This window comes from Hemitrygon akajei, chromosome 31 (assembly GCF_048418815.1).
Source record: "Hemitrygon akajei chromosome 31, sHemAka1.3, whole genome shotgun sequence".
NCBI classification, from domain to species: Eukaryota; Metazoa; Chordata; class Chondrichthyes; order Myliobatiformes; family Dasyatidae; genus Hemitrygon; species Hemitrygon akajei.
In genome coordinates this window covers 40,704,622-40,776,710 of record NC_133154.1, presented here as the reverse complement: position 1 = coordinate 40,776,710, position 72,089 = coordinate 40,704,622, and the positions used below count along the sequence as shown (strand labels likewise).

Here is a 72,089-nt window from a genome sequence, read left to right as displayed (position 1 = left end):
GAGGACACAACCTCAAAATTGAGGGTTGACCTTTTAGAACAGAGGTAAGGAGGGATTTTTTTTTTTAGCCAGAGAGTAGTGAATCTGTGGAATGCTCTGCTACATTTAGCAGTGGAGGCCATTTGTAGGTATATTTAAGGTGGAAATTGTTAATTTCCTGATCCGTCAGGGCATCAAAGAATATGGTGAGAGGGCAGGTGTATGGGGTTCAGTGGGATCTGGGATCAACTATGTTAGAATGGCAGAGCAGACGATGGGCTGAATGGCTTAATTCTACCCCTATGTCTTTTGAAGCAGGTCAGAACCTCCTACTGTAGTAATGAGAGATTGAAAATGTCTTTGAATGCCCCCTCCACCCTCAGCACAGGTTTTCAGAACCCTACCAGGTACTCCATTGGAGCCTATCACGTTGTGAGGGTTCACCTTCTTGAAAGATAGTCTACTGTCAGCTTCTATGGGTTTTTCTGGGTATTGAGGCAAACATGAGTGATACTTTTAACATTTTCTCCAGCAATCCATTGGGTGTGTTTGGAAGCTCAGATGGAGGGAGTGGGAGTGGATAGATCTGTCACACTGCCGAGCTCCAGCTATCTAAATTCAAGGACTAGAGGCTTGGAACAAAAATATATTTGTGAGTTAATCTTGGATGAAGAGTATACCTTCCAGTGAATGAAAATATCAATTAGTGCTGCGTGGGGGGATAAAAACAAAATCCTTCCATCAGACTTAGTTCTCAAGGAAAATCACCTTTGTGTTACCACTTTCTCCCCCATGAGAACATGTTTTGTATTGTTCTCTCTGGGTACATGATTCTATCAAACACCTTTCTCCTGGGTAGTAGGTGATCTGTAGCTTTCACATCACAAAAGTGCCACACTGTAAACAAAAATACTTCTGCCCTTGTATTCATTAGCATTATCATTGATGAGTTCACCACCATCAATCACCTCGTGGGTGGGGGAGTGGGTCAGAGTAATTAGAAAGTCTCCAGGATCAGCCATGTAATATCATGTGCTCTTTGTAGCACCATGGGACATGCCCAGAACTTGAAATAATTCTAATAGAGAGAGACAAACTGAGCAACATTGCAGATTGAAGACGGGCAGGAATTTACTATTTTGCAGGTTAGAAATGACAAAGAATTGGTGTGCAGGAATCTCAAACACAGTTCAGTTCTAATGTCTCTATCCAGATATTTAAGGAGTGACCTGTTATTTCCTTTGTAACATCAATATATCTGTTCTTGATCCTAAGAGATCACCGGGGTGGGTGCTGAGAACACACCAGCATTTGTTGATCTGTTTGCGGGAAGTGATTCATTCTGTCATCCAAACTGATGATACAACAGAAAATTCACGGCAGTGAGATGCCATTCACTTGATCCATCTGTTTTTGCTCCGTATGTATATAACCATATAGCCATATAACAATCACAGCACGGAAACAGGCCATTCCGGCCCTCCTAGTCCGTGCCGAACTCTTAATCTCACCTAGTCCCACCTACCCGCACTCAGCCCATAACCCTCCACTCCTTTCCTGTCCATATACCTATCCAATTTTACCTTAAATGACACAACTGAACTGGCCTCTACTATTTCTACAGGAAGCTCATTCCACACAGCTATCACTCTCTGAGTAAAGAAATACCCCCTCGTGTTTCCCTTAAACTTTTGCCCCCTAACTCTCAAATCATGTCCTCCCGTTTGAATCTCCCCTACTCTCAATGGAAACAGCCTATTCACGTCAACTCTATCTATCCCTCTCAACATTTTAAATACCTCGATCAAATCCCCCCTCAACCTTCTACGCTCCAATGAATAGAGACCTAACTTGTTCAACCTTTCTCTGTAACTTAAGTGCTGAAACCCAGGTAACATCCTAGTAAATCGTCTCTGCACTCTCTCTAATTTATTGATATCTTTCCTATTATTCGGTGACCAGAACTGTACACAATATTCCAAATTTGGCCTTACCAATGCCTTGTACAATTTTAACATTACATCCCAACTTCTGTACTCAATGCTCTGATTTATAAAGGCCAGCGTTCCAAAAGCCTTCTTCACCACCCTATCTACATGAGACTCCACCTTCAGGGAACTATGCACAGTTATTCCTAGATCTCTCTGTTCCACTGCATTCCTCAATGCCCTACCATTTACCCTGTATGTTCTATTTGGATTATTCCTGCCAAAATGTAGAACCTCACACTTCTCAGCATTAAACTCCATCTGCCAACGTTCAGCCCATTCTTCTAACCGGCATAAATCTCCCTGCAAGCTTTGAAAACCCACCTCATTATCCACAACACCTCCTACCTTAGTATCATCAGCATACTTACTAATCCAATTTACCACCCCATCATCCAGATCATTTATGTATATTACAAACAACATTGGGCCCAAAACAGATCCCAGTCACCGGCCTCCATCCCGATAAACAATTATCCACCACTACTCTCTGGCATCTCCCATCTAGCCACTGTTGAATCCATTTTATTACTCCAGCATTAATACCTAACGACTGAACCTTCTTAACTAACCTTCCATGTGGAACTTTGTCAAAGGCCTTGCTGAAGTCCATATAGACTACATCCACTGCCTTACCCTCGTCAACATTCCTCGTAACTACTTCAAAAAATTCAATAAGGTTTGTCAAACATGACCTTCCACGCACAAATCCATGCTGGCTACTCCTAATCAGATCCTGTCTATCCAGATAATTATAAATACTATCTCTAAGAATACCTTCCATTAATTTACCCACCACTGATGTCAAACTGACAGGTCTATAATTGCCAGGCTTACTTCTAGAACCCTTTTTAAACAATGGAACCACATGAGCAATACGCCAATCCTCCGGCACAATCCCCGTTTCTAATGACATCTGAAAGATCTCCGTCAGAGCTCCTGCTATCTCTACACAAACTTCCCTCAAGGTCCTGGGGAATATCCGGTCAGGACCCGGAGTTTTATCCACTTTTAAATTTCTTAAAAGCGCCAGTACTTCCACCTCTTTAATTGTCATAGGTTCCATAACTTCCTTACTTGTTTCCCACACCTTACACCATTCAATATCCTTCTCCTTAGTGAATACCGAAGAGAAGAAATCGTTCAAAATCTCTCCCATCTCCCTCGGCTCCACACATAGCTGACCACCCTGATTCTCTAAGGGACCAATTTTATCCCTCACTATCCTCTTGCTTTTAATATAACTGTAGAAGCCTTTCGGATTTACTTCCACCTTATTTGCCAAACCAAACTCGTAACTTCTTTTAGCTTTTCTAATCTCTTTCTTAAGTTTCCTTTTACATTCTTTATATTCCTCAAGCAATTCCTTTACTCCATGCTGCCTATATCTATTGTAGACATCCCTCTTTTTTCGAACCAAGTTTCTAATATCCCTTGAAAACCATGGCGCTTTCAAACCTTTAACCTTTCCTTTCAACTGAACAGGAACATAAAGATTCTGTACCCTCATAATTTCACCCTTAAATGACCTCCATTTCTCTATTACATCCTTCCCATAAAACAATTCAGTTTATTCAGTTTATCCACAGAGACACCAATGAGTTGACAAGGAAGGGACTGTTCAACAGAGAGTCCATGGATTTACTCAGTAATCTAATCTGCTGACACGAGTGAGCTCTCAGTGTGAAGAGGCTGTTCATCCGCTCAGACTGGGAAGTGATTCACTCTGTCATCCCATCTACAGACACACCAGTGAGTACACATGAGAGATGCCATTCACCTGCGCAGACTGTGGGAAGAGATTCAATCAATCATCTAACTGATTGGCACACCAGTCAATTCAAATTGCACAGATGCTGTTCACCTGCTCAGTATGTGGGAAGGGATTCACTCGGTCATCCCAACTGAAGGTACATCAGTGAGTTCATGCTGGGGAGAGGCCGTTCACCTGCTCAGACTGTGGGAAGGGGTTCAGTCAATCATCAGATCTATTGGCACACCAGTCAGTTCACACTGTGGAAAGGCCATTCATCTGCTCGGACTGTGGGAAGGTATTCAGTCAGTCATCCCAATTAAAGGTATATCAGCGAGTTCACTCTGGGGAGGGGCCACTCATCTGTTCAGACTGTAAGAGGGGTTTCACTCAGTTATCAAACCTACTAGCACACCTGCTAGTTCACACTGGGGAAAAACCGTTCACCTGTTGAGATTGTGGGAAGGGATTCAGTCACTCATCTCACCTGAAGGAACATCAATGAGTTCACACTGGAGAGAGACCATTCACCTGCTATGACTGTGGGAAGGGATTCATTCGATCATCTTACCTGAAACAACATCTGCGAGTTTATTCTGGAGAGAGGCTGTTCACCTGCTCCGAATGTGGGAAGGGATTTAATCATTCATCCAATCTGCAGAAGCACTACTGAGTTCACACTGGGGGAAAGGTTTAAATAAGCTGCATGCTGGGTATTTAACCATCACTGTTACTGAATCCAGAGGCAAGTTCACAAGTGACTGCTGGTGTCAAACTCTGTAATTATTGCTGTTGTTCATCACACCCAGTTCTGCACCCTGGACTTGGGAAGAGTTTCTTCTGATGTTCACATTCAATGAGACTGTAAGTTTAAACTCTGTCTCAGAGACTTAGTGAATCTACAACGCAGCCAGGTACATTAGGGAGTCAATTCAGCTCAGCTGGTCCCTGCCAGTGGTTTTATTCCATGACAGTCCTTTTAAATCCTTCCCTGCTGTTCACCTCCTGCTCTCCCTATGGTGATGGGTTTCAAACAAGTTACCACTTAGTGAGTGAAGAGGTTTCCCTTGAATTTCCTGCATGACTTTCAGCAGGCTGAAGAAGATGGCAAGCTGAGTGTCTGACATGATTTTGGTTCTTCAAATCTCTGAGCTGAAGAAGAATGACATTGTTATTCCCTACCAGTTTCAACGTTATTGGTTCCAAAGGGCTGTGTCCCACACAGTGGGGCTGTTAGAACACCACTGTACTCTACAGTCTGGAAGCAGTATGGAGAACCATAATTTGGATGTTCAATAGAGCAGGGTGAGAAACCAGAGATTGGTTAGCACAGGGCTGAGTTTTGGTCTCTGCGCAGAGGTGGCGGTAAGAGTAGGGAAACAGAGCTGAGGGGTGTGGTGCGTGGCCATGGATGACAGAGTAGTAACGTTTGGAAGCTAACAGTGAAAACAGTTTTACTTTTACTGTTCACATGCACACTCACACTGCCTGTTCACATGGAAGCTTGCTGCATTACACTGGCAACTGAGTTCTCATAAAAATATTGATTGGATTGGTACCATTTGACAGAGGGATGACAATGCTTGTAAATGTTTTCAATGGCACGGTTCTTACTCATGAATCTCAGAAATTAAGAATACACGATCATTGTGCGTCAAGTGCACACGTGCTAACGGTCTAAAGTTGTGCCGAAAGGAGAAAATCCTCCAGAAATGGATGCACTGGACCTCCAGGTATCTTTAGATCTTGCTATCTAAAGATATGTATTTGGGACATGGACGAAAAGTATATTTCCAAAGTTTGCTTGCATGATGAAATTATATTGCATCTTTCAGACAAGTAAGAAGTGATTTTTCTACCAATTGAAGTAGAACTTTGAAATTAGGACTGATGTCCAGAACCAGTTATGTCCATACCTCGGTACCTAATGGGGATAATTCTGACTGATGCCCAAAAGAAAAAATTGCGTCCAACTTCCATTAAACTAGAATGTCAATTAAAGCTCCACAAGATAAAGAACTGCTTGGTTCATGTTTTCTCTTTTAGCAGATCACCTTTGTGTGACTGTTGTGCCTTCTGTTCAGTTTGGATCCATAATGATAATGAACACCTTTGTCTTGGGAAAAGAGACCTTCAGGACTCACACCACAAAAGTTCCACACGTTAACGATCTGCAACGACGTTCATTGGTATTGCCACTGCTGAGTTCACCACCTTCAATCACTTCAGGGTCACAGGGATCAGAAAACCTCTAGGAGCAGATGTGTAAATACTGTGTGCTCCTGGAAAGGCAGTGGAATATGCCCAGAGCTGTTAAGCTAGAGCAACAGACAGAGACACGAGATTGCATTTTTTTGTAAACTTTGTACTTGGTCAAAAAGACAAAGGATCTGAGTATAGCAATCTCAAACAGAAAAATTCATTAGTCCTCTGAACGTCAGTTCACAAGCACTGGAATACCATTAGTCTTTGAATGTGGTGTTGGAGATGCTGGATTGCATCTAGATAGATACCACAAACATGAGTAAATTTTCAGACTCTGGAGATCTAAAACAACACACACAAAATGCTGGAGATACTCAGCAGGTCAGGCAGCATCTATGGAAAAGAGTAAACAGTCAACACTTCAAGCAGAAGACCCCTCTTCAGGACTGGAAAAGAAGGGAAGAAGTCAGGCTAAGAAGCTGGGGGCAGGGGGAAGAAGTACAAAGTGGCAGGTGACAGGTAAAACTGGGGGAGGGATGAAGTAAAGAGCTGGGAAGTTGATTGGTGAAAGAAATAAAGGGCTGCAGGAGGAGGAATCTAACAGGAGAAGATAGATGACAATGGGAGAAAGGAAAGTGGGAGGAGCACAAGAGGAAGGTAAGGAGAAAAGGTCAGAGACCGAACCAGGAATGAGGAATGGTGAAGGGGAAATCGATGTTCATGTTATCAGGTTGGAGGCTAGCCCGATGGAATACAAGGTGTTCTCCTCCAAGTTGAGTGTGGCTTCATTGCGACAGTAGAGGACACCATGGATTGACATATCAGAATGAGAATGGAAGGTGTAATTAAAATGGGTGGCCACCAGGAGATCCCACTTTTTCAGGTGGACAGAGCATAGGTCTCAGTGAAGAGGTCTGACAATCTAAATTGGAACTCATCGATATACAGGAGGCCACATTGGGAGCACTGGATACAGTAGATAACCCCAACAGTCTCCCATGCTGAAGTGTTGCCTCACCAGGAAGGAGTGTTTGGGGCCCTGAATGGTAGTGAGGGAGGTGGTGTAGGGACAGGTGTAGCACTTGTTCTGTTTGCAAAGATAAGTATCAGTGAGGAAGGATGAGAGGACAAGGAGTCGCGTCAGGAGTGATCCCAGCCTGGGTTGGGGTGGGGGGAGGAGATGAACTTGGTGGTGGGATTCCATTGGATATGGTGGACATTACGGAGAATTGTGTCAACATGTACAAAAGCTGGATGAACTCAGCAGGTCAGGCAGCATCTGTTGAAATAAGGAGTCAACGTTTCGGGCAGAGACCCTTCATCAGGACTGAAGAAGGAGGGGGCAGGAGCCCCATAAAGAAGTTGGGGAAAGGGTGGAATGTCCCAGGTGAAAAACCAATCAGAGGAAAGATCAAGGGGTGGGGGAGGGGAAGCAGGGAGGGAATAGGCAGGAGAGGTGAAGAAGGAATGTAAGGGGAAAACACTATGGGCAGTAGAAGAAGGCAGAATCATGAGAGAGGTGAGAGGCAGCTAGAAGAGGAGACAGAGTGAAAGTGGGATGGGGGAAGGGAGAGGGAGGGAATTACCGGAAGTTGGAGAATTCGATGTTCATACCAAGGGGCTGGAGACTACCCAGACGGTAGATGAGGTGTTGGTCCTCCAACCTGAGTTTGGCCTCATCATGACAGTAGAGGAGGCCATGTTTGAACATATCTGAATGGGAATGTGAAGCAGAGTTGAAATGGGTGGCAACTGGGAGATCTGTCGGTTGTTGCAGACGGAGCGGAGGTAGTCGACGAAGCAGTCCCCCAATCTACGTCAGGTCTCGCCGATGTAGAGGAGGCCGCATTGGGAGCACCGGATGAAATAGATTACCCCATCAGACTCGCAAGTGAAGTGTTGCCTTAGTTGTCTATAAATAGGGCTTTAGATGCTGAATACCGTTGACTAAGTATAGGGTTATGGACACTGAACACGATTGTCCAAGGATAATGTTATAGATGCTGAACACGGTTGTTCAAGTATGGGGTTGTGGACTCTGAACATGGTTGTCTAAGGATAGGGTGAATGACGCTGAACACTGATGTCTAAGGATGGGGTTATAGACTCTGAAAACAGTTGCCCAAGAATAGGCTTATAGACACTGAATGGGATTTTTTAAGAATAGGGTTATGGACGCTTAACACGGTTACCCAAGGATAGGGTTGTAGACACGTGGTTGTCTAAGGATATTGTGTTAGATGCTGAACATGGTTCCCTGAGGAAGGTTGATAGATGCTGAACACGTTTGTCCAAGAATGGGTTTATTGTCGTTGAACAGTGTTGTCTAAGGATAGGGTCATAGACTCTGAACAGAGTTTTCCAAGGGTAGTGTTATAGAAGCTGAAAATGGGTTTTTAAACCAAGCATGGGATTATAAACACTGAACACAGATGTCCCAGGATGGGGTAAAAGATGCTCTACACGTTTGTCCAGGTATAGGGTTACAGACACTGAACAGGGTTGTCCAAGGATAGGGTTAAAGACATTGAACACTGTTGTCTAAGGACATGGTTATAGACACTGAAGATCAGAGGAAAGATCAAGGGGTGGGGGAGGGGAAGCAGGGAGGGGATAGGCAGGAGAGGTGAAGAAGGAATGTAAGGGGAAAACACTATGGGCAGTAGAAGAAGGCAGAATCATGAGAGAGGTGAGAGGCAGCTAGAAGAGGAGACAGAGTGAAAGTGGGATGGGGGAAGGGAGAGGGAGGGAATTACCAGAAGTTGGAGAATTCGATGTTCATACCAAGGGGCTGGAGACTACCCAGACGGTAGATGAGGTGTTGCTCCTCCAGCCTGAGTTTGGCCTCATCATGGCAGTAGAGAAGACCATGTATGGACATATCCGAATGGGAATGTGAAGCAGAGTTGAAGTGGGTGGAAACCGGGAGATCCTGTCTGTTGTGGCAGCCGGAGCAGAGGTGCTCGACGAAGCGGTCCCCCAATCTGCGTCGGGTCTCGCCGATGTAGAGGAGGCCGCACCGGGAGCACCGCATGCAATAGATTACCCCAACAGACTCACAAGTGAAGTGTTGCCTCAGCTGGAAGGACTGTTTGAGGCCCTGAATGGTGGTAAGAGAGGAGGTGTAGGGTCAGGTGTGGCACTTACGCTTGCAGGGATAAGTACCTGGTGGGAGATCTGTGGGGAGGGACGTGTGGACCAGGCATTCACAGAGGGAACGATCCCTGCGAAAAGCAGAGAGGGGTAGAGAGGGAAAGATGTCCTTAGTGGTGGGGTCCTGTTGAAGGTGGCGGAAGTTGCGGAGGATAATATGCTGGATCCGGAGGCTGGTGGGGTGATAGGTGAGGACAAGGGGAACACGGTCCCTGTTGTGGTGACGGGAGGATGGGGTGAGGGCTGAAGTGTGGGAAATGGAGGAGATACGGGTGAGGGCATTATTGATGATGGCAGAAGAAAAACCACGATTCTTAAAGAAAGAGGGATTTTGGGATGTCCTGGAATGGAAAGCCTCATCCTTGGAACAGATGTGGCAGAGACGGGGGAACTGGGAATAGGGAATAGCATTTTTACATTTGGCAGGGTGGGAAGAGGTATAATCAAGGTAGTTATGGGAGTCAGTGGGTTTATATAAGATGTCAGTGGACAGTCTATCTCCAGAGATGGAGACTGAGAGATCGAGAAAGGGGAGAGAAGTGTCCGAGATGGACCAAGTGAATTTGAGGGCTGGGTGAAAGTTAGATGCAAAGTCGATGAAATTGATGAGCTCAGCATGGGTGCAGGAAGCAGCACCAATGTAGTCGTCAATGTATCAAAGGAAAAGTTGGGGAGCAGTGCCAGTATAGATTTGGAGCATAGACTGTTCCACATAACCCTTGAAGAGGCAGGCATAGCTGGGGCCCATGCGAGTGCACCTTGGTCTGAAGAAAGTGGGAAGAGCCGAAAGAGAGGTTATCAAGTGTGAGTACCAGTTCCGCCAACCTGAGGAGTGTGGTGGTGTTGGGGAACTGGTGAGGTCTATTGTCCAGAAAGTAGCGGAGGGCTTTGAGGCCTTCTGGATGGGGAATGGAAGTGTATAAGGATTGGACATCCATGGTGAAAATGAAGCAGTCGGGACCGGGGAACTGGAAGTTATTGAAGAGGTGGAGGGCATGGGATGTATCCAGGATGTAGGAAGGGAGGGACTGAACTATGGGTGACAAAATGGAGTCCAGGTAGGCAGATACAAGTTCGGTGGGGCAGGAGCAGGCTGAAACTATAGGCATAGCTGAGGCCTCACCATCAAACCTGCAGACAAAGGTGATGCTGTAGTAGTCTGGCGGACAGATCTCTACCACACTGTGGCCAAACGGCAGCTCTCTGACACCACCTCTTACTTACGCCTGGAACAGGACCCCACCAAAAAACATCAAACCATTGTCTCCCATACCATCACTGCCCTTATCAACTCTGGAGACCTTCCATCCTCAGCCAAAAAACTCATAATTCCCACACCCACACTGCTCGATTTTACCTCCTCCCCAAGATCCATAAGCCTGACTATCCTGGTAGGCCTATAGTTTTGGCCTGCTCCTGCAGTGTACTTTGTGTTTACAGAGAATTGTGTGCTGGTTGTGGAGGCTAGTGGGATGGTAGGTGAGGACAAGAGGAACCCTATCTCTGGTATCACAGCAGGAGAATAAGGTGAGGGCAGACATGCTTGAAATGGAAGAATTTGGGTGAGGGCAGGGTTGATAGTGGGGGAAGGGAAGCCCCTTGCTTTGAAGGAGGACAGCTCATTAATTCTGGAATGTAAAGTCTCGACCAGAGAGCAGGTGCAGCAGAAACAGAGGAACTGGGGATGGCATTTTTACTCGTGACAAGATGGGAAGAGATATGGTCCAAGTAGCTGTGAGCCTTTGTGAATTTATGAAAAATATCAGTAGACAGAATGTCTCCAGAGATGGAAACAAAGAGATCGATAACGGGGAGGAAGGTGTCAGAAATGGACCAAGTAAATTTAAGGGCAGGGTGGAAGTTGGAGGCAACGTTGATGAAGTCGGCGAGCTTAGTATGGCTGCAGGAATCAGCACCAATGCACATTGATGTAACACAGGAAGATCTGGGGATACTACTGTAGAATTGTCAGCACACAGCCGACAAAAAGTCAGACATAACTGGGACCTATGTGAGTGCCCATGGCTACACTTTTGGTTTGTAAGAAGTGGGGGCAGCTGAAGGAAAAATTACTGCACGTGAAGACCAGTTCTGCTAGATGTATGAGAGCGGTTGGGTTTGTTGTCCAGAAAGAAGCGGAGAGCTTTAAAGCCCTCGTGATAGAGGTGTGAACAGACTGGACATCCATAGTGAAAATGAGATGATCTGGACCAGGGAACTTGTAGTTACTGAAAAGATCAAGAGCTTGTGAAGTATCGCAGATGTATGAAGGGAATGAACCAGGGGGCATATAACAGTCGAGGTATGCAGATATAAGTTCAGTGGGCAGGAACAAGCAGAAACAATGGGTCTACCTAGACAGGCAAGTTTTGGATCTTGGGTAGGAGGTAAAAATGGCAGGTGCAGGGTAAGGGGACTATCAAGTTGATGGCAGTGGATGGGAGATCCTCAAAGTTGATAAGGTCAGTGATGGTACAGGATAGATAGATAGCACACCAGTTGTAGGAAGGTGCGTGTCTATGTAAGAGTGAGATTTGGCTGAAGCTGCCTGGAGGGTAATAGTCTGGATACTTCCTGTGTAACACTGTTATATTGTCCCTCCTTCAGGGCATATCTCATCCCTTCTTGAAATGTGCATCTACTCTATGTTTGAAATGAAGTTTTCTGTTTTAACTTCTCATTGAAACCCATTGGATCCAGGTCCCTGAGAACACTTCAGTATATCTTCACCAGATATCAGATGTTCAACTGCTTGAAGTGCGGGAGGGATTCGCTACGATGCACTAGAGAGCTCACAGGGAAATATTCACCTGTTCTGAGTGCGGAAAGGGATTCAGTCATTCATTCAGCCTGCAAACACATCGGAGAGGGTGAACTCATGGAAAGCATCCAGCCCAGATGCAGAGCTGGCACAGTACAGAAGACCTGTGCTGATCAACTGGCTGGAGTGTTCACCAATATCTTCAATACCTCACTTCAGCTGTCTGGGGTACCCACCTGCTTCAAGTAGGCCTCAATTAAGCCGGTGCCTAAGAAGAACGTAGTCATATTTTCAGAGCTTGACAAAGGAGTTCAGAATTCATTAGCAAAGTCAAATAAAAATAAGGCAGGGGCAATGGGCAATAGACAATAGGTGCAGGAGTAAGCCATTCAGTCCTTCGAGCCAGCACCGCCATTCAATGTGATCATGGCTGATCGTCCACAATCAGTACCCCATTCCTGCCTTCTCCCCATATCTCTTGACTCCGCTATCTTTAAGAGCTCTATCTAACTCTTTCTTGAAAGCATCCAGAGAATTGGCCTCCACTGCCTTCTGAGGCAGAGCATTCCATAGATCCACAATTCTCTGGGTGAAAATTTTTTTCCTGAACTCCGTTCTAAATGGCCGACCCCTTATTCTTAAACTGTGGCCTCTGGTTCTGGACTCCCCCAACACTGGGAACATGTTTCCTGCCTCAAATGTGTCCAATCCCTTAATAATCTTATATGTTTCAATCAGATCCCCTCTCATCCTTCTAAATTCCAGTATATACAAGCCCAGTCGCTCCAATCTTTCAACATATGATAGTCCCACCATCCCGGGAATCAACCTCGTGAACCTACGCTGCACTCCCTCATAGCAAGAATGTCCTTCCTCAAATTTGGAGACCAAAACTGAACACAATACTCCAGATGTGGACTCACCAGGGCCCTGTACAACTGCAGAAGGACCTCTTTGCTTCTATACTCAACTCCCCTTGTTATGAAGGCCAACATGCCATTAGCTTTCTTCACTGCCTGCTGTACCTGCATGCTTACTTTCAGTGACTGATGAACAAGGACACCTAGATCTCGTTGTACTTCCCCTTTTCCTAACTTGACACCATTCAGATAGTAATCTGCCTTCCTGTTCTTGCCACCAACGTGGATAACCTCACATTTATCCACATAAATAGTGGATAGTGGCCATAGTGGGGTGTGTCAGGAACGGACAGGAGGAGGAGTATAGGAAACTGATACAGGACTTTGTGATATGGTGCAACTCAAACTACCTGCGTCTCAATATCACCGAGACCAAGGAGATGGTGGTGGACTTTAGGAGATCTAGGCCTCATATGGAGCCAGTGATCATTAATGGAGAATGTGTGGAGCAGGTTAAGACCTACAAGTATCTGGGAGTACAGTTAGACGAGAAGCTAGACTGGACTGCCAACACAGATGCCTTGTGCAGGAAGGCACAGAGTCGACTGTACTTCCTTAGAAGGTTGGCGTCATTCAATGTCTGTAGTGAGATGCTGAAGATGTTCTATAGGTCAGTTGTGGAGAGCGCCCTCTTCTTTGTGGTGGCGTGTTGGGGAGGAAGCATTAAGAAGAGGGACGCCTCACGTCTTAATAAGCTGGTAAGGAAGGCGGGCTCTGTCGTGGGCAAAGTACTGGAGAGTTTAACATCGGTAGCTGAGCGAAGGGCGCTGAGTAGGCTACGGTCAATTATGGAAAACTCTGAACATCCTCTACATAGCACCATCCAGAGACAGAGAAGCAGTTTCACCGACAGGTTACTGTCGATGCAATGCTCCTCAGACAGGATGAAGAGGTCAATACTCCCCAATGCCATTAGGCTTTACAATTCAACCGCCAGGACTTAAGAACTTTTTAAAAGCTATTATTAATGCTTTTTGAGATAGTGATTTAGATGCATATCATATTTTTTACTGAGTTAAGTATTGTATGTAATTAGTTTTGCTACAACAAGTGTATGGGACATTGGAAAAAAAGTTGAATTTCCCCATGGGGATGAATAAAGTATCTATCTATCTATCTATCTATCTATCTATCATTAAACTGTATCTGCCCACTCACACAACCTGTCCAAGTCACCCTACATTCTCCTAACATCCTCCTCATATTTCACACTGCCACCCAGCTTTGTGTCATCTGCAAATTTGCTAATGTTACTTTTAATCCCTTCATCTAAATCATTAATGTATATTGTAAGCTCTGGAGCCTGAGTCTCCAGAGGGTTCCTGTGCTGTGGAAGACATCTTGCCTCGTTCCTGTACCGAAGACGCCGCGCCCCAGTGGCTCCAATGACTACAGACCGGTGGCATTGACCTCCCACATCATGAAGACCCTGGAGAGACTTGTTCTAGAGCAGCTCCAGCCTATGGTTAGGCCACACTTAGACCCCCTCCAGTTCGCCTATCAGCCCCGACTAGGAGTTGAGGATGCCATCGTCTACCTGCTGAACCGTGTCTACGCCCACCTGGACAAGCCGGCGAGCACTGCGAGGGTCATGTTTTTTGACTTCTCCAGTGTGTTCAACACCATCCGCCCTGCTCTGCTGGGTGAGAAGCTGACAGTGATGCAGGTGGATGCTTCCCTTGTGTCATGGATTATTGATTACCTGACTGGTAGACCACAGTACGTGTGCTTGCAACACTGTGTGTCAGACAGAGTGGTCAGCAGCACTGGGGCTCCACAGGGGACTGTCCTGTCTCCCTTTCTCTTCACCATCTACACCTCGGACTTCAACTACAACACAGAGTCTTGCCATCTTCAGAAGTTTTCTGATGACTCTGCCATAGTTGGATGTATCAACAAGGGAGATGAGGCTGAGTACAGGGCTACGGTGGGAAACTTTGTCACATGGTGCGAGCAGAATCATCTGCAGCTTAATGTGAAAAAGACTAAGGAGCTGGTGGTGAACCTGAGGAGGGCTAAGGCACCAGTGACCCCTGTTTCCATCCAAGGGGTCAGTGTGGACATAGTGGAGGATTACAAATACCTTGGGATACGAATGGACAATAAACTGGACTGGTCAAAGAACACTGAGGCTGTCTACAAGAAGGGTCAGAGCCGTCTGTATTTCCTGAGGAGACTGAGGTCCTTTAACATCTGCCGGACGATGCTGAGGATGTTCTACGAGGCTGTGGTGGCCAGTGCTATCCTATCCTATCCTAGGTCCCTCTCTGCCTCTCTCCCCTTTCAACTTTCTGCTCCTTTATCTCTACAGTTCTTTCATGCTTATCCCCTCCCCCCTTTATCCTTCCTCTGATTGGTTCTCCACCTGGCGCCTCTAGCCCTTCCCCCTCCCCTATCTCTATTACTGGGCTTCGGCCGTCTCTTCCCCCCCATTCCTGATGAAGGGTCTCGGCCCGAAACGTTGGCTACTCTTTTCTCATGGATGCTGCCTGACCTGCTGAGTTCTTCCAGCATCGTGTACGTATTCAGTGCTATCATGTTTGCTGTTGTGTGCTGGGGCAGCAGGCTGAGGGTAGCAGACATCAACAGAATCAACAAACTCATTCGTAAGGCCAGTGATGTTGTGGGTGTGGAACTGGACTCTCTGATGGTGGTGTCTGAAAAGAGGATGCTGTCCAAGTACATGCCATCTTGGACAATGACTCCCATCCATTCCATAATGTACTGGTTAGGCACAGGAGTACATTCAGCCAGAGACTCATTCCACTGAGATGTAACACTGAGCATCATAGGAAGTAATTTCTACCTGTGGCCATCAAACGTTACAACTCCTCCCTCGGAGTGTCAGGCACCCTGAGCCAATAGGCTGGTCCTGGACTTATTTCCACTTGGCATGATTAACTTATTTTTATTTAATTATTTATGGTGTTATACTGTTATATTTCTTCACTATTCTTGGTTGGTGCGGCTGTAACGAAACCCAATTTCCCTCGGGATCATTAAAGTATGTCTTGTCTGTCTGTAAATAGTTGCAGTCCCAGCACCGAGCCTTGCGGTACCCCACTAGTCACTGCCTGCCATTCTGAAAAGGACCCGTTAATCTCTACTCTTTGTTTCCTGTCTGCTAACCAATTTTCTATCCATGTTAGTACCTACCCCCAATACCATGTGCTCTAATTTTGCCCACTAATCTCCTATGTGGGGCCTTATTAAAGGCTTTCTGAAAGTCCAGGTACACTACATCCACTGGCTCTCCCTTGTCCATTTTCATAGTTACATCCTCAAAAAATTCCGGAAGATTAGTCAAGCATGATTTCCCCTTCGCAAATCAATGCTGACTCAGACCGATCCTGTTACTGCTATCCAAATGTGCCGTTATTTCATCTTTTATAATTGATTCCAGCATCTTCCCCACCACAAAGGGCAAACAAAGCTGCCATTATTGGAGTGCAGCAGGTGCAGCCAAGTGGAGAGATCTGGCTTTGGCTCAGCAGGCATAGGCGACGTAAGAATCTGGTCAGCTTTTTTCTTATTCATTCTTCATCTGTAAGTGTATCGTTAGGGCAGTAAGAATGGCTCCAGGGGTTGGATGATGTTCTTTGTGTGAGATGTGGGAATTCTCGGAGATCTGCAACCTCCCGAATAACCACATCTGCACCAGGTGGACCGAGCTGGAGCTCCTCAGAGAACACGTTGAAGAACTGGAGCTGCACCTCAATGACCTTGGGTCATACAGGAGTCTGCAGAGGTGATATATAGGAGCTACAGTGAGGAAGCCACTCCGAGGTTACAGGAGGTAGGTGAATAGGTGACTGTCAGGCAAGGGAAACAGGCAGCCCATACAGAGTGCCTCTCTTGCTCTTCTCTCAATAACTACAATAGAGTATTAGATATTGTTGGGAACAACCTACCAGTGGGGAGCCGCAGTGATTCTGGTGCTGTAGCTCAGAAGGGAAGGAGGCAAAGGAGGAGTGCAGTGAAAATGGGAAATTCCATAGAGGAGTAGATAGGAGAGTCTGTGGATGTGATAGAGGGACCCAGATGGAGTGTTGCATTCCAGGTGCCAGGGTCAGAGATGTCTCTGATTGTGTACATGACATTCTAAAGGGGAAGGGTGAGCAGCCAGACAACATGGTACATTTTGGTACTAATGGCATAGGAAGGAAAAGAGAAGAGGCCCTAAAGAGGGAACTTAGAGAACTAGATAGAAAGCTGAAAAGCAGAATCTCAGGGTAACAATCTCTGGATTGTTGTCAATGCCACACGCAATGATGACAAGGATAGGATTATTTGGCATATGAATGAGTGGCTGAAGGACTGGTGCATGGGGTAGCATTTCTGATTTTGGATCATTTGCATCTCTTCTGGCAAAGGTTTCACCTGTACAAAAGTGATGAGTGACACCCGACCCCGAGGGGGACCAATATCCCTCCAGGCGGGTTTCCCAGAGCAGTTGGGGATGGGTTAAACAAATTCAACAGGGGGTGAAGAATTGGAGTGATCGGGCTGAAGAGGTAATGTATAGTGAGACTGTCAGGAAGATGAAGGGGCAAAGTTGTAGAGTCATGGAATACTACAGCACAGAAACAGGCCTTTCCCCTTACCTATACCATAGCCCCCCAAAACCACTCCCATCCATGTACCTATCCAAACATCTCTGAAAGATTCAAATCACACGCACCACTTCTGCTGGCAACTCGTTTCACACTCCACCAGCTGAGTGAAGAAGTTTCCCTGCATGTTCCCCTTAAATATTTCACCTTTCACTCTTAAAGATCATGGGCTTCTGCTTAACGCGTGATCTCTAGTTGTAGTCTCACCCAACCGTCGAGGAAAAAGACTGCCTGCATTTACCCAATCTATACCCCATCCACATAATTTTTTATACCTCTATAAAATATCCCGTCCAGTCTTCTAGGTTCAGGTGAAAAAATACATCTTTATCCTCATTAGATCATACAAATATTCCACTTCTAATCTTGTTTCTGGATTTACATTTGATTAAACTCTTAAGACTGAAGCCACGTTCACTGTCAGCACTGGAAACTTGAAAAGTTCTAGTGATGTCAACAAGATTAGTCAGTTATCAAATTCTTTGTTTCTAAGCATGTAGTTTAATATATCAATGAACATCGTAATTGATCCAGTATTAACTTTCCCAGAGTGAAAACTGGAAATCACAGTATTGCTGCGATATCTTCGAAGTAACACTTACTTTGTAGTTTGTAATAGTAGCTCAGTTTTTTTTACAGTTGTACAGCATTCTATTTCATAAATTGAAAATTGGTAGTGTTTGCAATAGTAACAGGGTGAAAAGCTTGCCATTCTCTTAACTCATCATCAGGAAATTTATTATCCAACTGGTTACACACACATGGAGTGAACTGAATAATAGGTGCAGCCTCGACATCAGAACTTACAGGTGCAGGCAGCTATCTCACATTGTCACTCCAATAAAGGGTATCATCAAGATACTGTGACCGTAACTTGTGATTTTTTGCTTTTGCGATCTACAGTGTTTCTGTTGTATTCAAACAGGTTTTCTGAAGGGAGTTACAAATGCCAAAACATTATTAAGGACAGTTAATGCCAATAGTTCCAAAATTCTAAACAACACACACAAAATGCTGGTGGAACACAGCAGGCCAGGCAGCATCTATAAGGAGAAGCACTGTCGACGTTTCCGGCCAAGACCCTTCATCAGGACTAACTGAAAGGAAAGATAGTAAGAGATTTGAAAGTAGTGGGGTGGAGGGGGAAATGTGAAATGATAGGAAAAGACTGCAGGGGGTGGGATGAAGCTAAGAGCTGGAAAGGTGATTGGCAAAAGTGATACAGAACTGGAGAAAGGAAAGGATCATGGGACGGGATGCCTCAGGAGAAAGAAAGGGGGAGGGGGGAAGCACCAGAGGGAGATGGAGAACAGGTAGAGAGAGAAAAAAAAAACAAACAAACAACTAAATATGTCATGGATGGGGTAAGAAGGGGAGGAGGGGCATTACCGGAAGTTAGAGAAGTCAATGTTCATGCCATTAGGTTGGAGGCTACCCAGCTGGTATATAAGGTGTTGTTCCTCCAACCTGAGTTTGAATTCATTTTGACAGTAGAGGAGGCCATGGATAGACATATCAGAATGGGAATGGGTCGTGGAATTAAAATGTGTGGCCACTGGGATATCCTGCTTTCTCTGGCGGAGCGAGCGTAAGTGTTCAGCGAAATGGTCTCCCAGTCTGCGTCGGGTCTCACCAATATATAAAAGGCCACACCGGGAATACCGGACGCATTATACCACACCAGTTGACTCACAGGTGAAGTGTTGCCTCACCTGGAAGGACTGTCTGGGGCCCTGAATGGTGGTGAGGGAGGGTGTAAGGGCAGGTGTAGCACTTGTTCCGCTTACAAGGATAAGTGCCAGGAGGGAGATCGGTGGGAAAGGATGGGGGGGGGGGGGTGTAGACAAGGGAGTCGCGTGGGGGGGAGGGAAAGTTATGCTTGGTAGTGGGATCCCGTTGGAGGTGGCGGAAGTTATGGAGAATTATACCTTGGACCTGGAGGCTGGTGGGAACCCTATCCCAAGTGGGGTGGCGGGCGGGTGGGGTGATGGCAGATGTGCGGGAAATCGGAGAGATGCATTTGAGAGCAGAGTTGATGGTGGAAGAAGGGAAGCCCCTTTGTTTAAAAAAGGAAGACATCTCCTTCATCCTGGAATGAAAATGTCTTCCTTTTCATCATCAGATTTCCTTCCACTGTTTCTGTGACATCAGTAGACTTGGACGTTGCACATCAGTGGATAAATCTCCGGATCCTGACAGGATATTTCCCAGGACCTTGAGGGAAGTTTGTGTAGAGATAGCAGGAGCTCTGACGGAGATCTTTCAGATGTCATTAGAAACGGGGATTGTGCCGGAGGATTGGCGTATTGCTCATGTGGTTCCATTGTTTAAAATGGTTCTAGAAGTAAGCCTGGCAATTATAGACCTGTCAGTTTGACATCAGTGGTGGGTAAGTTAATGGAAAGTATTCTTAGAGATAGTATTTATAATTATCTGGATAGACAGGATCTGATTAGGAGTAGCCAGCATGGATTTGTGCGTGGAAGGTCATGTTTGACAAACCTTATTGAATTTTTTGAAGAAATTACGAGGAATGTTGACGAGGGTAAGGCAGTGGATGTAGTCTATATGGACTTCAGCAAGGCCTTTGACAAAGTTCCACATGGAAGGTTAGTTAAGAAGGTTCAGTCGTTAGGTATTAATGCTGGAGTAATAAAATGGATTCAACAGTGGCTAGATGGGAGATGCCAGAGAGTAGTGGTGGATAATTGTTTATCGGGATGGAGGCCGGTGACTAGCGGGGTGCCTCAGGGATCTGTTTTGGGCCCAATGTTGTTTGTAATATACATAAATGATCTGGATGATGGGGTGGTAAATTGGATTAGTAAGTATGCTGATGATACTAAGGTAGGAGGTGTTGTGGATAATGAGGTGGGTTTTCAAAGCTTGCAGGGAGATTTATGCCAGTTAGAAGAATGGGCTGAACGTTGGCAGATGGAGTTTAATGCTGAGAAGTGTGAGGTTCTACATTTTGGCAGGAATAATCCAAATAGAACATACAGGGTAAATGGTAGGGCATTGAGTAATGCAGTGGAACAGAGAGATCTAGGAATAACAGTGCATAGTTCCCTGAAGGTGGAGTCTCATGTAGATAGGGTGGTGAAGAAGGCTTTTGGAACGCTGGCCTTTATAAATCAGAGCATTGAGTACAGAAGTTGAGATGTAATGTTAAAATTGTACAAGGCATTGGTAAGGCCAAATTTGGAATATTGTGTACAGTTCTGGTCACAAGGTTGAGGGGAGATTTGATCGAGGTATTTAAAATTTTGAGAGGGATAGATAGAGTTGACGTGAATAGGCTGTTTCCATTGAGAGTAGGGGAGATTCAAACGGGAGGACATGATTTGAGAGTTAGGGGGCAAAAGTTTAAGGGAAACACGAGGGGGTATTTCTTTACTCAGAGAGTGATAGCTGTGTGGAATGAGCTTCCTGTAGAAGTAGTAGAGGCCAGTTCAGTTGTGTCATTTAAGGTAAAATTGGATAGGTATATGGACAGGAAAGGAGTGGAGGGTTATGGGCTGAGTGCGGGTAGGTGGGACTAGGTGAGATTAAGAGTTCGGCACGGACTAGGAGGGCCGGAATGGCCTGTTTCCGTGCTGTGATTGTTATATGGTTATATGGTTATCTTGTCCCCTCCTTGTGGTCATCCAGTGAACTACAATGCCCAAGAACCAGTTACCTGGGTACTCCAAATGTTACCTGCTCCAGGCTGAAAATGACCCACTTATTCCAGCCACACACAAAACACCAGAGAATTCAACGGTTGAGGTAGCATCTGGGGAGAGGAATGGATAATTCATAAAATCATTGTGTTACCTTTGTTCATTGAGGAATTCACCTTTCTTCAATGTTCTGTAGTTCTAACTGTCTACAACTGAGACCAGATTTTTCTTCTGTTTTTTCTGGGTCCATAATAATGTACTGGGTAACAAGTGACCAGTATCATTCATACCACAAAAATACCACATTGTCAATCTGCAACGACAAAGCCTAATTGCCTACTCTTGAGGTTCAATGGCATTGATGACTCTGAATCAAATGCCAGGATGCTCACAATAATCAGGAAGTTTCCAGAAGCAATCGTGTACATACTGTGGGCTCTTAGTAGGTCTGTGGGGCATGACCAGAATGTGAAGCTATACTAACGCAAAGATACAAACTAGGCTAGTCACAGCTTGATGAAGGGCAGAAATGACCCATTCTGATACGGAGAGGAAGACAGATAATTTGATGTTGTGTCTGGACGCCTGAACTGTGTCCAGTTGGCACTGAGGTGTTGTTCCTCCAAAGTGTGTTCAATCTTGCTGTAACAGTGTGATGTCAGAGGTCACCATAAAGACTAAAATTATCTTAGCTGAAATATTGTCTTTCACCCACTGACCTTCCTTTCAAGCTTTTTATGGGATAGAAAAGGCAAAGAATTTCTGTTTCAGAATCTAAAACATAATGCACGTCAGTTCTACTGTGTCTGTCAGCTCAACAGCACTTGAATGTGAAGGGGGAGATGGTTGAGAAGACAGCACACCAGTTGTAACATGTGGACATGCCCATGATCTGACCTGATAAATGGCCATAGAGTTAATCACGCTGAGCTGCCATTCATTGCTTCTCATTTTGGAAGGGATTCACCTGGCCACTACACCTGTAGATACACCAATAAGTTCACACTGGGGAGATGCCATTCATGTGCTCCATGTGTGGGATAGGATACATTCAGTCACACGAACTATTGAAATACCAGCCAGTTCACTCCAGTGAGCAGCTATACTTGGCTCAGTTTGTCTCTTTCTATTAGTATAGCTTCACACCTGCTCCAGGTGTAGGAAGAGATTCATTTAGTTAATCCACTTTGTGAGGATCCACAATATGTAGGTCGGCAAGGAAATTTACTCAGTCATCCCACCTGCTGAAACACCAGCATCTTCACATCAGGAAGTTCGGATAAGGTTTGATGTGACTATGATAGTGGCTGAATCCAGTTGGAAATTCCTGAGGGACTGTTAAATGTCAGATTCTGCAGATATTGCAGCAGCTCATCACACCCAGGGATGAGTCCTGGTCACTGAGCATTGGAGGGGTTTCTTCTGCTGATCTTCGACTTTAAACAGACTGGTGTTTAACACTGTGGATCTGAGACAATAAATCAGTTCTATTTCAAATCCTGTGTCTCAGCTGTTTACTGTCTCTAACAGGCCAATGTACAGTTGGAGAGACCACTCAGTTCAGATGGTACCTGCTTCTATCAGTGCTTTTAAATCCATCCCTGCTGTTTACCTCTCACTCACCCTATAATGTCTGGTTGCAACTGGTCACCAGTCTGTGGGTGAAGAGGTTTACCTTGAATTTCCTCTGTGACAGTGCAAACTGCAGAAAAAGATGAGTTCACTGGGGTTTGTCCCAAATATTCCTCAAGAATGAATGTCATGGGCAGTTAAACTCTTTCTGCCCAGGTCTATTTAATATTTTGGGTCATTTTCACTGATTTCCAAGAGCCGTGCCTCACACAGTTGGGCTTTTGTAGTACAACACTCTCCTCTAAAGTATGGTGGGTAAATTCTTGATGAAACAGGGTAAGAAACAAAAGTGAGGTCAGTATAAATCAAGGTTTCAGGGCTCCTGATGTGGTGGGGGCTAGAGTTTACGGGGAATAGGAGGAGGAAATCAGACCAGGAAGACGAGTCTACAATTGAAAGATCAGAAACATTTGGAAACTGAGTGAAAGGAGGTTTATGTTTGAAAAATGCTGGATGAACTCAGTGACTCAGGCAGTATCTATAGAGGGGAATAAAGAGTTGACTTTTCATGCCTAAACTATTTTCCTCTGCTTCGATGCTGCCTGACGAGTTCCTGCAGCATTTTGTGTGTTGCTCCAGTTTCTTTGCATCTCCAGAATCTCGTTTTATTTATATTTGGATTTGTAAGCGAGTTAAATTTCGACGGCTGTTAACATGTGGTATATTGTTTGTGGGAGCCTGCTACGTTAAAGTAGCTCAGTGTTCTACATAAAAACATTGACTACTTTTTAGGAACGTCGCTTGTCAGTGCTTGTCTTTAATGTCACCTTGCTTACCCAAAACCCCTTGCGCACGTTGCCGCCGGTGATACAGCGATCAAATGCGCATGTGTAAGAGATACAGGGCGTTCCTGTACAGTGCGCATGCGCTGCTTGGCAACAGACTGTAGAAGATCGGTAATAGGTAGGAGTGGGGTTCCGGGCGGGGATTTTATCAGCACCGGCGTCCGCACTGCGACTGAAGGGCAATTATTGCGAGCTCCAGATACACCGTGGCCCCGCATCCCGGGACATTCCTGGTCCTTTCCCTCTCTCTCAGCCCCACGGTCCGTTCACGGGCCCCGGGCGCTTTCCGCTAATAAGGGAAGGGGTGGAGTCATTTCTCTGGCGCATGCGCATCACCGGGGCCGGGACAGAATTGCGTTTCACTCAGCGACGGATGTGAAATTTATCTTTGATGCAGTACAGTACTTTAAAAAAAACGAATTACAGTATCTAAACTAGATAAAATAATAGTGCAGAGTGCAGAAAACTGTTTAAGATGGTGCTTCTGAAGTGTGGCGTCAGCTGAGAGACGACACTTTCCTGTGCTAAGCTGTCACCGCGAGCAAAGGCGCACCTGAGTCAAGGGACGAGTTGCAGAGCCCGTCCACCTAAATCCTGCGCGAAGTTGCATCGACCTAAGCGCCGAGCTGATTGAGAAGGGTCGAGAACAGCGCCAGGGTACAGCCAGTGTATCGCTGCGATGGGACCCGGGTCCCAGTGCGGGGGGTGATTTGAACGTCGGCCCAAATATACTAAAAAGGCAGAGTGTCGGGACCGGAGGCAAGGCGGAATGCTGTTGCTTGCTTTTACTGTTTGCATGATTTGTGTTTTTTTCCCTCTTTGTATATTGGGTGTTGGCATTTTTTTGATTGGGTTCTTTCCGGTTTCTTGCTTTGTGGCTGCCTGTAAACAGACAAATCTCAAAGTTGTATAATTTATACATTCTTTGATAATAAATGTACTTTCAACCCTTGAGGTCATATTCATGGCTTCACTGTCCATTCAGAAATCCTCTGTTTCTGAATCTTTGAGTGTGTGCCTTCAGGCTCCTGTTACTCCTTCCTGATGGTAGCAATGAGAAGAGGGTGTGTTCTGGGTGATGGGGGTCCTTAATGATGGACGCTGCCTTTTTGCTCCTTGAAGCTGTACTGGAGGCTGGGGAGGCTAGTGCCCATGATGGAGCTGACTGAGTTTACAATTTTCTTCAGCTTCTTTCAATTCAGTGCAGTAGCACCCACCTCACTCCCCCCAACCAGCCCGTAAGAATGGGCTCCACGATACATCTGTAGAAATTTGCAAGTGCCTTTGGCGACATTCAGATTCAGTTTATTGTCATTTAGAAACCACAAATGCAATGCAGTTTAAAAAATGAGACAACGTTCCTCCAGAATGATATCACAAAAGCACATGACAAAACAGACTACACCAGAAAATCCACATAACATTTGGCAATCCCCAATCCAGAGTCCGGAGAGGCTGTTGTGTATTCATATCGCGCTACCACCTTAGCACATTCCCCGGAAAGGAGCTCCAAAACCACCAAACAAAACAAGACCAAAAACTAAAGCTACAAGACCTGCACAAAACCACATAGTTACAACAGTGCAAACAATAGCATAATTAATAAAAAAAACAGACCATGGGCACAGTAAAAATAGTCCAAAGATGTTAAAGGACTATAAGTTCAAAAGAAATCACCACACAGTTTCCACGAGTCCCCAGGGTCCCGACAGACTTGCCATCCCATGCTGGTGGCAGAAGGGAATACCCCCGCTATGGACTTCCACGGTGCCGCCCGACTCAGCTTCGCAGACACAACACACCAAATCTCCTCCAACTCCTAATGAAATAAAACCACTGTCCTGCCTTCTTTGTAGCTGCATCAATATGTTAGGCCCAGGGTAGATCGTCAGACAAATTGACACTCTGGAACTTGAAATTGATTACACTTTCCAATCTGATCCCTTTATGATGACTGGTGTATGTTTCCTTTCTGAAGTCCACAATCAGTTCTTTGGGCTTACTGATGTTGAGTGCAAGTTGTTGCTGCAATACCAGTCAACCAACTGATACATCTTGTTCCTGTATGCCTTCTTGACACTATCAGAAATTTTGTCAAAAATAGATGAGTTGACAGCAAATTTAGTTCTGGCATTTAAGATGTGCCAAGCCACACAATCATCAGGGTAGAGCAATGGGCTAAGCATACAGCCTGGCAGTGTGCCAGTGTTGATTGTCAGCAAGCTGGAGAAGTATTACTGATCCGCACAGATTGGGATCTTCTGAGAGGAAGCTGAGGATCCCAGTTACAGAGGGACGTATAAGCACCTAGGTATTGGGGCTTTTCAATGAGAACTTTAAGAACGATTGTGTTAAATACTGAGCTGTAAATAGCATCCTGACCTAAGTATTAGCATAGCCCAAGTGATCCACAGTCACATGAAGAGCCAATGAGTTCACATCTGCTGCAGACTTATTGTGGCAACTGGCAAATTGCAATGAGTCCAGGTCCTTACTGAGACAGGAGTTGATTGAGCCATGACTAACACTTCATCACTGTAGTGTTGATAGTGTTTAAGGCAGCACACTCTTCTTGGTGCTGGTATGATTGTTGTCCTTTGGAAGCAATTAGAAATTGAATCACAAATGAGAAAATCTACAGATGTTGGAAATCAAAGTAACACACACAAAATGCTGGAGGAACTTAGGCCAGGTAGCGTCTATGGAAGAGTAGGTATTCAATGAAAAGTTTGCCTGGCCTGCTGAGTTCCTCCAGCATTTTGTGTGTATTACAATGAGAGATTGAAAATGTGGCTGAACACCTCCACTAGTTGGTTGGCATAGGTTTTCAGAACCCTACCGGATTCTCCATCAGAGCCTGCCATGTTGTGGAGGGTTCAGCCTCTTTAAAGACAGTCTGCTGTTGGTTCCTGTAAGGTTTTTCTGGGTACAGAGGAAGCCATGGGTGATAATTCTAGCATTTTCCCCAGCATTCCATAGGTGTGTTTGGAGGCAGAGGGAATGGGTGGATCTGCCAGACTGCAAAACTAAATCCAAGCTTTAGGAACTCATTGAAAGATATAGTTTCGAGTTATTCTCAGATGAAGAGGCCACCTTCCAGTGAATGGAAATATCAGTTAGTGCTGCAGGGGGAAAATGAACAAAATCCTCCATCAGATTTCGCCTCTTTGAATAATGATATCAAACACCTTTCTCATGAGTAACAAGTGACCTGTAGCTTTCACATCACAAAGGTGCCACAATCCAATGGGAAAGACAAATGCCCTCCCCTTCACGTCCATTGTCATTACCATTGATGAGCTCACCTCTGTCAATCTTGTGGGGGGGGGGGGGGGCGTGCTCACAGTAATTAGAAAGTCTCAGCCGTGTACTATCATGTGCTCTTTGTAACACTGTGGGATTTGACTAGAACTTGAAATAATCTTAATGGAGAGAGACAAACTGAGCCACATTACACACTGAAGTCAGGCAGGAATTGTCCATTCTGATACAGGCAGAAAAACAGAGAACTGTATGGTCAGTCCGGTCCCTGATTTGTACGCAGTTAGAAGATCAGGAATTGTTCTTCGTAGTTGGGTTGAATCTCTCTGTAACAATGTGATGTCAGACATCATCATCGAGACTAAAATGATCTCATCTGAAATGCTGTCCTTCACCCATTGATGTCTTTTGTAAATCTTTTTACAGGTTAGAAATGACAAAGAATCTGTGTACAGGAATCTCAAACACGACAGCACATCAGTTCCAATGTCCCTATCCAGATATTTAAGGAGTGGCCAGATATTTCCTTTGTAACACCGATACATCTTTTGTTGATCCTAGGAGATGGAAGAAGTACCTCATCATAATTGGAAACATACTTTGTGTCTGAAATTAAGTTTTCTGTTTTAACTCAGTGAGTCCACTGGAACCAGGGTGCTGAGAACTCACCAGCATTTGTTGATCTGTTCTGTCTGCGGGAAGTGATTAATTCTGTGATCCAAGCTGACAATATGACAGAAATTTCACAGCAGTGAGAAGCCGTTCACTTGCTCCGTCTATTTTGGAAGAGATTCACTCTCTCAGCCAGTCCGCAGACACACCAGTGAGTTTATGGGGAGAGTGTTCACTAGTTCCATGTGTGGGAAGAGGTTCACTCAGTAATGTGATCTGCTAACAGATGAACAAGCTCTGACTGTGGAAAGGCTGTCCATCTGTTCAGGCTGTGGGGAGTGATTCAGTCTGTCATCCTATCTGCAGACACACCAGTGAGTACACACGAGAGAGACCACTTACCAGGTCAGTCTGTGGCATTCGCTTAGTCATGCCACCTACAGATACTCCACTCAGTTCACACTAGAGAGAGGCCATTCACCTGCACAGAGTGTGGGAAGATTCACTTGATCACCTGACCAACTGGCACACCAGTCAATTCACAGTGGGGGAGGGGATGCTGTTCACCTGCGCAGACTGTGGGAAAGGATTCAATCAATCATCTGACCTATTGGCACACCAGTCAGTTCACACTGGGGAGAGGCCGTTCAACTGCTCAGAATGTGGGAAGGGTTTCACTCGGTCATCTCAATTGAAGGTACATCTGCGAATTCACACTGGGGAGAGGCCGTTTATCTGCTCAGACTGTGGGAAGGGATTCACTCAGTCATCCCAACTGAAGGTACATCAGCGAATTCACTCTGGGGAGCGGCCGTTCACCTGCTCTGAGTGTGGGAAGGGATTCACGCGATCATCTGACCTATTGGCTCACCGGTCAGTTCACAATGGGGAGAAAATGTTCACCTGCTCACACTGTGAAAAGGCATTTTCACAGTCATCCACCTTACTGAGACACCAGAGAGTTCACACTGGGGAGAAGCCATTCACCTGCTCTGACTGTAGGAAGGGATTCACTCAGTTATCTAACCTACTGAGGCACCAGAGAGTTCACACTGGGGAGAAACCATTCACTTGCTCAGATTGTGGGAAGGGATTCACTCAATCATCTTACCTGCTGTCACATCAGCGAATTCACACTGGGGAGAAACCATTCACCTGTTCACATTGTGGGAAGGGATTCAGTCACTCACCTCACCTGAAGGAACATCAGCGAGTTCACACTGGGGAGAGGCCGTTCACCTGCTCAGTCTGTGGGAAGGGATTCATTCGATCATCTTACCTGAAGCAACATCAGCGAGTTCACACTGGAGAGAGGCCATTCACCTGCTCTGAATGTGGGAAGAGATTCAGTCGATCATCTGACCTGAAGCAACATCTGCGAGTTCATTCTGGAGAGAGGCCGTTCACCTGCTCTGAATGTGGGAAGAGATTCACACACTCATCTCACCTGAAGGCACACCAGCGAGTTCACACTGGGGAGAAACCATTCACCTGCTCAGACTGTGGGAAGGGATTCAGTCGAACATCTGACCTGAAGCAGCATCTGCGAATTCACACTGGAGAGAGGCCATTCACCTGCTCTGAATGTGGGAAGGGATTTTCTCAGTCAAGCAACCTTGTGGCGCACTACCGAGTTCACACTGTGGAGAGGCCGTTCACCTGCTCAGACTGTGGGAAGGGATTCAATCATTTAGCCGACCTTCAGAAGCACTATGGAGTTCACACTGGGGAAAAAGTTTAAATTAGTCGTATGCTGGATATTTAACCATCACAGTTACCAAATCTAGAGACAAGTTCAAAAATGACTCTTGGTGTCAAACTCTGAAATTATTGCTGCTGCTCATCACACCCAGTTCTGCACCCTGGTCACTGGAACTGGGAGGAGCTTCTTCTGCTGATGTTCACATTTAATGGGACTGGAGTTTAATATTCTGAATCTGTGACAAATAAATCAGTTCTATTTTAAACTCTGTCTCGGGTACTTAGTGAAACTGCAGCACACCCAGTGTACGTTAGAGAGTCAACTCCGCCCAGCTGGTCCCTACCTGCTCTGTTTCTGTTCCATGACAGTCCTTCTAAATCCTTCCCTGCTGTTCACCTTTTGCTTTCCCTGTAGTGATGTCTTCCAAACAGTCACCATTGTGTAGGTGAGGAGGTTTCCTTTGAACTTTCTGCATGACTTTCTGCAGACTGAAGAAGACTGCAGTTACATCTGACATGTTTAGGCCGAGGAAAAATGACATTGTTAGTAACCCACCTTATTCCCTGTTCATTTCAATGTTATGGGTCATTTTCACTTCTAAAGGGCAGTGTCCCACACAACGGGGTTTGTTGGAATACAGCAGTGTGCTCTAAAGTCAAAAGCAGAGCATGGAATGTTAAGTTGGATGTTCAATGGAGCAGGGTCAGACACCAGAGATGGGTCAGCACAGCAGAGTTTCAGTCTCTGGACTGTGTAAGAGGAAATGACAAGGAACGGGATCAGAGCGGTTGGCAACAAATGACAGAGTAGCAGCATTTGAAAACTGACAGAGAAAAAAATTAGGTTGATTTTTACTGTTGACACGCCCAGTGCCTGTTGACATGGAGTATATTGCTTGTGGAAACTTGCTGTGTTAAACTGGCAGCTGAATTCTCATAAAAATATTGACTTGGTTGGGTGCAATTTGGCAGCGGGGAAGGCAATGCTTGTAAGTGCTTTTAATGGCACTGTTCTTACCCAGAAATCTGTGAGTTTAAGAATGTACCATCACTGAATCGAGTGTGCAGATGCTGAGAGTCCAAAGTTGTGCCAAAAGGTATGCATGGTTTCAGTAGACAAAAAGCTCTGGGAATGGGTGCACTAGTCCTCCCAGGCACAGCTTGCGATCCAAACTTAAGGATTTGGGAGTCGCATGAAAAATATAATTCTGACTTTATTAGGCATGAAGAAATTGTGATGCATTTTCAAGTTAAGTAGGTACACGATTTTCTACCAATTGAAGTAGAACATTAAGATCTGGTCTGATGACAAGAACCAGCTGATGTCCATACCTCAGTAGCTAATAGGAACAGTTGAAACTGAGCCCAAAAGTAAACTGGGTTCAACTTCTAGTAAATTTAAACGTCACATAGAGCTGCACAGGAAAACAAATTCTTTGTCACCTTTGTTTTCTTCACAGATCACCTTTGTGAGGCCACTTTGTGAGTTCCCCACCGTCAATCACTTCAGTAACAGTGATCAGAAAGTCTCCAGGAGCAGCCATGAGAATACCGTGTACTGGTTGGGGAGTGGGACGTGCCCAGAACTGTTAGCTCTAGGAATGGACAGATACACACTGAGCCAAATCACATCGATGATGGGAGGTTGTTCCATCATGATACAGACAGGGAATTTGATGCTGAGTCCAGATGCCTGAACTGTGACCCAATAGAAGTTGAGGATTTGTTCTCCTAATTTATCACTGCAAGATGTCAGACATCACCTTGGAGTCTAAAAATATCTCATCTGAAATACTGTCCTTCACCTATTGATAACTTTTGTAAATTTTTACAGAGTACAAAAAGCTAGGCATTTGTGTATGGTAATCTCAAACAGAACATCTCATCTGTTCTGCTCTGAATGGCTGTTCACCAGCACTGGAATACCATGTGGCATTGGAGATGCTAGATAACATCTAGATAGACATCACCAGTTGTAGCAGGGAGAATCCAGACACGTCTCTCTGACAACTCCTTCCACCCCTTCCCCACCCCCTCCCCAAGACCTTTTTCTGGGGTAATGCTCCTGTATCTGCAATAACCCCTCCATTCTTCCCACTTCATCTGATGTCCCCTTTCCCCAATGCTCCACAGCCCCCATCTTTGGGATGACCCCCTTCCTCTTCCCACTGCTGCCTTTAGGACACACTTTTCATCTCTTCCTTCCCACCTCTGTCCATGTGTCACTCATTTCACTCCTCTCTATAAGTACCTTGCCCCATTCCATAGAAACCCCTCCCCCATGGCCAAGGGTGCCCCCTTCCCCCTGTCCTGTCCCCACAACTCTGTGACCCCCTCCCCCATGTCTGTGGAAACTTCTTCTTCTCTGGGATACACCATTCCCCAATCCCTGTCTCTGGGACACAACCTTTCCCTACTCCCCTATCTCTGGAATGTCCCATTGCCCCACCCTCCCTGTACAGTCTCTGGGACAAATAATTTCCCTTCTGGCTTGGCACAGCACACTTATCCCCTAACCCGTCTCAGAGATTACCTTTACCATAAGCCCCTGGTTTCTTTAACTAACACCCAAACACTATCAGCAGGACACACTGCTTCTACAGAAAGCTGCTAAATTAAATACCCTGCAGCATTAACAGTAAAAATCTTAATCATAATAATGATCATGTCCTCATGACTTTGAAATTTATCAAACCTTTATTAATAACACAGTATCCAAAGGAATTTCTTTTGAATATTCAAAGGCAACAGGCTTAAACACAATCAATTCTTACAGCAATTACACAGCATTCAGTGAATCAATCTCAGATGAAAGCCGCTACAATGAAACTGTCATTGTGTAGAAACTTGACTCATTAGTCAGGTCTGCTAACAGCTGCTGGACTCAGCAGTGAGAAGCCACCTTTCTCGAACAATAGATATCTAGGGTCAGTATGATTTGGGTCCCACCAAACAGGAAAGTTGGGATGTTTTGATCAACAGAACCCCAATTTGAATGCTGTGTAAATACTGCCCATACACAATTATCTGTCGGCAAGAAATAACAGATTGTACACTGCATACAATTAGGAAGAAAGTGTATTTACTAATTTTAGCTTTATCAACCAGTTATTAAGAGAAAATAAGGAAAAGAAAAAAAAAGGCCGATTATAATTATAATTCCACATGGTAGGCTTATTCAGAAAGTCAAGGCAAGGGATCCAGGGAAGTTTGGCCAAGTGGATTCAGAATTGGCTTGCCTGCAGAAGGCAGAGGGTCGTGGTGGAGGGAGTACATTCAGATTGGAGGGTTGTGACTAGTGGTGTCCCACAAGGATCTGTTCTGGGACCTCTACTTTTCGTGATTTTTATTAATGACCTGGATGCGGGGGTAGAAGGGTGGGTTGGCAAGTTTGCAGATGACACAGAGGTTGGTGGTGGTGTAGATGGTGTAGAGGATTGTCAAAGATTGCAGAGAGACATTGATAGGATGCAGAAGTGGGCTGAGAAGTGGCAGATGGAGTTCAACCCGAAGAAGTGTGAGGTGGTACACTTTGGAAGGACAAACTCCAAGGCAGAGTACAAAGTAAATGGCAGGATACTTGGTAGTGTGGAGGAGCAGAGGGATCTGGGGGTACATGTCCACAAATCCCTGAAAGTTGCCTCACAGGTAGATGGGGTAGTTAAGAAAGTTTATGAGGTGTTAGCTTTCATAAGTCGAGGGATAGAGTTTAAGAGACGCGATGTAATGATGCAGCTCTATAAAACTCTAGTTAGGCCACACTTGGAGTACTGTGTCCAGTTCTGGTCGCCTCAGTATAGGAAGGATGTGGAAGCATTGGAAAGGGTACAGAGGAGATTTACCAGGATGCTGCCTGGTTTAGAGAGTATGGATTATGATCAGAGATTAAGGGAGCTAGGGCTTTACTCTTTGGAGAGAAGGAGGATGAGAGGAGACATGATTAGAGGTGTACAAGATATTAAGAGGAATAGACAGAGTGGACAGCCAGTGCCTCACATTCGATAGTGTGACACTCAGAAGTGAACATTATGCTCCAAGCTTGGTTTAGCCAGGATTTTATTGAACTACAGTATTGTTGCTACTCTTGAACTCAATACCTGACTAAAGAAGGCGAACACTCCATATATCTTCTTAACCACCCTAACACTTGCGTGAAAACTTTGAGGATCTATGGATGTGGAGCTACATCTATCTCTGTACTTCCACACTGCTAAAATTCCTGTCATTAAATCAGTATTTTGCCTTCAAATTCATACTATTACTGCACTTACGAGAAAATCTGCAGATGCTTGAAATCCAAGCAACACACACAAAATGCTGGTGGAACGCAGTAGGCCAGGCAGCATCTATAGGAAGAAGTGCAGTTGACGTTTCGGGCTGAGAACCTTCGTTGCTTGTATTTCCAGCATCTGCAGATTTTCTCGTTTGTATTTTTAAATTCACTACTGCGAAGCCTCTTCCAGTGATGCCTACATTGAAGAAGTTTAAATCTTCTCTTCGACGGAAGTTCAGTGAAACCCTCCCTCACTGCTCCACATCTGCAATTTCTTCGACCCTTCAACTTTTCGACCACAGTCCTGACGAAGGGTCTCAGCCCGAAATGTCGATGGCACTTCTTCCTATAGATGCTGCCTGGCCTGCTGCGTTCCACTATTACTGCACTTTCTGATTGGAGAAGCTGATGTGAACAGCAGGGGGTGTAATGTTACCATGACAGAAAACTATGTAAACATTACACTGTGGTTTACAAATCCCTCTGGTCTCTTCTCTCTCAGCTCCCCCTGGAGACCCTCCTCCTTCCCATTCTCCTATGGTCTACTCTCCTCTCCTATTAAGGGAGCTAGGGTTGTACTGTCTGGAGAGAAGGAGGATGAGAGGAGACATGATAGAGGTATAGAAGATATTAAGGGGCATAGACAGAGTGGACAGCCAGCGCCTCTTCCCCAGGGCACCACTGCTCAATACAAGAGGACATGGCTTTAAGGTAAGGGGTGGAAAGTTCAAGGGGGATATTAGAGGAAGGTTTTTTAACTCAGAGAGTGGTTGGTGCATGGAATGCACTGCCTGAGTCAGTGGTGGAGGCAGATACACTAGTGACTACTAGACAGGTATATGGAGGAATTTAAGGTGGGGGGGGTTATATGGGAGGCAGGGTTTAAGGGTTAGCAGAACATTGTGGGTCAAAGGGCCTGTTCTATGTTCTATAATTAAACCAATCTAAATGTGCACATGTTGGAGCTCAGATCTTCCAAACTCTGGGTGTATTTCGTACTCATGGAACCAACTTCTTATCACCGATCTCCGGTAGGACTCCCCATCTTGGACTCCTTCGGGTCGCACCTTTCTGTTGGATCAAATCCTATGGCTGTCTTTCCTGACCTTCTCTCTGCATCTCCTGCCAAAAGATGTTGAACCCCACCAGTGTCCATCACAAATCCTCTCTGCCCAGTTTCCACTAGAACCTTCTCCTATTCCACCATCCTGATTGGCTGACACAGCATTCCTAAGTCAAAGTTGATCAGTAGCACACGCTGCTTCTACAGAAAGCTATGAAGCAACGTATTACACAAAGTAGGCATGACAGCAGCTATATTTTGCTAGGAGTTTTAGTATGTCACCAAAGACTCACAAATTTCTACAGATGTACCATGGCAACCATTCTAACTGGCTGCATCACCGTCTGGTATGGAGGGGCCACTGCACAGGTGTGGAAGAAAATTCTGAATAAAGGTTTAAAATAACTAAGTGGTAAATACCCTGTACCTGCCTTTAATGTGCAATATGCCTACTGCTGGCCTTAGTGCTTAACACAGGTGTGTAAGCAAGAGAAGACAGTGAAGGTCATAAATTGTAAGGACTCTGTTGGCTGTCGTTTATGACAGTTAAAAAGTGGGACTGGTTTTCCTTCACCTGTCTGGTATGAACATATAAAAGAAATTATACTTTTATACTTTAATGACTTACTAGATCTAAGGATTAAATGAACCTCTATATCATAAATAAGGATGCCATTCGGCCTGGGCTCTCAGCATGCTTGCAATAATCTATATTAGTTTCAAGGATGTTCTAACAACCTTGTAGGCAGAAAAGAATCTGTCTCTGACATTCTTGTGGGAATTGATAAGATGCACAGGATTCTTTGACTGATTTAATTGACTTTCTGTGTGCAATACAGGTGCTGTATTGTTCTATGTTCTATCACATTCCTTCCTCCCCAACCTTTTATCTTTCTCACCCACCTGACTTCACCTATCACCTTTTAGCTATCCTCCTTCCCCTCCATCTCTTTATTCGGGTGTCCTCCCATTTCTTTTCAGCCCTGAAGAGTCTCAGCCTGAAAAATCAACTGTTTATTCATTTCCATAGATGACTGCCTGATGGCTGAGGTCCTGCAGCATTTTGTCTGTGGAACATTTACCCCTCACACCTTACCTGCCCATCTCCTTTCTTCCATGAAATCCACTGAGATCAAGTTGCTGAGAACACATGCAGTGTACATCAGGGAGTTAACTAAACCCAGCTGATCCCGGCCAGTCTTTTATGGCACAAATGACAGAGTAGCAATGTTTGGGAGTTGATTGACAGTGAAAAATAAATTAGGTTTACTTTGACTGCTGACGTACAGTGTCTGTTGACATGGTGTATATTGCTTGTGGAAGCTTGCTGTATTAAACAGGCAGCCAAGTTCTCATAAAATCTTGATTGGATTGGTGCAATTTGGCAATGGGATGACAATGTTTGTAAATGCTTTCAATAGCACTGTTCTTACCCAGAAATCTGTGAGCTGAAGAATGTACTATCACTGTGAATCGAGTACACAGGTGCAAAGAGTACTAAGTTGTACCAAAAGACACACTTGTGTTCAGTGGAGAAAAAGCTCCAGAAATGTTTGCACTGGACCTCCCAGGCACAGCTGAGATATTGCTATCTAAAGCTAAGGATTTGGGATTTGGATGAAAAATATAGTAAATATAGTTCCAAATTTGTTTTACATGAAGAAATTATAATGTATCTTTCAGACAAGTAGATAAGCAATTTTCTACCAATTGAAGTGGAGCATTGAGATCAGGGCTGGTGTCCACATTAGATATCCATACCTCAGTAGTTAATGGGAGTAGTTCTGACTGAGGCCTCAAAGAAAGAACTGGGTCCAACTTCCAGTGAATTAAAATGTCAATTTGAGCTCCACAAGATAAATAAACTGCTTGTGTCACTTTTGATTCTTTAGCAGATCACCTTGTGAGACCATTGTTTCTTCTGTTGAATTAAGGTATACAATGATAACTAACACCTATCTTGCATAACAAGAGACCTGTTGCACTCCGACCACAGAAGTTCCAGGCATTAACAGTCTTCCATGAGAACGCCCAATCATCTACTTTTGACGTTCATTGGTATTGTCATTGCTGAGTTCACCTCCATCAGTCACTTCAAGGTCACAGTGATCAGAAAGTCTCTGGGACCAACCATGTAAATACTGTGACAATTTTTGTAAACTTTTTACATGGTAGAAATGACAAAGGATTTGAGTATGGCAATCTCAAACACAACAATTGATCTGTCCTACTCTGAATGTCAGTTCTCCAGCACTTGAATACTATTGATCTTTGAATGTGGCATTGGAGATACTAGATAGATACCACACCAGACGTACAATGAGAACCTGTACACATGTCAGTGTAGAGAGAGATTTGAATGAAGCAGCCTGGAGATAAATTGTCTTTATTGAAGGAGGGAACAAATATTTCCTGTCTAACACCATCATATCAGTTGTTGATCCTTCAAAAACAAGGCATATCTCATCCCAACTTGAATCATGCATCTACTTTGTGTCTGAAATGAATTTGCTTTGCCTTCATTCAACTCTTCATTGTTTACAGTGATAGGTTACCACAATTTTCTTCAAAAAGTGTCATTAATAATGTTTTAAATCAAATGCTTTCGCTTTTGAGCTATTAGTAAGCTGTTGTATGCCTTTGGTAGTGCTATCTTAAACTGGGAGGTAGCGCCATTTTCCAACTGTTCAAACACCAGCAAGTTCACACAGGGGAGGCAGTTTAAATAAGTCTATGTTGAATTTTGAACCATCACAAATGAATCAAGTTGCTAGTTCAAGAGTGAGTGTTGATGTCAGATTCTGAAGTTATTGTTGCTGATCATCACAACTGGAACTGAGCCCCAGTCACTGAACATGAGAGGGGTTTGTTCTGATGACATTAGTCTTTAATTGGACTGGAATTGAATTTTGTGAATCTGTGATAAATAAATCTGTTCTGTTTCAAATCTTGTGTTTCAGTTCCTTACTGACTCTGTAGCACACTCAATGTACAGTAGAGGCCATTCTGCCCCCCTGCTGGCCCCATTAGCTGATCTGTCTTGTCCCGTCATGCTGAAGCGATGTTCTTTTGTCTGTCTCTGTTCATTCCGCTTCCCCTTAAATCCATCCCTGCTGCTCACCTCCGACTGCCCCTGTAGTGACGGGTTCCAAATGGTCATCATTATGGGTGAAGAAGTGACGTCACTGATCAACTGGTCTCTGACAACTTGCTTCAAACTTTATTTACTTGTGCACAAGGGCAACAGTCCAGTCCCTGTCACTGAACTGCTCCATAACTTCCGCTCAGAATTATCAATTTTATATGGATATAGACCAATTGAGATCTTGTACAGCTGTAATGCTTTATTTGCTTAAATAGAATACAGTCTTACAGGCAATAATAACCAATAAAACTACACACAATTCACATACAAAGTGCTGGAGGAACTCAGGCAGCATATATGAAAGAGAAGAAACCGTCAATGTTACAGGTCGAGACCCTCTATCACCAGCTATCTGGGTCTTCCCCACCCTCCCCTAATCCCCACCACTCTCCTATTCATCATCCTCCCTTAATCCCCACCACTCTCCTATTCTCCACCCTCTCCTAATCCCCAGCACTCTCCTATTCCCCACCCTGCTCTAATCACTACTGCTCTCCTTGACAATAAGTACTCCTGTTTGAGTACTGTTGGGGGGGAACAATCTACCTGTGGAAGTAACTGTGGCCATGCCTTTGGCACAGAGTCTGGACCTGTGCCTCAGAAGGGTAGGGAAAGGAAGAGGAAGGCAGTAGTGATAGGGGCAGTAGTTAGGGGTCCAGACAGGTGATTCTTTGGACGCAGGAAAGAAACTTGAATGTTAGTTTGCCTCCCAGGTGCCAGATGTTTCAGATCGCATCCAAGATATCCTGCAGTGGGAGGGAGAACAGCCAGAGGTCATGGTACATATGGGTACCAATGATATAGGTAGGAAAAGGGAAGAGGTCCTGTAAAGAGACTTTAGGGAGTTAGGAAGGAAGTTGAGAAGCAGGACCACAAAGGTAGTAATCTTGGGATTACTGCCTGTGCCACACAACAGTGATTATAGCAATAGAATGAGGTGGAGGATAAATGTGTGGCTGAGGAATTGGAGCAGGGGGCAGGGATTCAGATTTCTGGATCATTGAGACCTCTTGGGGCAGGTGTGACCTTTACAAAAAGGACAGGTTACACTTGAATCCCAGGGGGACCAATATCCTGGCAGGGATATGTCTGTCCATGGCCTCCTCTACCGTCAAGATGAGGTCACACACAGGTAGATGGAGCAATACCTTATCACCCGCCTAGGTAGCCTCCTACCTTGCCGGCATAAACATTCAACTCACAGACCTCCGTTGATTCCCCTGCCCCCCCCTTACCCCATCCCTATCTATAATTTTAGTCTGGTTCTCTTTCTCTCTCTTTCCCCCCCCTTACTATAATCTCCCCCAGCCCTACCTTTCTTTCTCTTTTATTTCCCATAATTCTCCACCTTCCCCCAGCCCATTTCCCTTCAGCCTATCACTTCCCAGCTCTCTACTTCATCCCTCCCCCCACTTCTTATTCCCCCTCGACCATCCCTTGTTACTTCACTCCTGATGAAGGGTTTCGGCCCAAAACGTCGTCACTACCTCCTCCCATAGATGCTGTCTGGCCTGCTGAGTTCTGCCAGCATTTTGTGTTTTTATTTATTTCCAGCATCTGCAGATTCACTTGTGTTGTCCTGGCAGGAAGGTTTGCTAAGGCTACTGGGGAGAGTTTAAACTAGAATTGTTTGGGGGTGGGAACCGAACTGAAGAGAATGGGGAAGAGGCAGTTGGCTTACAAACAGAGAAAGCTTGGAGACAGTGTGTGAGGGAGGATAAGCAGGTGAAAAAGAAGGGATGTGCTCAGACGGACAGCTTGAGATGTGTGTATTTTAACGCAAGGAGTATTGTAAACAAAGCAGATGAGCTTAGAGCCTGGATCAGTACTTGGAGCATTGATGTGGTGGCCATTACAGAGACTTGGATGGCTCAGGGACAGGAATGATTACTTCAAGTGCCAGGTTTTAGATATTTCAGAAAGGACTGGGAGGGAGGCAAAAGAGGTGGGGGCATGGCTGCAGAAAAAGTGGACGTCATGGAGGGATTGTCTATGGAGTCTCTGTGGGTGGAGGTTAGGAACAGGAAGGGGTCAATAACTTTACTGGGTGTTTTTTATAGGCCGACCAATAGTAACAGGGATACAGAGGAGCAGATAGGGAAACAGATCCTGGAAAGGTGTAATAATAACAGAGTTCTCGTGATGGGAGATTTTAATTTCCCAAATATTGATTGGCATCTCCTAGAGCAAAGGGTTTAGATGGGATGGAGTTTGTTAGGTAGGCTCAGAAAGGTTTCTTTACACAATATGTAGATAAGCCTACAAAAGGAGAGACTGTACTTGAGTTGGTATTGGGAAATGAACCTAGTCAGGTGTCAGATATCTCAGTGGGAGAGCATTTTGGAGATAATGATCATAATTCTAACTCCTTTACAATAGCATTGGAGAGAGATAGGAACAGACAAGTTAAAAAAGTGTTTAATTGGAGTAAGGGGAATTATGAGGCTATCAGGCAGGAAATTGGAAGCTGATGTTCTCAGGGAAAGGTACAGAGGAAATGTGGCAAATGTTCAGGGGATATTTGTGTGGAGTTCTGCACAGGTACATTCCAATGAGACAGGGAAGTTATGGTAGGGTACAGGAACTGTGGTGTACAAAGGCTGTAATAAATCTAGTCAAGAAGAAAAGAGAAGCTTACAAAAGGTTCAGAGAGCTAGGTAATGTTAGATATCGTGAAGATTATAAGGCTAAAAGGAAGGATCTTAAGAAGGAAATTAGGAGAGCCAGAAGGGGCCATGAGAAGGTCTTGGCAGGCAGGATTAAGGAAAACCCCAAGGCATTCTACAAGTATGTGAAGAGCAAGAGGATAAGACGTGAAAGAATAGGACCTATCAAGTGTGACAGTGGGAAAGTGTGTATGGAACCGGAGGAAATAGCAGAGGTACTTAATAAATACTTCAGTATTCACTATTCACTATGGAAAAAGATCTTGGTGATTGTAGTGCTAACTTATAGCAGACTGAAAAGCTTGCACGTGTAGATATTAAGAAAGAGGACGTGCTGGAGCTTTTGTAAAGCATCAAGTTGGATAAATTGCCGGGACCAGATGAGTTGTATCCCAGGCTACTGTGGGAGGCGAGGGAGGAGATTGCTGAGCCTCTGGAAATGATCTTTGCATCATCAATGGGGACGGGAGAGGTTCCGGAGGATTGGAGGGTTGCGGATGTGATTTTCATAAATGACCTGGATGAGGAAGTGGAGGGATGGGTTATTAAGTTTGCTGATGACACAAAGGTTGGAGGTGTTGTGGGTAGTATGGAGGGCTGTCAGTGGTTACCACAGGACATAGATAGGATGCAAAACTGGGCTGAGAAGTGGCAGATGGAGTTCAACCCGGATAAGTGTGAAGTGGTTCATTTTGGTAAGTCAAATATGATGGCAGAATAAGGTATTAATGGTAAGACTCTTGGCAGTGTGGAGGATCAGAGGGATCTTGGGGGTGGAGTCCATAGGACGCTCAAAGCAGCTGTGCAGGTTAACTCTGTGATTAAGAAGGCGTATGGTGTGTTGTTTTCATTAATCATGGAATGGAATTTAGGAGCTGAGAGGTAATATTGCAGCTATATAGTACCCTGGTCAGACCCACTTGGAGTACTGTGCTCAGTTCTGGTCGCCTCACTACAGGAAGGATGTGGAAGCCATAGAAAGGGTGCAGAGGAGATTTACAAGGATGTTGCCTGGATTGGCGAGCATGCCTTATGAAAACAGTTTGAGTGAACTTGGCCTTTTCTCCTTGGAGTGACGGAGGATGAGAGATGACCTGATAGAGGTGTATAAGATGATGAGAGGCATTGATTGTGTGGATAGTCAGAGGCTTTTTCCCAGGGCTGAAATAGTTGCCACAAGAGGACACAGCTTTAAGGTGCTAAGGAGTAGGTACAGAGGAGATGTCAGGGATAAGTTTTTTATGCATAGAGTGGTGTGTGCGTGGAATGGGCTGCCGGCGACGGTGGTAGATGCAGATACAATAGGGTCTTTTAAGAGACTCCTGGACATAGAGCTCAGAAAAATAGAGGGCTATGGGTAGGCCTAGTAATTTCTAAGGTAAGGACATGTTCGGCACAACTTTGTGGGCTGAAGGGCCTGTATTGTGCTGTAGGTTTTCTATGTTTTCTATGTTTCATTTCCCCTTCCTCTCTGGGACGTCCTTAACACTGTCCTTCGGTTGCTCCACATTCTTCTCCCCTGCAGATCCTCCAGGTCATTCACTTTCCTCTCTCCCACCCACCCATCTCTGGACTGCCCCCATCCTCCACAATGTTTCTGTCATCGGTTTACCTTTCCGCCTTCGCTAGGTCACTCCATTCCTCACTCCTGTCTATTGGTCAACCCGTTTCCAGTGCCCATTTCCCTCACTCAGTCGAGGACCCACTTGCCCTCCCTACTCCCTGCATCTCTGAGTCTCACACTTTCCCCAATCCCACTACTTCCATCATTAGGTCAGCCCTGCCCCCTTCTAAATCCCATTCATCCATGTCTTTGGGTGACATCTTCCCAACCCCAATGGTCTGTTCCTGTTTTGAACCTTCTCCACTCACCCCCCGTTCTTGGGTTACCATATTTCCCAACCCCATTCAAGATCTCAAGGTCACGCTCCACCTATACTGTCTCTGGGTCACCATCTTTCCTCCACCCCTGAAGTTTTGAGGTTACCCTACCCACCTGCATTTGGATGCCATTTCATAGAACATAGAATAGTACAGCACATTTCAGGCCCTTTGACCCACAATGTTGTGCTAGCCCTCAAACCCTGCCTCCCATATAACCCCCACCTTAAATTCCTCCATATACTTCCCCTTATCCTACCCCTCTTCTAAATTAGACCATAAGATCATAAGACATAAGAGCAAAATTAGACCATTCAGTCCATCGAGTTTGCTCTGCCATTCCATTGCGGCTGATTCCAGATCCCACTCAACGCCATGCACCTGCCTTCTTGGCATATCCTTTGATGCCCTGACTGATCAGGAAATTATCAACTTCCGCCTTAAATATACCCTTGGACTTGGCCTCCACCACAGTCTGTAGCAGAGCATTCCACAGATTTACTACTCTCTGGCTAAAAAAAATCCTCATTACCTGTGTTCTAAAGGGTCGCCCTTCAACTTTCAGGCTGTGCCCTCTAGTTCTGGATACGCCCAGCATCCTCTCCACATCCACCCTAGTTCTTTCAACATTCAGTCAGCTTCAATGAGATCCCTCCACATTCTTCTAAATTCCAGTGAGTACAGGCCCAAAGCTGCCAGATGCTCCTTATATATTAATCCCTTCATTCCTGGAATCATTTTCGTGAACTTCCTCTGGACTCTCTCCAATGACAACACATCCTTTCTGACATATGGTGCCCAAAACTGTTGACAATACTTTAAGTGTGACCCGACTAGTGTCTTATTAAGGCTCAGCATTATCTCCTTGTTTTTATATTCAATTCCCCTTGAAATAAATGCCAACATTGTATTTGCCTTCTTCACTACAGACTCAACCTGCAAATTAACCTTCTGGGATTCTTGCACGAGAACTCCTAAGTCTCTCTGCACCTCTGATGTTTGAACCTTCTCCCCATTAGATAATATTCTGCGTTGTTGTTCCTTTTAACAAAATGCATTATCGTACATTTCCCTACACTGTATTCCATATGCCACTTTTTTGCCCATTCTTCCAATTTGTCTAAGTCCTGCTGCAATCACATTACTTACTTAGCATGACCTGCCCCTCCACCTATCTTTGTAACATCCACAAATTTTGCTACAAAGCCATCGATTCCACTATCCAGATCATTGTCAAACAATGTGAAAAGTAGCAGTCCTAACACCGACCCCTCAGGAACACCACTAGTAACTGGCAGCCAACCAGAAATGACCCCCTTTATTCCCACTGACCCCCAGTATCCTCCTCCAATTCACCTGGGCAAGCTCCTCTCTCATGTCTCTGAAATTCCCTTTATTCCATTGTGATACAGATACATGTCAGTTACGCTTCTCCCTCTCAAAATGCAGTATGAATTTAATCATATTATGATCACTGCCTCTTGAGGGTTCCTTTACATTAAGCTCCCCAATAAGATCTGGGTTATTTTACAACACCCAATCTAAGATAGCCTTTCCATGAGTATTGTTCCCTTTCCTCTCGCCGAATACTCTGGGTCACCCCTTTGCACCATCCTCCTGTTTCTGTGTTTTCCTATTCCCCACTCACTCACATTTGTGGTCCTCCTATCACGCTCCCTCTCCCATCAGAACTGCCCTGCTAATTGACGGCCATGTTTTGGCGCTAGGATTTTAATATTTAAAGAGCATCTACAATGAGGTTCAGGGCTCAATCATCAGCTCTACCCTGGATTCTTGTCTAGCACTAGATTAGAACCCTGTTTTCATCTCAGTATCATAACATGTCTTATTCTAGTCTTCGATACTCCAGCACTTGGGTCCTTACCTTCCTCACCTTGGTCTCTCGTCAAAGTACAATTGAGCCTAATGGACTTAGTGGGGAAACGGAGCCTCTCACTTGCTCTGGGCAGACACAGTGAGAAAATTTCAAAACAGAGCCTAAAGATACATGACCTCTGGGTTGCCATGTGCCAAGTGTCACTAGGGGGAAGCCAGAATCACTCAGGTAAGGCTGTCAGTCAGTCCATCTTTTGACCCCAGAGAGATTTGGTGTGACCCAGGTTCTTGCCGTGGTTTCCTCACTTGGTGTACATTGATGTTTGAACTCCCGCTGTCCAGGTTTCCCACAGAATACGGAAAGGTGGCCTTCATCATCTCTCTCCCAACAGGGAGAGCCCTGGCCTGGACCACTACGCTTTGGGAACAGAGGTCAGAGATCTGCTGTGATGTGGAGGAATTCATGAACACCATGAAGGGGGTGTTCTGTTGGTGCTAACAGAGCTCCGGACCGTCTCATGAAGGTGCATCAAGGTCGTCGGTCAGTAGCCGACTACACAGTGGAGTTTTGGACTTTGGCCAAGGTATATGGCTGGAAAGGGAAGGCCTTGGACAGTCTGTACCATCATGGACTCTGAGGTGAACTAAAGGATGTCCTTGCCATGGGAGAGTTGGTAGAGGACTTAGAGGCTCTGATTGATCATTTCATCTGCCTTGATAATTGCCTGGCAGAGCAAAAGTGGAAGCATCTCAAGAGGTTGAGGGCAAGCCCAAGCATGGCATCATGTGACTTCCACTTTCCAAGGGGATGACCGTCATCAAGTCGATTGTGGATCGCTTCTCGACAGCTTGCAAATTCATAGCATTGGACAAACTACTGTTTCAATGCCAGTAACAGCCGAGATTGACCTTCATCAGGTCTTCAGGATCCATGGATTTCTGGAGGACATTGTGTCAGATCACAATCCTCAGTTCATGTCATGTTTCTGGAAGGCATGCTGTACCCTGATTGGGGCTGCAGCAATCTTTTCCTCAAGATTTCACCTGCAGTGCAATGGCCAGATAGAGTAGGTGAACAAGAATATGGAATGAACTCTGAGATGCCTGGTCTCAGGAAAAGAACAGACGAGTGGTGTCATCATTTGATATGGGCAGAGATTGCCCACAACACACTTCAGCATTCTACGCATGGATGCCCCTGTTTGAGTGCCAATTCAGGTATTCTCCACCCCTCTTCCCTGAGCAGAAGGCTGAGGTTGGGGTTCCTGCAGATACCCTATCAAGGCCCCTTAGAAATTTAAGTGAATATACTCTAAATTCAGGCCCACTTTACAGATTGCTCAATCCAGGAATAACTTGATGAAGCTCCTCAGGACTGCCTCCAATATTATTCTTATAGTATCGATTAGCTCAGGGACCAAAACCATGCACAGAATTCCAGGCATGGCCTCACCAACACCCTGTGCAATGGTAACAACACCAGCCCATTTCTAAATTCCACTCCCTATGCAATAAAGGCCAATGTACCATCTGCCTTGAACAACTGTGGTCAAGAACCAATCACTGAGTACTCCAAAAGTTACCTCCTTCCACTCCAAAATCAACCCACATATTCCAGCCATACACAAAACACTGCAGGAACTCACTGGGTCAGCAGCATCTATGGAGAGGAATGGACAGTCAACAAAAATCATTGCTCATTGAGGAAATCACCTTTGTTCAACATCCTGTAGTTCTGACTCTCTGCTAAGACCATGTTTTTTTTCCTATTCCCTGGGTACATAATATTGTACTGGGTAATAAATGACCAGTATCATTCACACTACAAAAGTCCCACACAGTGTCAATCTATAATGAGAAAGCCTATAATCATTATAGGCTTCAGAAGAATTAAGTCAGAGGTCCATGGCAGAGGATTAGAAGTGGAGAGGGTTAGCAACTTTAAATTTCTGGGTGTTATTATTTTGTTCCACCTGTTCTGGACAAAGAGAGTGTGGCAGTATCTCTACTTACTTAGGAGTTTGTGAAGATTCAGAATGACATCTAAAACTTTGACAAACGTCTATAGCTGTGTAGTGGAGGATATACTGACTGGCTGCGTAACACCTGGTTTGGAAATACCAATGCCCTTGAACAGAAAATCCTGCAAATAGTGGATACGACTCAGTCCACTACAGCCTCTCAACTATTGAGTACATCAACATGAAATACTGTTGCAGGAAAGCAGCAACCATCATCACAGACCCATACCACCCAGTACCTGATCTCTTCTCACTGCTAGCATCAGGAAGGAGGAACAAGAGCCTCAAGGTTCACACCATCAGGGTCTTGAACCAAAGGGGATAACTTCACTCGACTTCACTTGCCCCATTACTGAAATATTCCTACAATCAGTGGACTCACTTTCTAGGATTCTTCATCTTATGTTTTCAAAATTTATTATTTATTTATTTTTAATGATTATTTTTTCTTTTTGTATTTGCACAATTTGATGTATTTTGCACACTGGTTGAACGCCCCAGTTGGGTAGTCTTTCATTGATTCAATTATTCTATAGATTTATTGAGTATGCCCTCAAGAAATGAATCTGAGGGTTTTATATGTTGACATATATGTACTTTGATAATAAAATTTACTTGAGCTATGAATTTTAAACACCTACTCTTGTGGTTCAATGACTTTGAAGTTTACCACCTGAGTTAAATTGTTAAATGCCTGGAAGGTCACAATAATCAGAAGGCCTTCAGAAGTAGCCATGTACATACTGTAGGACTGTTGGACATGTCCAGAATGTGAAGCTATACTAATGAAGAGCTAAATCTTCATTAACTAAGCTAAATCACAGATTGACAAAGGGCAGAAATTACCCATTATGATATGGTCAGGAAGACAGAATTTTCCCAGTTAGAAGTTGAGGTGCTGTTCCTCCAAAAGGTGTTGAGCCAAACTGTAACAAAGTGATATCAGAAGTCACCAAAAAGACTAAAATTATCTTAGCTGAAGTATTGTCTTTCACCCATTAATGTCCTTTGCAAACTTTTTACAGGGTAGAAAAGTCAAGGGATTTTTGTATGGGAGTCTCAAACACAACAGCACGTCAGTTCTGTCACTACCCCCAAGTCCTTTATTTTCTCCTAGAGATCCAGTCTTCTCTCCTATCACATTCCTTCCTCTCCAAGCCTTTACCTTTCCCACCCACCTGGCTTCATCTATCACCTTCTAGCTATCCTCCTTTCCCACCCTCCACATTTTTATTCTGGGGTCTTCTCCCTTTTTCAGTCCTGAAGCAGAGATCAGCTCAAAACACTAGCATTTCATTTCCATAGCTGCTGCCTGACCTGCTGAATTCTTCCAGCATTTTGTGTGTTGTTCTGTTGTGTCAGTTCACCAGTCCTTTACTGTGGAGGAGATGCTTGAGCAGGCAGCACACCAGGTATAGGAAGGAGAACCCAAGTAAGTATACACATCCATGATCTGACCTGATAAATAATAGGAGTGAGGCCATTCACAGGCTCTCATTTTAGAAAAGACTTGCTTGGCCTTTGTAGCTGCAAGTTCAGAATAGGGACAGGCCATTCACCTGCTCTGTGTGTGGGACAGGTTTCATCCAAACATTCAATCTGCTGAAACAGCAGAGAGACCCCACTGGGGAGAGGCTGTTCATCTATTTCAAGTGTGGGAAGGAATTCATTTAGTCTCCTGAGCTACTGAAACACCAGCAGGGAAGTTGCCATACACCTGTTCCAAGTGTGGGAAGAGATTCATTCAGTTAACTCAGTTTGTGAGGCTCCAGCAAATTCACAATATGTAGATGCCACACTTCTGTCCCAAGTCAGCAAAGAAATTATCCCACCTGCTGAAACACCAGCAACTTCACATCAGGGAGGAAGTTCAAGTAAGTTGAATGTTACCATCGTGCTGACTAAATCCAATTGCAAGTTCATGAGCGATACCCATACCGAGTGCTAGTAAGGCTACAAATAGGAAGATTATACAGTTTAACATGTGGCTAAGGAGTTGGTGTAGAAGGGAGGGCTTCAAGTTTTTGGGCAACTGGGCTCTCTTCCAGGGAAGGTGTGACCTGTATAGAAGAGATGGTTTTCATCTGAAGTAGAAGGGGACTAATATCCTAGTGGGAAGCTTTGCTGGTGCTGCACAGGGTGGTTTAAACTAGAGTTGCAGGGGATGGGAACCAGAGTGCCAGAACAGATAGTGGAGAGGTTGTGGATAGATGTTGTTAAGACCCCACACAAAGTCAGGAATCAAAAATGGGGGACTAGTGTCTTGAGCTACGTATATTTCAATACAAGAAGTATCGTAGAAAAGACATATGAGCTCAGGTATGGATCAATACATGGAGTTATATTGTAGCTATTAGTGAGACTTGGTTGCAGGAGGAGCAGGACTGGCAGCTTACTGGCAGCAGGAATGACTCCGTTGTTTTAGACACAACAGAATGGGAGGGATTAAAAGAGGAGGGGTGGCATTACTAGTCAGGAAAAATGGCACAGTGTGCCCAGTCAGGGCAGACTGGAACGTATAGAGTCATAGAGTTATGGAAAAGTACAACACACAATTAGGTCCTTCAGCCCATCTAGTACATGCTGAACCATTGAAACTGCCTACTCCCACTGACCTGCGCCAGGACCATAACTCTCCACACCCCTACCATCCATGTACCTATCTGCATGTCTGTTTAATATTGAAATCAGGCTCACGTGTACCATTTGCGCTGGCAGCTTCATGACCTTTCTGAACGAAGAAGTTTCCCCTCATGTTCCCCTTAAACTTTTCACCTTTCACTCTTAACCCATGACCTCCAGATGTAGTCCAAAGTTCAAAGTAAATTTTATTATCAGAGTACATATGTTACCACATACAACCCTGAGATTCATTTTCCTGTGGGCATATTCAGTAAATCTATAGAATAGTAGCTATAACAGGATCAATAAAAGATAACCGGAGTGCGGAAGACAACAAACTGTGCAAATGCAAAAATAAATATCAATAAATAATGAGAACATGAGATAACAAGGCAAGTTGTGGGATTATCTCAATTGTCAGATAAGTGAGTGTAGTTATCCCCTTTTGTTCAAGAGCCTGATGGATGAGGGGTAGTAACTGCTCCCGAACCTGACGGTGCAGTTCCTGAGGCTCTTGTACCTTCTACCTGATGGCAATAGCAAGAAAAGACCATGGCCTGGGTGGTGGGGATCTTTGATGATGGATGCTGCTTTCCTATGACAGCGTTTCATGTTGATGTGCTCAGTGGTTGGGAGAATTTTACCTGTGATGTACTGGCTGAATCCACTACCTTTTGCAGGATTTTCTGTTCAAAAATATTAATGTTTCCATACCAGGCTGTGATATAGCCAGTCAATATACTCTCCACTACACATCTATAGAAATTTGTCAAAGTGTTTGATGTAATGCCTTATCTTTGCAGGCTCCTGAGGAAGTAGAGGTGTACAAGGAAAGTTGATTAAGGTAGGGAAGTGGATGTTGTCAACGTGGACTTTGACAAAGTTCTGTATGGGAGGTTGGTCAAGAAGGTTCGGTCATTCAGATTTCAAGATGAGATAGTAAATTGGATTAGACATTGGCTTTGTGGGAGAAGCCAGAGAGTGGTAGTAGATGGTTGCCTCCCTGACTGGTGGAGTGCCACAGGGATCGATGCTGAGTCCATTGTTGTTTGTCATCTATATTAATAATCTGGATGATAATGTTTTTAACTGGCTCGGCAAATTTGCAGAATACACCAGGACTGGGGCTGTAGTGGACAGAAGGAAGACTATCAGAGTTTGCAGTGGGATCTGAACCAGCAGGAATAGAAACTGCTGAAAAATGGCAGATGGAATTTAATGCAGACAAGTGCAAAGTGTTGCACTTCAGTAGAACCAACTGAGGTATACTTACACAGTGAATGGTCAGGCACTGAGGAGTGCTATAGAAAAAAGGGATCTGCTTGATGTGGACTAAGTAGGTCAAAGGACCTGTTTCTGTGCTGTACTTTTCTATGCCTTTGTTCTGCAGATATTGCAGCTGCTCATCACAGTGCATTGGGGGAGGGGGCACTTTAAAATGGACTGTTGTATAATATTGTGACATCAAATCAGTTCTATTATGAATACTGTGTTTCAGGTGCTTACTGTAGAGAGGCTACTCAGTCCATCTGGTACCTGCTCATGTTCCTGTTCCACATCAGTGCTTTTAAATCCATCTCTGCTGTTCACCTCTTTCTTTCTTTCTCTCTCTCTCTCTCCCTCTCTCTCGCCCTCTCTCTCTCTCTCTCTCTCTCGATGGGTTACAACTGGTCACTAGTCTGTGGATGAAGAGGTTTACCTTGAATCTCCTCTATGACTTTCTGTAGATCGCAGAAGTAGGTGAGTTCACTGGGGATTTGTCCCAAATATTCTCAATCCTTGGGCTCTGGGCCAAGGTAGATAAATTCCCTGATCTTTTCAATGCTTTGGGTCACTTTCACTGACTTCCAAGGTCTGTGCCTCACACAACTGGGTTGTTTCAATACAATGCTTTCCTCTAAAGTATGGGAGCCGAATAGTTGGTAAATCTTCGATGGAGTAGGTTCAGGATCAAAAGAGGGTCCTGCACAAATCAAGGCTTTAGGGCTCCAGATGTGGTGGAGGATAGTTTATAGGGAGTAGGAGGAGGAAATCAGACCAGGAGGATGAGGCTACAAATGAAAGATAAGCAACATTTGGAAACTGATTAATGGGAAACTTAGGTTTGGACAGAATATAAGGTATTGTTCCTCCAAGCCAAACTCAGGTTGGAGGAACAACACCTTATATTCCGTCTGGTTAGCCTCCAACCTGATGGAATGAATATTGATTTCTCTAACTTCCATTAATGCCCCTCCTCCCCTTCTTACCCCATCCCTAATTTATTTATTCCCCCCCCTCATTTTTTTTCTTAATTTTTTTCTCTGCCCTATCACTCTTTGCCTGTTCTCCATCTCCCTCTGGTGCTCCCCTCCCCCTTTCTTTCTCCCTAAGCCTCCCATCACATGATCCTTTCCCTTCTCCAGCTCTGTATCCCTTTTGCCAATCACCTTTCCAGCTTTTAGCTTCACCCCACAACCTCCTGTCTTTTCCTATCATTTCGGATTTGCCCCTCCCCCCACTTTAAAATCTCTTACTATCTTTTCTTTCAGTTAGTCCTGATGAAGGGTTTCGGCCTGAAACGTCGACAGTGCTTCTTCCTATAGATACTGCCTGGCCTGCTGTGTTCCACCAGCATTTTTTGTGTGTTGCTTGAATTTCCAGCATCTGCAGATTTCCTCATGTTTTAGATTGATTTTGACTGTTGGCATACACAATGGCAGTAAACATCTGAGTGTATTGCTTGTGGAAGTTGCTGTGTTTTTGGCAGGGAAGAGACTGTGTTTGTAAATTCTTTCAATGGCACTGTTCTTACCCTGAAATCTCTGAGCTCAAGAATGTACTATCACTGTGAATTGAGTGGGCAGGTACCGAGAACAAAACCAAAGGACTTGTGACTCGCATAAAAAGTATAATATGATTTTATCTTGCATGAAGAACTTATAATGTATCTGCAAGTTAAGTCAATAAACGATTTTCTACCAACTGAAGTGGAACATTAAGATCAGGTCTGATGACAAGAACCAGCTGATGTCCATATCTTGGTAGTTAATGGGAATACCTGAGACTGAGACCTCAAAGAAAGTGTTCACTCCAAAGAAGAAAGCCCAAGCTTGCTCAACGTGTCTTCATAATACATGCTGTCTAATCTTGGCAGTACCTTCTCTAATGCTTCCACATTTTTCCAGTAGTGTGGTGCACAGAACAGAACATACTGCTCCAAATGTGGTCTAACCAGGATTTTATAGAACTGCAACATTCTTGCAGGGAAGTTTGCTAGTGCTTCTTGGGGGGTTTAAACTAAATTTGCAGGGGGCGGGGATCCAGAATGTGAGGGAGGATAGCGAGAGGAAGAATAAAGGACAGGTGGGGACTACACGGTTCCGGAACATTAAGTGTGTAGTAGAGGAAGGTGGGGCGGAACAAGTGATAAGGAGGACTGGTGTACAGAGGGATGGTCTGACAGAACATGGAGTTAAATGTGTTGAAAGAATAAGTAAATTTAGGAAGGACAACAAAATTCTAGGGGCATATAGCCCGATGGGAGTTTGGGGAGCTGGGTTAAGCACAATAGGCAGCGATTCAAACAGAGAGAGGAGAAATGGGCTAAAAATTCTATATCTGAATGCACGAAGTGTCAGAAATAAGGCAGATGAGCTTGAAGCCCAGGTGCGAATGGGTAACTATGATGTTGTTGGGATAACAGAGACATGGCTGCAGGGAGATCAGACCTGGGAAATGAATGTACAAGGGTATACGTGCTATCATAGGGACAGAAATGTGGGCAGAGGGGGTGGGGTGGCCCTGTTGGTGAGGAATGAGATTCAGTCCTTTGCAAGGGGGGACATAGGGTCAGGAGAAGTAGAGTCTGTGTGGATAGAACTGAGGAACAGTAAGGGCAAAAGGACCCAAATGGGTGTTGTCTACAGGCCACCAAACAGTAGCATGGATATTGGGTGCAAGTTGAATAGGGAGTTAACATTGGCATGTGGCAAAGGTAATGTCGCAGTAGTTATGGGGGATTTCAACATGCAGGTGAACTGGGAGAATCAGGTTGGTGATAGGGAGTTTGTAGAGTGCCTACGGGATGCATTCTTGGAACAGCTTGTACGAGAGCCGACCAGGGACAAGACTATTCTGGATTTAGTGTTATGTAATGAACAGGATAAACGATCTTGCAGTAAAGGAGCCATTAGGAGGTAGTGATCATAATATGATAAGTTTTTATCTGCAATTTGAGAAGGATAAGGGCAGCTCGGAGGTGTCAGTGTTGCAGTTGAACAGGGGAAACTATGGAGCCATGAGGGAGGAGCTGGTCAAAGTTGACTGGACGGAAAGCCTAGCAGAAAAGACAGTGGAACAGCAATGGCAGGTATTCTTGGGAATAATGCACAAGGTGCAAAATCAGTTCATCCCCCAGAGAAGGAAGGATTCAAAGGGGGGAAAGGGGCCACAGTGGTTGACAAAGGAAGTCAGAGGTTGCATAGCATTTAAAAAAAAGGAAGTATGACAGAGCTAAGGTGAGTGGGAGGACAGATGATTGGGAAGTTTTTAAGGAACAACAGAACTTAACTAAAAAGGCAATACGGGGAGAAAAAATTAGGTACGAACGCAAGCTAGCCAGGAATATAAAGGAAGATAGCAAAAGCTTTTTTAGGTATGTGAAGAGAAAGAAGATAGTTAAGAACAATGTTGGGCCCTTGAAGAATGAATTGGGTGAAATTGTTATGGGAAACAGAGAAATGGCAGAAGAATTTAATGAGTACTTTAGATCTGTTTTCACTAAGGAAGACACAAGCAATCTCCCAGATGTATGGATGGGCCAAGGACATAGGGTAACAGAGGAAATGAAACAGATTGACATTAGGAAGGAAACGGTGATGAGTAGACTGATGGGACTGAAGGCTGACAAATCCCCAGGTCCAGATGGTCTACATCCTAGGGTACTAAAGGAGGTGACCCTGGAAATTGCGGATGCATTGGTAATCATTTTCCAATGTTCCTTAGATTCAGGATCAGTTCCTGAGGATTGGAGAATGGCTAATGTTATCCCACTTTTTAAGAAAGGAGGGAGGGAGAAAACAGAGAACTATCGACCTGTCAGCCTGACATCGGTGGTGGGGAAGATGCTAGAGTCCATTAATAAGGATGAAATAGTGGCATATTTAGATAGCAGTGATAGGATTGGGCCGAGCCAGCATGGATTTACCAATGGTAAATCATGCTTGACTAATCTGTTGGAGTTTTTCGAGGATGTAACCAGGAAGTTAGACGGGGGAGATCCAGTGGATGTAGTGTACCTCGATTTTCAGAAGGCATTTGATAAGGTCCCACATAGGAGATTGGTGGGTAAAATCAAAGCTCAGGGCATCGGGGGGAAGACATTGACATGGATAGAAAACTGGTTGGCAGATAGAAAGCAAAGGGTAGCGGTGAATGGGTGTTTCTCGGAATGGCAGGTGGTGACTAGTGGGGTGCCACAGGGCTCGGTATTGGGACCACAGCTGTTTACAATTTACGTCAACGATTTACATGAAGGCATTGAGAATAACATCAGCAAATTTGCTGATGATACTAAGCTGGGTGGCAGTGTGACATGTGATGAGGATGTTAGGAGAATTCAGGGTGACTTGGATAGGCTGGGTGAGTGGGCAGATACTTGGCAGATGACGTTTAATGTGAATAAGTGTGAGGTTATCCACTTTGGGAGTAAGAACAGGAAGGCAGATTATTATCTGAACGGTGTAGAGTTGGGTAAGGGAGAAATACAAAGAGATCTAGGAGTCCTTGTTCATCAGTCACTGAAGGTGAATGAGCAAGTGCAGCAGGCAGTGAAGAAGGCTAATGGAATGTTGGCCTTTATTACAAAGGGAATTGAGTACAAGAGCAAGGAAATCCTCTTGCATTTATACAGAGCCCTGCTGAGACCACACCTGGAGTATTGTGTACAGTTTTGGTCTCCAGGGTTAAGGAAGGACATCCTGGCTGTAGAGGAAGTGCAGCGTAGATTCACGAGGTTAATTCCTGGGATGTCTGGACTGTCTTATGCAGAGAGGTTAGAGAGACTGGGCTTGTACACGCTGGAATTAAGGAGATTGAGAGGGGATCTGATTGATCCCCTCTGATTGATATGTTTATATCTTATAAACATATAAGATTATTAAGGGATTGGACAAGATAGAGGCAGGAAATATGTTCCAGATGCTGGGAGAGTCCAGTACCAGAGGGCATGGTTTGAGAATAAGGGGTAGGTCATTTAGGACAGAGTTAAGGAAAACCTTCTTCTCCCAGAGAGTTGTGGGGGTCTGGAATGCACTGCCTCGGAAGGTAGTGGAGGCCAATTCTCTGGATGCTTTCAAGAAGGAGCTAGATAGGTATCTTATGGATAGGGGAATCAAGGGATATGGAGACAAGGCAGGAACCAGGTATTGATAGTAGATGATCAGCCATGATCTCAAAATGGCGGTGGAGGCTCGAAGGGCCAAATGGTCTACTTCTGCACCTATTGTCTATTGTCTATTACCTCACTGGTCTGGAACTCATTTGTGACTAATGAAGTCCAACACACAAAACGCCTTTTTAACCACCTTTAACTTGCGTGGAAAACGAGGGACCTTTGGATGAGGATCCTAGTATTGCTGTGTTCCTCCACACTGCTAAAAGTTTGTTATTACCCATGTATGCTGCCTTCAGTTTCGTACTTCCAAGGTAAATCACTGCACTTTTCCAGAGGGAACCATCACAGTGTGTTTGCACCCCCTGTCCACTTGGGGCTCAGCAAGGGGAGTCCATCTCAAAATCCTCAAGGAATTCAGCAGGCCGTAGGATCTCAGCCCAAAACGTCGATTGTACTCTTTTCCATAGATGCTGCCTGGCCTGCTGAGTTCCTCCAGCATTTTGTGTGTGTTGCTTTTGGATTTCAAGCCTCTGCTGATGTTCTCTTGTTAATGTTGTTACTGTGGCAGAAACCTTTATAAACGTTATTCTGTGGTTTACAATTCCCTCTAGCTTCTTATTTCTTCTCATCTGTCTATCATCTTCTAGCTATCTTGCTTCCTCTCCCCCTACTACCTTTTTTATTTTGGCGTCAAGACTATTCAGTCCAAGACTTTGAGTGTTTACTCATTTCCATAGATGCTACCTGACCTGCTGAATTAGGAAGGAAAGCAATTTCAGCAGCGTTGATCGTAAATGAATATTTAAATAATAAATGGGGATCTTATCTGAAGATTTTTACTGATGGCTCAGTGGACCCAGAGGGCAGTAAGGCAGGATCTGGGACGTACGTGTCTCAACTTGGAGTTGAGATTGGTCACCAGGTTTCAGATGGTCTTCCTGTCTTTGCAACAGAATTATTAGCAATCCTCTGAGCCTTATGGTGGATAGAAGACTATCAACCATGCAGGGTTATCATCTGTTCGGATTCTGCTGCTGCCTTAGAGGCAAAAAAAGAGAATAAATCAAAAGCTCATTTGATTTATGATGGGTTGTGAAGTTAGATTTACATGGATACCTGGGCATGCTGGGGTGGAGGGAAATGAAACTGTGGATGGCATTGCAAAGTCTTCCTTACAGAGTAGGCAAGTAGGAATTAGAGTACCCCTTGGCAGAGCAGAATTGAGAAGTAGGATTAAAAAAAAAGGTATAGAGAAGAAGTGGCAGGAGGATTGGAACAATGAATTAAAGTGAAGGCATTTCCTTTTTAGTCACCCAGTAGTTAAAAAGGTCTCAGACTGTTACTCTTTAAATCATAAGAGACATGGTGAAATTAACAAGACTTAGGTTGGGGCATTGTGGGCTAAACTATTATTTAAAGATAATAGGAAAACATCCTACTGGATTATGTGACTGTGGTAGTCCAGAGACAGTTCAGCATGTTTTGCTAAGTTGTCATCGATATAAAATTGAAAGAAGTATATTGTTCAAGAGGCTGTCTGACTTAAATGTATTTTGTTTTTCTATTAAATCTTTGTTTGGCCACCAAGAGAACCACCATCTGATTTAAGAGTTTATTATTCTCTTTCTACGTACGACTAGTTTATATTCGAGAATATGAGTTTCTTGAAATTCTATAATTAATTATACATCCTGCGGATGGCAGTAATACCCCTAGACACGTCTTAACTGCCGGAAATAGAAGGCGGCTTGCTGAATTACCGCACCATTTTGTGTACGGTGTCCTCGCGATCAAATGCGCATGCGTAAAGGTCTTGCTAGAGCCCGGACATCGCGCATGCGCTCAGTGGGCACCAGGCTGAGGCGGATCGGCGGCAGGTAGGAGCGGGGTTCCGGCGTCCGCACCCCGACTGAGGGACAATTGTTACGTCCGGACACACCGTCTCGGTCCTTTCCCCCTCTCTCCTTCACCTTTTGATGCCTCTTGTAACTATTTACAGGTTAGAAATGACAAAGAATTTGTGTAGCATAAGATATAGGAGCAGAATTTTCCTCTCAGCCTCGGTCTCCCGCCTTCTCCCCATATCCCTTCATGCCCAGACTAATCAAGATCTGTCAATCTCTGCCTTAAATATAGCCAATGACTTGGCCTCTGCAGTTGCCTGTGGCAACGGATTCCACAGATTCACCACTCTGGCTAAACAAATTCCTCGTCATCTCCGGTCTAAAATCTCCTCCCTCTCCGTGTCCTCTGGTCCCAGACTCCCCCAACATAGGAAACATCCTATGCCTTACCATAGACTCAACCTGCAAATTAACCTTGAGGGAATCCTGCACAAGGACTCCCAAGTCCCTTTGTATCTCAGACTTCTGAAAATTTGGCTCTAGTTGGAAAATAGTCTCCACTTCTCTTTCTTCTACCGGTGCATGACCGTGCAGTTCTGACACTATATTCAATCTGCCACTACTTTGTCCATTCTTCTAATCTAAGTCTCTGTGCTTCCTCAATACTACCTGTTGTCTCTGTGCTTCCTCAATACTACCTGTCTCGCCACCTATCTTTGTATCATCCACAAACTGCGCCAGAAAACCATAAATTTTATCATCCATATCATTGACATATAAAGTAAAAAGAACTGGTCCCACACAGACCCCATGGGGAAAACCACTAGTCACAGGCAGCCAACCAGAAAAGGCTCCCTTTATTCCCACTCTTTGCCTCCTGCCAATCAACCACTTCTTTATCCATGCTAGAATCTTTCCTGTAATACCATGTTAAGCTTGACTAGTGTGCACCTTGTTAAAAGCTTTCTGAAAATCCCAAATACACAACATCAACTGATTTGCCTTTGTTTCTCCTGCTTGCTATTTCTTAAAAGAATTTCAAAAGATTTGTCTGGCAAGATTTCCCTTGAGGAAGCCATGTTGTCTCCAAGTATCCTGAGACTTCATCCTTAATAATCAACTCCAACATCTTCCCAACCACTGAGGTCAGACTAACTGGACTGTAGTTTCCTTTCCTCTGCCTCTCTCCCTTTTTCAAAAGTGGAGTGACATTTGCAATTTTCCAGTCCTCTGGAACCATGCCAGAATCAATTGATTCTTGAAGGATTATTACTGATGCCTTTACAATCTCTTCACCCGTATCTTTCAGAACCCTTGGATGTAAACCATCAGGTCCAGGTGGCTTATAACCATTAAAGCACGGAAACAGGCCATCTTGGCCCTTCTAGTCCGTGCCAAACGCTTACTCTCACCTAGTCCCACCTACCTGCACTCAGCCCATAACCCTCCATTCCTTTCCTGTCCATGTACCTATCCAATTTTACTTTAAATGACAATATCGAACCTGCCTCTACCACTTCTTCTGGAAGTTTGTTCCACACAGCTACCACTCTCTGAGTAAAGAAATTCCCCCTCGTGTTACCCCTAAACTTTTGCCCCTTAACTCTCAACTCATGTCGTCTTGTTTGAATCTCCCCTACTCTCAATGGAAAAAGCCTATCCACATCAACTCTACTTATCCCCCTCATAATTTTAAATACCTCTATCAAGTCCCCCCTCAACCTTCTACACTCCAAAGAATAAAGACCTAACTTGTTCAACCTTTCCCTGTAACTTGGGTGCTGAAATCCAGGTAACATTCTAGTAAATCTCCTCTGTACTCTCTTTATTTTGTTGATATCTTTCCTACAATTCGGTGACCAGAACTGTACACAACACTCCAAATTATCTACCTTCAGACCCTTCAGCTTCCCAAGCACCTTCTCCCTCGTAATCCAATCACAAACAAGAGAAAATCTGCAGATGTCCTGCTGAATGGTCTTGTCCCAAAATGTTGACTGTATTCTTCTCCATAGATGGGGCCTGGCCTGCTGAGTTCCTCCAGCATTTTGGGTGTGTTGCTTCTCCCTAGTAATGGCAGCGTTACTTACTTCTGCCACTGTAACACTTGAACTTCCAGCATACTGCTAGTGTCATACTGCACAGTGAAGACTGATACAAAATATTTATTCTGTTAGAACTTAGAACAGTACAGCACAGTGCACGATATTGTGCCAAACCAGCTAAAGAGCCAAACCCAAAGATAAATCTCTCCTACCTACATAATATCCGTATCCCTCCATCTTCCTTACATTCATGTGCCCATCCAAATGTCTCCTAAAAGTGTCTAATTTAGTTGTCTCTACTGCCGTACCATGTGGTGCATTCCAGGCATTCACCACTCTGAGTAAAAAAAAGCACCCCCCTTTCTTGTGTTCAATGCATGCAGGGTAGACATTTCAACCTGGGAAACAGATATTCCCTGTTTACTCTATACCTCTCATAATCTTATAAACCTCTATCAAATCTCCCCTCAGCCTCTGACACAACAAAGAAAACAACCCAAGTTTATCCTGTCTCTCATGATAACACATGCCTTCTCAACCAGGTAACATCTTGATAAACCTCTTCTGAACCATCTCCAAACCTTCAATATCCTTCCTAACTGTATACAATACTCCAGTTGTGGCCTAACCAGAGTTTAATAAAGTTGCAACATAACCTCTCACCCGCCATTTCCTTGACCTCCATTTCAACCTCTGCAGCACCATTTTCCAATGGTCCAATATCTACTTTCACCTTTCTTTTACACTTATATCTGAAGAAACTTTTCATATCCTCTTTAATATTACAGGCTAGCTTCCATTTGTCTTCCAATTTATTTTTCATTATGACTTTCTTAGTCACCTTCTGTTAATTTTCAAAGCTTTCCAGTCCTCTAAATTTTGCTCTATTATATGCCCTCTCTTTGGCTTTTATGTTGACTTTGACTTCTCTTGTCAGCCATGTGTTTAGAATACTTCGTTGGGATGCATCTGTGCCGTGCCTTCCGGATTGCTCCCAGAAACTCCAACCATTGCTGTTCTGCTGTTCTGTTCCCTTCCAATCAATTTTCACCAGTTCCTTTCTCATGCCTCTAATTTTCCTTTTCTCCACTGTAATGCTGATACATCTGATTTTAGCTTCTCCTCAAATTGCAGGGAGAATTATACCATATGATCAGTGTTTCCAAAGGGTTCCTTAAGCTGTCTAATCAATTCTAGTTCATTGTATAACACAAAATCCAGAACAGCTGATCCCTAGAGGATTCAATCTGCTCTGAAAAAGCCATCTCGTAGGCGTGCCACAAAATCCCACTCATGGGATCAAGCACCAAACTGATTTTCCCAATCTACCTGTACATTAAATTTCTACATGACTATCGTAACATTGCCATTTTGGCATGCATTTTCTATCCCCTGTTGTAATTGTTAGACCTCATCTTTACTACTGTTCGGGGGGTCTGTATGTAACTCCCATCGAGGCCTTTTTACTCTTGCAGTTTTTTAGCTCTACGCACAACAACTCTGCACTTTGAATCTTCGTCACCTCTTTCTAAAGATTTATTTTCATTTTTATCGAGTCACACCACTCCCTCTCTTTATTTGCTTGTCCTTTTGATACAATGTGTATCACTTGATGTTAAACTCTCAACCATAATCTTCTTTCAGCTATAACTCAGTGATGCCCACATCATACCTGTCAATCTGTGACTATGCAATAAATTCATAGACCTTATTCCATATACTGCGCATTCAAGTATACCACCTTCAGTCTTCAACTTTTTTGATTTTGTCCCTCTTTTACATTTCAACCCATCCCATTGACTGCAATTTTGCCCTATCATCAGCTTGCCCTTGCGAGCAGTCACACTACACATTGACTCTGTGTACAGGAATCTCAATCAGAACAATATGTCAGTTTTGCTGTCTCTGTCCAATATTGATGGAGTGACCAGATATTTCCTTTGTAATGCCAATATATCTGTTGTTGATCCTAGGAGATGAAGAAGTGTCTCATCCCAGCTGGAAAACTGCTTTGTGTCTGAAATGAAGTTTTCTCTTTTAACTCAGTGAATCCACTGGAACCGGGGTGCCGAGTACACACTGGCATTTGTTCACTAGAGATCATTTCTTCAACTGCTTGACTGGACAAGGGATTCCTATGTCTGACATCCAACTTGATGAATTGCCAGAGAACTGATAGCGGAGAGACATCATTCTTCTCTCAGTGTGGGACTCTCTCTCTCTCTCAGAGACCCCCTCTGTAAATTTACAGAGGAGAGAGGCCATTTACTTGCTCTTTGTGTGGGACAGGATCTACTCAGTCATCCAGTTTAAAGGTACATCAGCAAGTTCATCAGTGGTGAGATGGTTCACCTGTTCTGTCTGCAGGACGGGATTCATTCAGTCATCCAAGCTGACGATACATCAGAAAATTCACATCAGTGAGGGTCTGTTTACTTGCTTCGTGTGTAAGAAAAGATTCACTCACTCAGCTGACCCTCACGCAAACTGTTCAATTATTCTGTGTGGGAAGAGATTTACTCGGTCATCTGATCTGCTGACACACAAGTGACTACACATTGGGGAGAGACGTTTCAGCTGTTCACACTGTGGGAAGGGATTCAGTCGGTCATCTGTCTGATTGGTACGCCAGTCATTTCACAGTATGGAGATGCCATTCACCTGCTCAGACTCTGAGAAGGCATTTCCTGAGTCATCCCACCTACAGTCACACCAGTCAGTTCACATTGGGGAGAGTCCATTCACGTGCTCAGACTGTGGGAAGGGATTCTCTCATTCATCCAGTCTATGGAGACACCAGTCAGTTCACACTGGGGAGAGACCATTCACCTGCTCAGAATGTGGGAAGGGATTCACTCGATCATATAATCTATTGGCACACCAGTCAGTTCACATTGGGGAGTATCTGTTCACCTGCTCAGACTGTGGGAAGGGATTCACTCACTCATCTCAACTGAAGGTACACCAGCGTATTCACACTGGTGAGAAGCCATACACCTGCTCTGACTGTGGGAAGGCATTCGCACGCTTATCCAGCATACTGAGGCACAGGAGAGTTCACACTGGGGAGAGGCCATTCACCTGTTCCGTGTGTGGGATGGGATTCATTGGATCATCTGAGCTATTAGTACACCAGCGAGTTCACACTGGGGAGAGGCCATTCACCTGCTCCGACTGTGGGAAGGGATTCACTCAGTCATCCCAATTACTGGCACACCAGTCAGTTCACACAGGGCAGTGGCCATTCACCTGCTCAGACTGTGGGAAGGGATTCACTGCTTCATCTCAATTGAAGGTACACCAGCGAGTCCACACTGGGGAGAGGCCATTCACCTGCTCTGAATGTGGGAAGGGATTTATTCGGTCAAATGAACTGTTACAACACCAGTCAGTTCACACTGGAGAGAGGCCGTTCACCTGCTCAGACTGTGGGAAGCGATTCACTGGGTCATTTGAACTTAAGGTACATCAGCGAGTTCACACTGGGGAGAGGCCATTCACCTGCTCTGAATGTGGGAAGGGATTCACTCGGTCATCCTATCTACTGGCACACCAGTCAGTTCACACTGGGGAGAGGCCGTTCACCTGCTCAGACTGTGGGAAGAGATTCACTGGGTCATCTCAACTGAAGGTACATCAACGGGTTCACACTGGGGAGAGACCGTTTACCTGCTCAGACTGTGGGAAGGGATTCACTAGGTCATTTCTAGTTAAGGTACATCAACGTGTTCACACTGGGGAGAGGCCATTCACCTGCTCTGAATGTGGGAAGGGATTCAGTCAGTCATCCCAACTTCTGAACCACTACCGAGTTCACACTGGGGAGAAACCATTCACTTGCTCAGACTGTGGGAAAGGATTCACTCGGTCATCTCAACTGAAGCTACATCAGCGAGTTCACACTGGAGAGAGGCCATTCGCCTGCTCATACTGTGGGAAGAGATTCACTTGGTCATTTCAAGTTAAGGTACATCAGCGAGTTCACACTGGGGAGAGGCCATTCACCTGCTCTGAATGTGGGAAGGGATTCAGTCAGTCATCCCACCTTCGGAAACACTATGGAGTTCACACTGGGGAAAAAGTTTAAACAAGCTGCATGCTGGATATTTAACCATTACAGTTACTGAATCCAGAGGCAAGTTCACAAGTGACTGTTAGTGTCAAACTCTGTAATTATTGCTTTTGTTCATCACACCCAGTTCTGCACCCTGGTCACTGGACTTGATGAGTTTATTCTGCCAATGCTCACCTTTAATGGGATTGTAGTTTAATATTCTGGATCTGTGACAAATAAATTGATTGTATTTTAAACTCTGTCTCAGGTACTAAGTGAATCTGCAACACACCCAGGTACAGTAGGGAGTCAGCTCTACCCAGCTGGTACCTACCAGTATTTCTGTTCCATGACAGTCCTTTTAGATCCTTCCCTGCTGTTCACCTCTCGCTTTCCCTGTGGTGATCAGTTCCAAACAGTTCGCACTCAGTGGGTGTAGAGGTTTCCCTTGAATTTTCTATATGACTTTCTGCAGGCTGAAGAAGACAAGCTGTCTGCAGTTATGTCTGACATGTTCTTTGCCCCTCAAATCTCTGGGCCGAGGAAGAATAACATTGGTAGTTAGCCACCTTATTCCCTGTCCATTTCAATGTTATGGGGTCATTTTCACTGCTTCTAAAGGGTGTGTCTCACACAGCGAGGTTGCTATAATACACCACTGTACTCTAAATTTAGTCTAAAGACAACGTGGCACGTTAGGTTGGATGTTCAGTGGACCAGGGTTTTAAATCAGAGATGGGTCAGCACAAGGCAAGGTTTCAGGCTCTGGTCTGTGGTAAGTTAAGAGGATATGACGAGCAGTGGAACAGAGTGGTGGTGGCGGTGGCTGGAATGTGGCAATGAATGACAGAAGCAATATTTGGAAGCTGATTGACAGTGAAAAAATTATATTTACTTTGTTGACACACAGAATGCCTGTTAACATGGAGTATATTGCTCCAGGAATAGGTGTACTGGACTTAACAGGTTCCCAGATCTTGCTATGTAAATCTAAGGATTTGGGACTTGCATAAAAAATATAGTTTGACTTTTATCAGGCTATGAAGAAATTATAATGTATCTTCATGTTAAGTAGATATACAATTTTCTACCGATTGAAGTGGAGCATTAAGATCAGGTCTGATGACAATAACTAGCTACCTTTAGACAGAGGCTGAAAAGAAGGAACACACACAAAAAGCTGGAGGAGGTCAGCAGGCCAGGCAGCATCTATGGAAAAAAAAAGTCAACATTTCGGGACGAGACAAAAACAAGATTTTCTCTTGGTTCCAAAAAGGAGAAGCTGGGTCCAGTTTTCAGTGAATTTAAACATCAATTAGAGCTGCACAGGATAAACAAAAACTTCTTGTTATTTGGTTCCTCAGCAGATCACCTTTTTAAGTTCCCCACTGTCAATCACCTCAGGGTCACATCAGAAAGTCTCCATGAGCAGCCGTGTAAATACCATGTACCCCTGGTAGGGCAGTGAGACGTGCCCAGAACTGTTAGCTCTAGGAATGGATAGATACACACTGAGCCAACTCACAGATCAATGATGGTCAGGCAATTTGACGCTGAGTCCAGATGCCTGAACCGTGATCAATAGAAGTTGAGGATTTGTTCTCTTAGTGTGGTGTGCCTCACTGTAACGGAGAGATGTTGGATATCACCTTGGAGACTAAAACTATCCCATGAGACGCATTGTTCTTCACCCATTGAAAAAAGACCTTCAGGAAGATTTAGCAGACTCTGGAGTGGTGGTGTACTGTTCTGCTGTGCAGTGACACCTACACAAATATGACCTTCATGGAAGAGTCATCAGAAGAAAACCTTTCCTGCATCCTCACCACAAAACTCAGCGTCAGAAGTTTGCAAAGGAACATCTAAACAAGCCTGATGAATTTTGGAAACAAGTTCTGTGGACTGATTAAGTTAAAATAGAACTTTTTGGCTGCAATGAGCAAAGGTATGTTTGGAGAAAAAAAGGTGCGGAATTTCATGAAACGAACACCTCTCCAACTGTTAAGCACAGGGTAGATCGATCACGCTTTGGGCTTGTGTTGCAGCCAGTGGCATGGGGAACCTTTCACTGGTAGAGGGAAGAATGAATTCAATTAAATACCAGCAAATTCTGGAAGCAAACATCACACCATCTGTAGAAAAGCTGAAGATGTAAAGAGGATGGCTTCTACAACAGGATAATGATCCTAAACACACCTCAAATCCACAATGGGATCCAAAATCAAGAGTCGCAAGCTGAAGGTTTTGCCATGGCCCTCACAGTCCCCCGACCTAAACATCATCAAAAATCTGTGGATAGACCTCAAAAGAGCAGTGCATGCAACATGGTCCAAGAATCTCACAGAACTAGAAGCCTTTTGCAAGGAAGAATGGGCAAAAATCCCCAAACAAGAATTGAAAGACCCTTAGCTGGCTACAGAAAGCGTTTACAAGCTGTGATACTTGCCAAAGGGGATGTTATTAAGTACTGACCATGCAGGGTGCCCAAACTTTTGCTTCAGGCCCTTTTTTTTGTCATTTTGAAACTGTAAAAGATGGAAATAAAAAAGTAATCTTGCTTAAAATATTAAAGAAATGTGTCATCTTTAACTTTATGCCTTTTAGAAATCAGGTCATCTTTTACTCGCTTAGCTATTCACAGTAACAGAAATTTTGACCGGGGTGCCCAAACTTTTGCATGCCACTGTAACTTCACCAGAGATCAGATGCTCAACTGGTTGAAGTGTGGGAGAGATTTGTGACATCATCTGTCATGATGATGCACTAGAGAGCTCACCTGTTCTGATTGTGGGAAGGGATTCAGTTATTCATCCAGCCTGCAGACACACCGATGAGTCCACAGTGGGGAGATTTCTGTCACCTGCTCTGTGCTTTGTGTGTGGGAAGTGGTATATTCAGTGTTCCAACCTGCAGAAACACCAGCAAGTTCACACTGGTGAGGCAGTTCCCTACTGGTGAGTGGGATAAACTCAGTCAAAGGTTCATTTCATTATCAAATTATATGCAGAATACAACTCTGATATTTATCTTCTTCTTTAGTCATAAAATACAGAAAAAACATAGAAGTAGTTGAAGGAAAAGACATGCAGCCCGCCCCCCTGCACAAAAAGAAAAAAGGAACAAACGCTTGCAAACCCCAAACTCTCCCTCTTACAAAAACTAATGGATTGCCCACAGGCAACAAGTACGTCATACCCCAAACCCCCAGGCCGCCAATTGGCAGCAAGAAAGAAAGAATCAGAATCAGAATCAGACTTTAATCGCCAAGTACCTATGCACATACAAGGAATTTACTTCCGGCAGATGTTGTCTCTTTGCTCATAACAATAATAATGATAAATATAAATGAAAATATAGATTATACATACAGGTAGTGCAATCCAAGTAATAGTTAGCCGACAGTTAACCGGCAGTTAACTGTTCAGCAAAGTGACCCCAGTAGGGAAAAAACTTCTCCAATGCCTATTAGTCTTAGTCTGGAGGGATCTGAAGCGCCTACCAGACGGAAGCAGATCAAACAGTCCATGCGCAGGATGGGAGGAGTCCTTTATGATGTTTCCCACCCTCTTCTTCAACCTGGAAGAGTACAGGTCCACAATAGAGGGCAGGGAGGCTCCAATGATGCACTCGGCAGTCCTCACTGTGCGCTGTAGTCTGGTTCTATCCTGCTTGGTGGCGGCTCCAAACCACACAATGATGGAGGTGCACAGGACAGACTCAATGACTGCAGTGTAGAACTGCAGCAGCAATTCCTGAGGCAGACCGTATTTCCTCAAGAGCCGCAGGAAATACATCCGCTGCCGGGCCTTCTTCAAGATGGAGCTGATGTTCTGCTCCCACTTCAGATCCTGAGAGATGGTGGTTCCCAGGAACCTGAAGTTCTCCACGGTGGACACAGGGCTGCTGAGGACTGTGAGGGGAGACATAGCGGGGGGATGTCTCCTGAAAACATGAAAACAAGAACATGAAAAATAACGTTGAGCTGAAAGAGGCCATTATGAACTACAGCCAGTTTGAACGACAGTCCAATCCATAAATCTCAGAATTTTGATAACGTCTCCAAGAGCATCACCTGGAACACAGTGGCCTTTCTGAGGGAAGCACATCAAAGCCAGTCATCCAGACTGAAGATGCATTGTGGAGTTCGTGCCACAGAAAGACAGTATACCTGTTCTGACTGTGGTTGTGGATTCATTCAGTTACCCAAAATGAATTTCATCATAAAATTCAAACTGGGGAGAGAACATTCACCTGCTCTGAGTGTGGGATGGGATTCACTCTGTCAATTGAGCGGCGGCCGCTCGCCTGCTCTTTGTGTGTGATGGAATTTCTTCGGTCATGCCACTTGCAGACACACCAGTGAGTTCACACCCGGGTGAGTCCATTCATTTGCTCCATGTGTGGGATGGGATTCACTCACTTCTCCCACATTATGATAGACTGGGGAGAGATCCTACACCTGCTCAGAGTGTGGGAAGGGATTCACTCATTTCTCCCACATTATGATACACTGGGGAGAGATTCTACACCTGCTCAGAGTGTGAGAAGGGATTCACTCAGTGATCCAACTTTGTGAGGCAATAGCAAGTTCACTCTGAGAGGCTGCACACACCTGTCCTGTGTGAATAGAGGTTTACTCCATCAACCCAACTGTTCAAACACCAGCAAGTTCACACAGGAAAGGGAGTTTAAATAACTCAACGTCCAGTTTTTTAACTATCACATTTGGTGAATCCAGTTGCTGGTTCAATTGTGACTGTTGTCAGATTCTGTAGTTATTGCTGTTGTTCATCACACCTGGAGCTGAACATGATGGGGTTTGTTCTGATGACATTAGTCTTTAATTGGACTGAATTTAAATATTGTAGATCTGTCATCAATAAATAAGTTACTTTTAAAATCTTGTGTCTCAGGTTCTTACTGACTCTACAGCTCACTTAATGTACAGTAGAGGCCATTCTGCCCCTCTGATCCCTGCCTTTGTTCCTGTTCATAGAATTCTTATGCACAGAGTACATGTAATCTATCATGATACATTCTTACAGGCAGTAATAACCAACAAAACTACACACAATTCACACACACAAAGTGCTGGAGGAATTCAGGCAATGTCTATGGAGGAGAATAAACAGTCGATATTTCAGGCCAAGCCGAGCTCTCTAGGTCTTCCATTTCCGCACCCCTCCCCATCTCAGTGTCACCCACACCCCCATAACCAGTCTCTGGGACACCCCTCATACCAGTCCTTTGATCACTCCACACTCTTCTCTCCTGTCCCTTCTCTGGGTCTCTCACCTTCCTCTCACCGCCCGTCTCTAGACTGCCTCCATTCTCCTGATGTTTCTGTCACCAGCTTACCACCCCCTCCTTCACTAGGTCGCTCCCTTCCTCCCTCCCCCATCTATTGATCAACCCGTTCCTCTGCTCAGTCTGAGACATACCCTCCCTTTCCCCACCCTCTGCATGTCTAGGTCTCGCCCTTTCCCCAATCCCACTAATTCCATCAGTGAGTCACCCCTTCACCCCTCCCATCTTTGGCTCAACCCTTACCATCTCTGATTGCACCTTCTCCCCTCACCCCCTGTCCTTGGGTCACCAAATTTCCCAGCCCCCACTCAAGGACATGCTCTTATCCCCACTTCCTATCTCATCTCTGGGTCACCATCTTTCCCTCACCTCTGAAGTTTCTGGATCAACCCACCCGCCCGTATCTGTATCACTACTTTCCCCCATACCTTCCTCTATGTTGTCCCCTTTCCTCTCCGTAGAGACTTGGAGTTACCCTTTCCCACCTATTACTGCTTCTCCCCTTCCCCACTCACTTACACCTCCAGATCTCTTATTGTCCTTCCTCTCCCATCAGTTGGTTGCACCCCTTCCCTCATTTCTGTTCTCCTCCTTTCCTGTTCCCTCACCTCTGAATCTCCTCATTCCCCCTACCCTATTCTCTGGATCTTCTTTTTCCCTCTCCCCTCATCACTGAATCTCCTTCCTCCTTCTGTCTTCGGGTCATTCCCCCCTTACCAGTCTCCCCTTCCCAATTTCCTGTTCCTGGGTTGGCTCTTCTCCCCCTCACTGCCCCACAGGTCACTGGATCTCATCTGTCCCCCTCCCCCCATCACTCTGTCCATTTCTCTGGGACTCAATCTCTTACCCCTTCAATTCCCTGTACATATCTCCCCTTCTCCCATCTCTGGGTGACCCTCTTTCCACCATCTCAGTGTTGTCTCTTTCACACCTGCTTCCCGCACCCCATTAGATCCCTGGAACACCCTCTTTCCCAGAGTGTCTCTGTGATATCAACTCCTCCCCTCCAGAGCCACCTCCTTTCCCCCACCCCATCATCCTATCATATCCATCTCTGGGATGTCAGCCTTTTCCCCATCTCCACTCATTTATGGGACATCATTCAATCCCTTAAGGTCTCTGGGACACTCCATTTCCCCTTCAACTTCCCCATATCTAAGAATCCCCTTCTGCATGGACTTTAGGACACACCATCTTCCCTCCTATAAACCCACCATTTCTAGACACCCTATATCCCACTTCTCCCATCCGATCTTCGGGATGATCCCATCACAGGAACAGTCTTCATTCCCCACATCCCCACACTCATCTCCATACATTTGACACTCTTCGTACACCCTTCTTGCTTCCAGGCAACCCTTCCCTACCCAAAATGGAATGCCACCCTTCCTCTTTCGATCAACTCCTATTCCATTTCTGGATACCCTCCCCCTCCTGTCTCTGGGGTGACCATTGCCCGCGTCCCTGGGATAACTTTTACCCCTCCACACCCCCATCTCAGGGATTCTCTTCCACCCCACTCCACCAAATGCTCTTCAACCCATCACTGGAAAATACCATTCTCTTTCATACCTGCCTCTGGGATGCACCATTCCCCCTCACTCCGGCTTCTGGAATGCCCATCACCCCTCCTGAACTGGTGTCTGTGATTCCTCTCCTCCCCACTCCGACACCTGTCTGTGTCACCCATTTCACCCAACCATCTGTGATCACCTTTCCACATTCCTAATACACTTCTCCTGGCCTGAGGCACCCACTTCCACACACCTTCACCCTACGCCCATCTCCCCAGTCACTGAGGCATCCCATCTTCATCATATCCCACTCAGTGATATCCCTACCCGACCAACACACCGGTCTCTGGGACACCAACTCTCCACTCAATCCCATCTCTCGGGCACCCTGATTTCCTCCCCTTCTTCAAGAATAGTTCCATATAGTCTCCAGGACAAATAGGTGAGGTGTCTGTAGGAGTCATCTATTTTATCTGGTGCTCCCGATGTAGCCTCCTATATATCGGTGAGACCCAGCAATGATTGGGAGATCACTTCACTGAGCACCTACACTTTGTCCACCAGAAATAGCAGGATCTCCTGGTCGCCACTCATTTCAATTCTACTTCCCATTCCCATTCTGATGTGCCAGTCCATGACCTACTCTACAGCCATGATGAAGCCACAATCAGGTTGGAGAAGCAAGACATATTCCATCTGTGTAGTCTCCAACCTGTTGGCATTTCTCCAACTTCCAGTAATTGTTCATCTTGACTGCATTCAGGGAAGCCTGCCTTGAACTGCTGGTGCCGAAGCTCACCCAAGTTCAAAATGGTGATCCTGTTAACTGTCAGCTCAGGCTGTGCACAGTGTCTCCCATCACCATTGTCTTAATTCAGTGGTCAATTCAGAGTCCATCCCAACATTGTTCTAATTGTATAAAGTCAATTATTAACATTGCAAATCACTTGCAATGGCTCCAATGCCTTAGGCACATTCGTCCCCCTCAGCAGCTCAATTCCCAAATCAATCGGACATGTTTCAGGTGAGAATATTCTCTCCATGGACAGGCATACTGTAGCACTCTGGGGCACAGTTGATAACTGGTCCCAGCATCCCCAGTGGACAGCACTACTTATTGTTCTTCTTTCAAAATGCATTTGTGGGATTATGGTGGGATGTTCAAGCTCATTTATTGTTACATTTTAGCTTTGGTTAGACAGTTGTTCACTTGTGTTTTTGTAGCTCCCCTGTCTGTATGTGACTGAGTTGGTTTTCACCGAGAGATGATGCTGTCTGTTATGGTGCTTGTTGCAATAATATCACTGCCTCGCTGACAATCAACAATGGTGCACCTAAATGATAGATGCTTATCCCACTACTCAGCTCTCTCTACACCCATGACTGCATGGCTAGGCATAGCTTAAATGCCATCTATAAATTTGCTGATGATACAATCATGATTGGCAAAATCTGAAATGATGATGACAGGGCATAGAGGAATGAGATATACTGGCTAGTTGAGCGGTGTCGTAGCAACAACCTTGCACTCACTGTCAGTAAAACCAAAGGGCTGATTGTGGACTTCAGGAAGGGTAAAGCAAGGGAACTCACACCAATCCCCAAAGAGGGATCAGAAGTGCAGAGAGTGAAAAATTTCGAGTTCCTGGGTGTCAAGATCTCTGAGGACCCAGCCTGGTCCCAACATATTGTTGCAGCTATAAAGAAGGCAAGACAGTGGTTATATTTCATTAGGAATTTGAGAAGATTTGGTTTGTCACCTAAAACACTCAAAAACTTTGACAGATATACCATGAAGAGTATTCTGACAGGCTGCATCAGTGCCTGGTATGGGGGGGGGGGGGGGGGGGTGGAACTACTGCACAGGATTGAAATAAACTGCAGAAAATTGTAAAATTAGACAACTCCATCATGGGCAGTAGCCTCTGTAGTATCCAGGACATCTTCAAAGAGTGGTGCCTCAGAAAAGCAGCCATCCATTATTTAGGACCCTCATCACCAGGAGATGCCCCCTTCTCATTGTTACCATGGGGAAGCAGGTAGAGAAGCCTGAAGGCACACAATTATTCAGAAACAGCTTCTTCCCCTCTGACATCTGATTTCTAAATGGACGCTGACCCATGAACACTACCTCATTACTTTTTTTAATTTCTGTTTTTGTACTACTTATTTAGTTGTACTATTTAATATACACATATAAACTTACTGTGATTAATTTTTTCTCTATATTTATCATGTATTGCATTGTACTGCTGCCGCAAAGTTAACACGTTTCACAACGTATGCTGGTGATAATAAACCTGATTCTGATTCTGGTCCTTTAGTCTCAAGATCTGAAGATGATGTGCAGGTTGCCTTCAGGAGAGTGAATCCAAGGAAAGCTTCAGGTCCGGACAGAATAGCTGGCCAAGTACTTA

At 44.8% G+C, this 72,089-nt stretch overlaps 2 protein-coding genes across 6 annotated transcripts; both read left to right on the top strand.

Annotated features, from left to right (window-relative positions):
* The first annotated feature begins 23,494 nt into the window (after positions 1-23,494).
* On the top strand, positions 23,495-29,291 carry LOC140719275 (uncharacterized). Its single transcript, XM_073033790.1, has 2 exons — positions 23,495-23,569; positions 27,139-29,291. The coding sequence occupies exon 2, from the start codon at positions 27,881-27,883 to the stop codon at positions 29,063-29,065; it is 1,185 nt and encodes a 394-aa protein (XP_072889891.1). The 5' UTR covers positions 23,495-23,569; positions 27,139-27,880; the 3' UTR covers positions 29,066-29,291.
* Positions 23,540-63,640, top strand: LOC140719274 (uncharacterized). 5 transcript variants are annotated; one of them, XM_073033787.1, is made up of 2 exons: positions 23,540-23,569; positions 60,771-63,640. In XM_073033787.1, the coding sequence occupies exon 2, from the start codon at positions 61,442-61,444 to the stop codon at positions 62,882-62,884; it is 1,443 nt and encodes a 480-aa protein (XP_072889888.1). In that variant the 5' UTR covers positions 23,540-23,569; positions 60,771-61,441; the 3' UTR covers positions 62,885-63,640. The 5 variants fall into 5 exon arrangements, with proteins under 5 accessions (XP_072889888.1, XP_072889889.1, XP_072889886.1 ...); XM_073033788.1 differs by lacking the exon at positions 23,540-23,569 and adding an exon at positions 56,734-56,785 and having other exon boundaries at positions 60,844-63,640; XM_073033785.1 differs by lacking the exon at positions 23,540-23,569 and adding an exon at positions 56,739-56,785.
* The last annotated feature ends 8,449 nt before the right edge of the window (positions 63,641-72,089 follow it).

Bases quoted from the DNA above. Each gene is read 5' to 3' on its own strand.
- LOC140719274 (XM_073033787.1), top strand. From the start codon at position 61,442: ATGGAGATGCCATTCACCTGCTCAGACTCTGAGAAGGCATTTCCTGAG.
- LOC140719275 (XM_073033790.1), top strand. From the start codon at position 27,881: ATGCTGTTCACCTGCGCAGACTGTGGGAAAGGATTCAATCAATCATCT.